The sequence below is a fragment of the Martes martes genome (genome assembly GCF_963455335.1).
Source record: "Martes martes genome assembly, chromosome: 10".
NCBI lineage: Eukaryota > Metazoa > Chordata > Mammalia > Carnivora > Mustelidae > Martes > Martes martes.
Window position 1 is genome coordinate 53,311,435 of NC_137898.1, and position 72,089 is coordinate 53,383,523.

Here is a 72,089-nt window from a genome sequence, read left to right on the forward strand (position 1 = left end):
GGACATCTCTGAGGAGGATTTCAAAAAGGGACAGTCTGGAAGATAGAAGGTCCAAGGAATGGCTGGGACTGCGAGAAGCTTCAGTGGTCTGTGAGCGACGCACACTGGAATAAACGAAGTCAAGGACGGTTCGAGTTTAAACTCTGAAGTACTGAGGACGCCCTTCAGGACGATGGTGGCAGTCCGAACGAAGAGCTGAGAGCGGCAGCCAGGACCGCGGGGAGGGCGGGCTCAGGCGCCCGTGACAGGAATCCGGAGCGTTAAGCACCCACGTGACACAGGTTCAAGCGCTTTAGAGCGCTGAGGAAACTGCACACGTGCCAACTGGGCGCCGGCAGTACCTGTGGGCAGAGGGTCGTTCACACCAAACCGCGGAGAGGCAGCTTGTGGTAAAAAGAGCCTGTCGAGATTGGCGCAGTTAAGGGGCGCAGAAAACAGTCTGCAAAGGAAGCGTCTGAAAGTAAGAAAGATGCCGCGAAGTTTTACTGTTTCGAGGACTGGTAGGGACGGTTAGGAAAGGCGGCAAGCTGGAAGGACGCCTTCTCCATTTTCTTTTCCAGCCGATCGATCCAGCCTTCTTATGTCCGAGACGGATCAATACCAGTTATTCCCTAACCCACTGACGAAGCCACTGGGCCCCGGTCGAGCGCCTGGAGGCTGAAGCCCCGTCACCGAATGGAAGAGGGGCCGGCTAAAGGCTGTCGACCGGCGCTCTCCCGCGCCCTGACTTCCCTCGGCAGCCCGCGCCCGCCCCGCTCCCGAGCCCCCCTCCAGGGGGCTCCGCAGAGACTGCGGAGCGCCGCGCCGGAAGCCGCCCAGCTGCGAGCGGGCCGACGCACCCCGGCGGGATTCCCCATCCCGCACACCCGCGTCCTCACCGCCCGCTGACCCGGTGATACCTGCGGGCACCGCTCCCAGCAGGGGCTCCGTTCAGTCACAGCCGGGCGCCCGTTCCGCCAGGACCCGCGGGGGCCGCGGGCGTCGCGGGCGGAGGAAGCCGGCGTGGGTAGTCGCGCCACAGCCAGAAAGCCGTGGCCACACGCGGCCCTTACACGCAGCGGGACGACCGGCGTCTCGGAAAAGCCAAGGCGCGGCCCCGACGCACGCACGCGCACCGGCCTTGGAAGGAGCCCCCAGCAGCCCCCGCGGCTCCAGTCTGCGGTCCTGGCTGGGGGCTTCTCCCAGGCCCGCCCCGTCCCCAGACCCCGCCCACCGAATGGGTGGATAGGGGCCTTGGTCGGGGTGGAGCTGAGGGTGAGGGGCAGGGAGAATGGCCTGTCAAACAGGCTTAGCTTCCCCCATCCCATCCGGGAGAACCGGCCAACATCTTCCCCACCTTCTAGGTGCCACCACCACCCCATTTGCGGGGAACCAAAAAGCATGGCAGAACTTCGAAAAGATACGGATTTGTAGAAAACATGGTTTTCACTGGTTGATGCGGTCATTCATTGCTTCTGTTTTGCCTCCAAGTAAAATGTCTCGCGGAAGGCCATGAGTTCAGTTTTGGCTTGTTGAGGATGAGATACTTTGTGCCGTCCAAGAAGCATAATCAAGTAGACATATATAGAGAGAGGTGTCTGGAGCCTCGAGGTGTCTCAGGCCAGCGGTGTAAAATTTGTGTTAATTCTGGGTAAGTGACAGTTGAGGTTATGGGTGAGGACGACCTGTCAGAAGGAAAGAGAAAAAGAAAATACTAAAAGGAGAGGGTCCAGGGTTGAGCCCCAGAGGAAGAACTCAATCTAGTAAATCAGGGAGAGCCTCCCTGGAACAGAGCTTTAAATCTACAGGACGAGTTAAACAAGCTAAAACAATAAGGGAAGTAGACATTTTTTGCTGACCTCCTCTTCTTATGCTTCAATATTCAAAGGGCCATTAGTAAGTTATTACAGAATTATGGATGATATTTTCCAAGACTGGGGATAGGGTGTGTGCTATGAATTGTTTGTGATGAGGCTGACCTTTATACAAGTCATACTAAAGTTGCCAGACAAAATCAAAATTTTAACTTGTAAGGTTGCCAGTAAATTAGTCTCAAACATGTTCTACAGCCAATTAAAGAGCAGAGAAATGGAAAAGGCACGAAGTAGGAAGGCGATTGAGCAGCCTTTCTCTCACACTTTATAGATTCAATGTTTCTGACCATGTGCCTTCACAGGTGCACTGAAGCACTGACTGCTGTGTAACCCAACAGGGTAATTTTCAAGTTGCAGTCACTTCACTAACGCTCCAGATTTTTTTTTTTTTTTTTTTTTTTTTTGCTCCAGATATTTTTTAACGGAACAACTTATAAGGTTTCTCTCAATGTATGACTTTCACTGAAAAGATAAAGGTCTCTGAAGCTTTCTGGGACTTGATCCTTGAGATGCATGAAATCCCGTTTGCTACAACTCCATTTCCATGTAGCATCATGACATCCAGATGTTCTGAATTAAAAACTATCTGCATTTATTTAAGAAAAAAATACAGAGAAAACTTACTTGAGCCAGTAGGTTTCCTAGACCACATATTATTTAGCAAATTTTTATTGATGATCCAATATGGGGCAGATACTGTACTAGCAGTAGGGAATACATTAGTAACACAATCAGATGAGAATATCCTAATGCCCAACTGAAGCATTCCCTGTGCAATGCTATTGTATCTCTTGACTCAACATTCTGTGTCCTACACATCCTCAGAATATTTTGTTATGTAGATTATGAGTTACACTGGTCAGTTTGAATCTGTAGGTAGTCAAGACATTAGTGGGGGTTGTTTGGTGTCATAGGCCATGTGTAGTGAACATTTGTCAATTTTTGGCTTCTGATCATTTGAGTACCCTTTCCATATATATAGTCATCTGGAAGTCTTGGACTAATTAAAGCCTGTATCCTCCAAACAAACTGAATCCATTTGAAATTGACTTTCTTTTTCTTCATTGCAGATAAAGTATAGCATATAACTTGGACTCAATCAATCAGATACTCTCAGTCTAGTGTTTGAATTAGGAACTAGTGAGATGAAAATGTAAGGACAGCAAACAATTTCTTTTCTTTTTTAAAAATAGACTTTATTTTGTAGAGTCATTTTAGACTTACTGAAAAACTGAGAAGTACCCTGAGTCCTCATATACCCACTTTCCCCTATTATTGACATCTTACATTATAATTATATTTGTTATAATTAGGAAAATCAACATTATTCCCCAATATTTTCTTTTTTAAGATTTTATTCATTTAATAATTATTTTAGAGACAGAGAGAATGGGGGGAGGGACAGTGGTGATGGGAGAGAGACATCCCAGGCAGACTCCACGCTGAGTGCAAAGCCTCGTGTGGGGCTCAATCCTATGACCATGAGACCCCAAAGCCATGACCTGAACTGAAATGAAGTGTTCGATTCCCATGCACATGACCACTCAGGTGCCTACTGACACATTATTAACTAAAATCATAATTTATTTGGACATCCTTGTGTTTTCTTTTCTTTTTTAAGACTTTATTTATTTTGGTGAGGGAGAGCAAGAGAGCAGGATCATGATGGAGGAGGGATGTTGAGGGAGCAGAGGGAGAAGCAGACTCCCTGCTGAGCTGGGTCCCTGATCCAAGATTTGATTGCAGGATCCAGAGATCATGACCCGAGTCTAAGGCAGATGCTTCATTGACTGAGCAACCCAGGCGCCCCTGTGGTTTTTTTTTTTTTCTTCCCCCTTTTCTTCTCTTTTCCGTTTTCTGATCCAGGATTCCCACCCAGGAAGCCACATTACATTTGGCTGTCATGCCTCCTTAGGCTCCTCCTTGCTCTGACAATTTCTCAGACTTGTTTTTGATGACAGTTGCAGTTTTAAGGAGTACTGGTCTTATATTTTATAGGAAGCCCACATATTAGAATTTGATGTTTTTCTCATATTAGACTGAGGCTTCTTGGGTAAGGAAGAAAGATCACAAAGATAAAGTGCTCTTTCCAACACATCGTCTCAAGGGAACATACATATTATCAATGTGACATCATTATTGCTATTAACCTTTTTTTTTTTTTTTTAAGATTTTGCTTATTTATTTGACAGAGAAGAGAGAAGAGAGAGCGCAAGCAAGGGGAGCTGCAGAGGGAGATGGAGAAGCAGGCTCCCCACTGAGCAGGGAGCCAGCATTGTGGGGCTCATTCCCAGGGCCCTGGTATCATAACCTGAACCAAAGGCAGGCACCTAACGGACTGAGACACACAAGCACCCCTACTGCTGTTAACCCTGATCACCTCACTGATGTAGTGTTTGTCAGCACACAATTTCCTTCTTTTTCTTTCAGCATCAGCAGAAGTACCAGATCCAAGTTTGCAGCCTCAGTGAATCAAGCTCTCGCAGCAGGGCCTGGGCTGATGGCATTGGCAGAGTAAGGTGCGCCATCTAGTGCTGAATGGCAGTGATGTTCTCATCACACCCAGTCTATAGGATTTTGGTCTGTGGTGCTGGCTGCAGGACAAGAGTGACCATTATTTCAGTATTTTTCCTTCAGTTTAACACACATAGTCGGTCTCTGTTACTTGCAACTAAAGACACTAATCTATACATTATTTTCATTATTATTTTGGGGTGTATGCTCAAAATTTTTTCTTTAGGCTGCTGCCACTGCAGCCACCATGTTCGGGTGTAGATTTTGGAATTCCTGAGTCGCCTTAACAAAGAAGCAGAGTTTGAACGTGTCGGCTTTCCTCAGCAAGCTGTGGACACTTGTGGAGGAAACCCACATCATCACCTGGAGCCAGAATCGCCAGAGTTTTCTGGTTTTGGAGGAACAAAGATTTGCAAAAGAAATTCTTCCCCAATATTTCAAGCACAACAATATGGCAAGCTTTGTGAGGCGATTGAATATGTATGGTTTCTGTAAAGTTGTGCATATTGACTCTGGAACTGTAAAGCAGGAATGAGGTGGTCCTGTTGAATTTCAGCATCCTTACTTCAAACAAGGTCAGGATGACTTGTTCGAGAACATTAAAAGGAAGATTTCTTCTTCAAAACTAGGGAGAAAATAAGATTCATCAGGAAGATTTAACAAAAATTATAAGCAGTGCTTAGAAGTTTCGAATAAAACAAGAAACTATTGAGTCCAGGCTTTCTGAATTAAAAACTGAGAATTAGTCCCTTTGGAAAGAGGTGTAAGAATTACGAGCAAAACAAGCACAACAGAAACAAGTTATTTGAAAGATTTTCCAGTTTATTGTTATGTTGGTTCAGAATAACCAACTTGTGAGTTTAAAACATAAAAGGCCACTACTTCTAAACACTAAGAGCCCCCCAAATGAATCTGTTTCAGCATATAGTCAAAGAACCAGCTGATAATCACCATTGTAAAGTTCCACACAGTAGGACTGAAGTTTAAAGGCAAGGGAGTGGGTTTCAGATGACATCATTATTTATGATGTAACTGATGATAATGCAGATGAAGAAAATATCCCAGTTATTCCAGAAACTAATGAGGATGTTATATCTGATCCCTCCAACTGTAGCCAATACCCTGATATTGTCATTGTTGAAGATGACAATGAAGATGAGTATGTACCTGTCATTCAGAGTCCAGCTAGAGAGTCCCTAAGTTCAGGCAGTGATGGTACTAGTGATGGTACCAGTCCTTTCATGTCTAGTGCTGTCCAGCTAAATGGCTCATCTAGTCTCACCACAGAAGATCCTGCGACCATAATGGACTCCATTTTAAATGATAACATTTAATCAAACAATTAATGATAACATCAATCTTCTGGGAAAGTTTGAGCTGTTGGATTACCTTGACAGTATTGATTGCAGCTTAGAGGACTTCCAAGCCATGTTGTCAGGAAGACAGTTTAGCATAGACCTAGATCTCCTGGTTGATTCTGAGAATAAAGGATTAGAAACTACCAAGAACAATGTAGTTCAGCCAGTTTCAGAAGAGGGAAGAAAATCTAAACCCAAAACAGATAAGCAGCTTATCCAGTACACAGCCTTTCCACTTCTTGCATTCCTCAGTGGGAACCCTACTTCTCCTGTTGACCAGAGGAATACAGCATCATCCAGAGTTATGTCCTCTGTAGATAAACCCATAGAAGTTGATGAGCTCCTGGATAGCAGCCTAAATCCAGAGCCAACCCCGAGTAAGCTTGTTTGCCTGGAGCCATTTACAGAAGCCAAAGCTAGTGAAGCCACACTGTTTTATTTATGTGAACGTGCTGCTGCACCTCTGGATAGTGGTAGGTCACTTTTGGATTGCTAAGTCCCCAGGAAGTGGACTCCTCATGTATATATTCATCAAAATGATGAGCTATTTATTTTAAAGTATCATTTGAAAACAGACACATAGACCAGTGGAACAGAGTAGAGAACCCAGATATGGACCCTCAGCTTTAAGGTCAAATAATCTTTGACAAAGCAGGAAAAAATATACAGTGGAAAAAAGACAGTCTCTTCAATAAATGGTGCTGGGAAAATTGGACAACTATGTGTAGAAGAATGAAACTCGACCATTCTCTCACACCATAAACAAAGATAAACTCAAAATGGATACAAGACCTCAATGTGAGGAAGGAATCCCTCAGAATCCTAGAGGAGAACATAGGCAGTAACCTCTTCAACATTGGCCACAGCAACTTCTTTCAAGGTATGTCTCCAAAGGCAAAGGAAACAAAAGCGAAAATGACCTTTTGGGACTTCATCAAGATCAAAAGCTTCTGCATAGCAAAGGAAACAGTTAACAAAACAAAGGGGCAACTCACGGAATGGGAGAAGATATTCACAAATGACAATACAGACAAAGGACTGATATCCAGGATCTATAAAGAATTCCTTAAACTCAACACACACAAAATAGATAATCATATCAAAAAAAGGGCAGAAGATATGAACAGACACTTCTCCAATGAAGACATACAAATGGATAACAGACACATGAAAAAATGTTCATCATCACTAGCCATCAGGGAGATTCAAATCAAAACCACATTGAGATATCACCTTACACCAGTTAGAATGACCAAAATTAATAAGACAGTAAACAACATGTGTTGGAGAGGATGTGGAGAAAGGGGAACCCTCTTACACTGTTGGTGGGAATGCAAACTGGTGCAGCCACTTTGGAGAACAGTGTGGAGATTCTTCAAGAAATTAAAAATAGAGCTTCCCTATGACCCTGAAATTGCACTACTGGATATTTACCCAAGGACACAGATGTAGTGAAAAGAAGGGCCATCTGTACCCCAATGTTCATAGCAGCAATGGCCATGGTCACCAAACCGTGGAAAGAACTAAAATGCCCTTCAATGGATGAATGGTTAAGGAAGATGTGGTCCATATACACTATGGAGTATTATGCCTCCATCAGAAAGGATGAATACTCAACTTTTGTAGCAACATGGATGGGACTGGAAGAGATTATGTTGAGTGAAAAAAGTCAAGCAGAGAGAGCCAATTATCATATGGTTTCACTTATTTGTGGAGCATAACAAATAACAAGGAGGACATGGGGAGATGGAGAAGAGAAGGGAGTTGAGGGAAATTGGAAGGGGAGGTGAACCATGAGAGACTGTGGACTCTGAAAAACAATCTGAGGGTTTTGAAGGGGCGGGGAGTAGGAGGTTGGGTGAGCCTGGTGGTAGGTATTATGGAGGGCACATATTGCATGGAGCACTGGGTGTGGTGCATAAACAATGAATTCTGGAACACTGAAAATAAATTAAAAAAATAAATAAAAATTGAAAAAAAGTATCATTTGGTACTTTTCTTTGTGAATCTCTTTGTTTTGTTTAATAAGATACTGAAGAGTCAGAAGCATCTTTTGCTTTTCTCACACACTTTTTTTTCTTTTTTATTTATTTTATTTATTTATTTTTTTATTTTAATAAACATATAATGTATTTTTATCCCCAGGGGTACAGGTCTGTGAATCGCCAGGTTTACACATTTCACAGCACTCATCATAGCACATACCCTCCCCAATGTCCATTTCCCCACCACCCTCTCCCGTCCCCCCTCCCCCCAGCAACCCTCAGTTTGTTTTTTGAGATTGAGTCTTTTATGGTTTGTCTCCCTCCCGATCCCATCTTTTCATTTTTTCTTTTCCTACCTCCCCCCAACCCCCCGCATTGCATCTCCACTTCCTCATATCAAAGAGATCATATGATAGTTATCTTTCTCCGATTGACTTATTTCGTTAAGCATGATACCCTCTAGTTCCATCCACGTCGTCGCAAATGGCAAGATTTCATGTCTTTTGATGGCTGCATAGTATTCCATTGTGTGTATATACCACCTCTTCTTTATCCATTCATCTGTTGATGGACAGCTAGGCTCTTTCCACAGTTTGGCTATTGTGGACATTGCTGCTATAAACATTCGGGTGCACGTGCCCCTTCGGAGCACCACGTTTGTATCTTTAGGATATATACCCAGTAGTGCAATCGCTGGGTCATAGGGTAGCTCTATTTTCAGTTTTTTGAGGAACCTCCACACTGTTTTCCAGAGTGGTTGCACCAGCTTGCATTCCCACCAGCAGTGTAGGAGGATTCCCCTCTCTCCACATCCTCGCCAGCATCTGTCATTTCTTGACTTGTTAATTTTAGCCATTCTGACTGGTGTGAGGTGGTATCTCATTGTGGTTTTGATTTGTATTTCCCTGATGCCGAGTGACGTGGAGCATTTTTTCATGTGTCTGTTGGCCATCTGGATGTCTTCTTTGCAGAAATGTCTGTTCATGTCCTCTGCCCATTTCTTGACTGGATTATTTGTTCTTTGGGTGTTGAGTTTGATAAGCTCTTTATAGATTTTGGATACTGGCCCTTTATCTGATATGTCGTTTGCAAATATCTTCTCCCATTCTGTCAGTTGTCTTTTGGTTTTGTTAACTGTTTCCTTTGCTGTGCAAAAGCTTTTGATATTGATGAAATCCCAATAGTTCATTTTTGCCCTTGCTTCTGTTGCCTTTGGCGATGTTCCTAGGAAGAAGTTGCTGCGGTTGAGTTCAAAGAGGTTGCTGCCTGCATTCTCCTCAAGGATTTTGATAGATTCCTTTCTCACATTGAGGTCCTTCATCCATTTTGAGTCTATTTTCATGTGTGGTGTAAGGAAATAGTCCAATTTCATTTTTCTGCATGTGGCTCTCCAATTTTCCCAGCACCATTTGTTGAAGAGGCTGTCTTTTTTCCATTGGATATTCTTTCCTGCTTTGTCAAAGATTAGTTGACCATAGAGTTGAGGGTCTATTTCTGGGCTCTCTATTCTGTTCCATTGATCTATATGTCTGTTTTTGTGCCAGTACCATACTGTCTTGATGATGACAGCTTTGTAATAGAGCTTGAAGTCTGGAATTGTGATGCCACCAACTTTGGCTTTCTTTTTCAACATTCCTCTGACTATTCAAGGTCTTTTCTTGTTCCATATAAATTTTAGGATTATTTGTTCTTTCGTTGAAAAAAATGGATGGGATTTTGATAGCGATTGCATTAAACATATAGATTGCTTTAGGTGGCATAGACATTTTCACAAATTTGTTCTTTCAACCCATGAGCATGGAATATTTTCCCATTTCTTTGTGTCTTCCTCAATTTCCTTCATGAGTACTTTGTAGTTTTCTGAGTACAGATTCTTTGCCTCTTTGGTTAGGTTTGTTCCTAGGTATCTTATGGTTTTGGGTGCAATTGTAAATGGGATGGACTCCTTAAATTCTCTTTCTTCTGTCTTGTTGGTGTACAGAAATGCAACTGACTTCTGTGCATTGACTTTATATCCTGACACTTTACTGAATTCCTGTACAAGTTCTAGCAGATTTGGAGTGGAGTCTTTTGGGTTTTCCACCTAAAGTATCATATCATTTGCAAAGAGTGAGAGTTTGACTTCTTCTTTGCCAATTTGGATGCCTTTTATTGCTTTTTGTTATCTGATTGCTGAGGCTAGGACTTCTAGTACTATGTTGAATAGCAGTGGTGATACTGGACATCCCTGCCTTGTTCCTGACCTTAGTGGAAAAGCTCTCAGGTTTTCTCCATTGAGAATGATATTCACTGTGGGTTTTTCATAGATGGCTTTGATGATATTGAGGTATGTACTCTCTATCCCTACACTTTGAAGAGTTTTGATCAAGAAAGGATTCTGTACTTTGTCAAATGCTTTTTCAGCATCTATTGAGAGTATCATATGGTTCTTGTTCTTTCTTTTATTAATGTATTGTATCACATTGATTGATTTGTGGATGTTGAACCAACCTTGCAGCCCAGGAATAAATCCCACTTGGTTGTGGTGAGTAATCCTCTTAATGTACTGTTGGATCCTATTGGCTAGTATTTTGGTGAGAATTTTTGCATCTGTGTTTATCAAGGATATTGGTCTGTAATTCTCTATTTTGATAGGGTCTTTGTCTGGTTTTGGGATCAAGGTAATGCTGGCCTCATAAAATGAGTTTGCAAGTTTTCCTTCCATTTCTATTTTTTTTAGAACAGTTTCAGGAGAATAGGAATTAATCCTTCTTTAAATGTTTGGTAGAATTCCCTTGAGAAGCCATCTGGCTCTTGGCTGTTGTTTGTTGGGAGATTCAATCTCCTTACTGGTTATGGGTCTGTTCAGGTTTTCTATTTCTATTTCTTCCTGGTTCAGTTGTGGTAGTTTATACCTTTCCAGGAATGCATCCATTTCTTCCAGATTGTCAAATTTGCTGGAGTATAGTTGCTCATAATATGTTCTTATAATTGTTTGTATTTCTTTGGTGTTAGTTGTGATCTCTCCTCTTTCATTCATGATTTTATTTATTTGGGTCCTTTCTCTTTTCTTTTTGATAAGTCTGGTCAGGGATTTATCAATCTTATTAATTCTTTCAAAGAACCAGCTTCTAGTTTTGTTGATTTGTTTTACTGTTTTTTTTTTTTTCGTTTTGTTTGTTTCTATTTCATTGATTTCTGCTCTGATCTTTATGATTTCTGTTATCCTGCTGGGTTTAGGCTTTCTTTGTTGTTCTTCCTCTAGCTCCTTTAGGTGTAGGGTTAGGTTGTGTATTTGAGACCTTTCTTGTTTCTTGAGAAAGGCTTGTACCGCTATATATTTTCCTCTCAGGACTGCCTTTGCTGTGTCCCACAGATTTTCAATAATTGTGTTTTCATTATCATTTGTTTCCATGAATTTTTTCAATTCTTCTTTAATTTCCTGGTTGACCCATTCATTCTTTAGAAGGATGCTGTTTAGTCTCCATGTACTTGGGTTCTTTCCAAATTTTCTCTTGTGATTGAGTTCTAGCTTCAGAGCATTGTGGTCTGAAAATATGCAGGGGATGATCCCAATCTTTTGATACTGGTTGAGACCTGATTTGTGACCCAGGATGTGATCTATTCTGGAGAATGTTCCATGTGCACTAGGGAAGAATGTATATTCTGTTGCTTTGGGATGGAATGTTCTGAATATATCTGTGATGTCCATCTGGTCCAGTGTGTCATTTACTTTTTTTTTTTTAAATTTTATTTATTTATTTGACAGACAGAGATCACAAGTAGGTAGAAAGGCAGGGAGAGAGAGAGAGAGAGAGAGAGAGAGGGAGAGAGAGAGGTGGGGAAGCAGGCTCCCTGCTGAGCAAAGAGCCCGAAATGGGGCTCAATCCCAGAACCCTGGGACCATGACCTGACCCGAAGACAGAGGTTTTAACCCGCTGAGCCACCCAGGCGCCCCCCAGTGTGTCACTTAAGGCCTTTATTTCCTTGTTGATCTTTCCCTTGGATGATCTGTCCACTTCAGCGAGGGGGGGGGGGTTAAAGTCCCCTATATTATTGTTGATGTGTTTCTTTGATTTTGTTATTAATTGGTTTATATAGTTGGCTGCTCCCATGTTAGGGGCATAGATATTTAAAATGTTAGATCTTCTTGTTGGACAGACCCTTTGAGTATGATATAGTGCCCTTCCTCATTTCTTATTATAGTCTTTGGCTTAAAATGTTATTGATCTGATATAAGGATTGCCACCCCAACTTTCTTTTGATGTCCATTAGCATGGTAAATTGTTTTCCACCCCCTCACTTTAAATCTGGAGGTGTCTTTCGGTCTAAAATGAGTTTCTTGTAGACAGCATATTGATGGATTTTGTTTTTTTATCCATTCTGATACCCTGTGTCTTTTGATTGGGGCATTTAGCCCACTTACATTCAGGGTAACTATTGAGAGATATGAATTTATTGCCATTATATTGCCTGTAAGGTGACTGTTACTGTATATTGTCTCTGTTTCTTTCTGGTCTACTACTTTTAGGGTCTCTCTTTGCTTAGAGGACCCCTTTCAATATTTCCTGTAGAGCTGGTTTGGTGTATACAAATTCTTTCAGTTTTTGTTTGTCCTGGAAGCTTTTTATCTCTCCTTCTATTTTAAATGATAGCCTAGTTGGATATAGTATTCTTGGCTGCATGTTTTTCTTATTTAGTGCTCTGAATATATCATGTCAGTCTTTTCTGATCTTCCAGGTCTCTGTGGATAGATCTTCTGCCAAGCTAATATTTCTACCATTGTATGTTACAGGCCTCTTGTCTCGAGCTGCTTTCAGGATTTTCTCTTCGTCACTAAGACTTCTAAGTTTTACTATTAGATGACAGGGTGGTACCTATTCTTATTGATTTTGAGGGGATTCTCTGCGCCTCCTGGATTTTGATGCTCTTCTCTTTGCCGTATTAGGGAAATTCTCTCTAATAATTCTCTCCAATATACCTTCTGCTCCCCTCTCTCTTTCTTCTTCTTCTGGAATCCCAATTATTCTAATGTTCTTTCATCTTATGGTATCACTTATCTCTCGATTTCTCCCCTCATGATCCAATAGCTGTTTGTCTCTCTTTTGCTCAGCTTCTTTATTCTCTGTCATTTGGTCTTCTAAATCACTAATTCTTTCTTCTGCCTTATTTATCCTAGCAGTGAGAGCTTCCATTTTTGATTGCACCTCATTAACAGCTTTTTAAATTTCAGCTTGGTTAGGTTTTAGTTCTTTTATTTCTCCAGAAAGGGCTTTTATTTCTCCAGACAGCGTTTCTCTAATATATTCCATGCTTTTTTTGAGACCAGCTAGCACCTTGAGAATTGTCATTCTGAACTCTAGATCTGACATATTACCAATGTCTGTATTGGTTAGGCCCCTAGCCTTTGGCACTGCCTCTTGTTCTTTTTTTTTTGTGGTGAGTTTTTCTGCCTTGTCATTTTATCCAGATAAGCATATATGAAGGAGAGAATAAAATACTGAAAGGGTGGCAAATACCCCAGAAAAATGTGAGTTGACCAAATCAGAAGAGACCCAAAATCATGGGGAGAAGAAAGGGGGTTAAAAAGTTCAAAAAATTTTTAAAAAATTATAGATATTAGACTGGTGAATAGAGTAGAGCCACTCACTTAATTTTGGGAGTACTTTGGTCTCTTAGAAGAAACTACCTCTCAAAATTTTAAAGAAAGAGAAACTATATATATATATATATATATATATACACAAAAATAAGGATAAACATGATGAAGGGATGGAATATGATTGTAAAGATGAAAATTTAAAAAAATTTCTAAAAGCTCAGGTCATGATCCCAGGGTCCTGGGATCGAGCCCCACATCGGGCTCTCTGCTCAGTGGGGAGCCTGCTTCCTCCTCTCTCTCTGTGCCTGCCTCTCTGCCTACTTGTGATCTCTCTGTAAAATAAATAAATAAAATCTTAAAAAAAAAAGAAAAAGAAAGTGGAGAGAATTTGCTCAGGCAGGAGACTAGAATAAAGCCCTGTGCTAGATTTAGGGTATATTTTGATCTATTAGAAGTTCTATCCCAAAATTTTTTAGAATGAAAAACCCTATGTGTATACAAAAAACAAAGTTAGATACAATGAAGGATAAAATATGACTATAATAATGAAGGTTCAAAAAAATTAAAGGTATTGTTAAGATAAACTAGCTAAAAAACGTTAAAAGAAGAAAGAGTAAAAGTTAAAAAATTAGAATAAGAAAAAAATAAAATTAAAAAAATTAATTAACTTTTCAAGACTAAACAGTCATGGGGAGAAAGCCATGAATGCCATGCTTTGCTTTCTCCTCCTCTGGAATTCCACTGTTCTCCTTGATAAGTGAGCTTGGTCTTGGCAGGATTTCTTGCTGATCTTCTGGGGGAGGGTCCTGTTGTAGTGATTCTCAAGTGTCTTTGCACGAGGTGGATTTGCACCGCCCTTGCCAGTGGCCAGGCTAAGTAATCTGCTCTGGTTCACCCTTCGGAGTTTTTGTTCCCTGAATGCTTCCCATAGAGTTCTGGAGGACAGGAATGAAAATGGCGGCCTCCCAATCTCCGGCCTGGAGGATCAGAGAGCTTGGGGCCCCATTCCTCAGTGTGCCCTCAGAGAAAAGCCCTCAATCACTCCTGTCTCCCTGGTCTCCAGCTGCGTGCCAAGCTCACCTGGCCTGTGACCAAGCGTCTCTGTCTCTGGCATCCAGCCCCGCCTAGAGTCTCCAAACTCAGCAGATCACTGCCTCTCTTCCAGGGAGGTCTCCCCGGATCTGCCACTTGTGGGGTCCCTGCTTAAAGAGGGGTGGTCTGACTGTGCCATGGATCATAGTTTAAGGTAATCCCAAGCTGAAAGCTCACTCCTCAGCTCTGTCTCTGTAGTCAGCGTCCCTGCTCTAATACCTGCGAGCTCTGTGATACTCAGACACCTCCGATCCTTGGCGACCCCTCGGGACCTGAGACCACACTGTCCCCATGAGGGCTCCAGCCCCATTTAGCCTCTGGAGTGATGTCCCCAGTGGAGCAGACTTTTAAAAGTTCAGATTTTGTGCTCTGTTGCTCCTCTGCTTGCTGGGAGCCGCCCCCCCACCCACTGCGGTCTATCTTCCCGTTGCTTTGGATTCACTTCACTGCATGTCCTACCTTTCAGAAAGTGGTCAATTTTCTGTTTCTAGAATTGCTGCTCTTCTTCTCTTTGATCTCCTATTGGATTTGTAGGTGTTCAGAATGGTTTGATAAACTATCTAGCTGATCTTCTGCTACCTGATGTCATCTCAGCCTGCTACTCCTCCGCCATCTTGACTCCTCCTTGTTCCAGTTACTTTTATTAAATATTTTTCATTTGGCTTATTTTTAAAACTGGGTACAGAAAGTGCCTGTATCTTGTAAAATTCATTTGTCTCTTTTGTTCAGAGAAGTTCATTCATGTTCAAAGGAAAGGCAACATAAACATGAGTGCTTGCTGTCAGATATGGCTCCAGCTCCATATATATACAAAGAAGGGGAATGAGATGGCATCAACCCCATCCATCTTGTTGGACTAGTTTTAAGTAAAAGTTTTCCAATTTGTTTGTGTTTTTTTTGAACCATACTATTTAGTAAAATAAATATAATGAACATTGAATAAAAAAAAAAAAAAAGACTTTTTTTTCTTCAGAAGCTTCCTGGCCATTTATTCCCTCTCCCTCCATAGCAGGAGAGGCAGCATGTTTGGGGTTTTGTTTGTTTTGAGAGAGAGATAGCAACTTTGGTAGTGGGACAAGTCCCATCAGCATCTATTTTGGTGGAATGAATAGGAATATAATTCTCTCAGCTTTTCAGTTATTTGTTCAGTGATTTATTCACTTAGTGACTTAAAACATTAATCACATTATTGTTCTGAGGATACTGTGGCTTCAGAAGTTGGAGTAGGAATGGCAACTACTGGTAATGGGAATAGTAAAGAAATGACCATGGTGCAGATGGCTGAGATCACTAGAGGAATGAAGATCAAGGAATTCTGAGAATGCAGAGTAGTTGAGTATTTCATTTTATGTGAAAATTAGAATACCCAAGATCTCTAACAGGAGTTGTGTGTTGGGAAAAGTGACAGTGATCAAGGGGTGAAAATCTTCAAGGAAAGGGGAGAAGTGACTTAGGAATCTTAAAAAAAAAAAAAAAAAAAGCTCACAACCACATTTTCTCAGCCATACCTTCTTTTGTCCTTCTTCCTCAGGCCAAGACTTCTCTAGTGTTCAAATTTTCTGTTTACATTTTCTTATTTTTCCTCCTATTACTGAAATAGATCTTACTGTTTGTTAGTTTACTTAAGATTTTATTCATTCATTTGTCAGAGAGAGAGATTGAGACTGAGCAATCAGGAAGAGCAGCAGGCAGAGGGAGAAGCAGGCTCCCAGCTGAGCAGGGAAGGTCAATGCACGACTTGATTCTGGACCCTGGGATCACGACCTGAGCCAAAGGCAGACGCTTAACTGACTGAGCTACCTAGGGATCCCAACATATCTCATTTAGATCATTATGGCAGCCGAGTCACCAATTCACTTATTAGTGTTTTGTCCTGGTCTGTATCACTTCAACCAGCAGGTGCTGTTTGTATGAGATTGTTCTCTGATCCTCACACTCCAGATTCGAATTTGTCTATTGTATTGCAGCACCAGCAATTTTATTTATTTATTTATTTATTTATTTACAAGATTTTATTTATTTATTTATTTATTTGACAGAGAGAAATCACAAGTAGGTGAAGAGGCAGGCAGAGAGAGAGAGAAGGAAGCAGGCTCCCTGCCAAGTAGAGGGTCCGATGCGGGACTCAATCCCAGGACCCTGAGATCATGACCTGAGTCGAAGGCAGAGGCTTGACCCACCAAGCCACCCAGTTGCCCTGCTCCAGTAATTTTAAAAGGATAGTAATGGGGGAAATTGAGTGGATCAGTTGGTTAAGTGTCTGCGTTCAGCTCATGTCATGGTCCCAGGCTCCAGATATCAATCCCTAGTCAGGCTCCCTGCTGAGTGGGGATTCTCTTTCTCCCTCTCCCTCTTACCCCTGCTCATTCTCTCTCTTTCACTTTTATTCATAAATAAATAAATACATACATACATGCAATCTTTTAAAAGAAAGGATCGCAACAAATGTAAAAATGTGGTTTTTTTAAAAAATTTTTTATTTCTTTTCAGCGTAACAGTATTCATTGTTTTTTCACCACACCCAGTGCTCCATGCAATCCGTGCCCTCCATAATACCCACCACCTGGTTCCCCCAACCTCCCACCCCCTGCCCCTTCAAAACCCTCAGTTTGTTTTTCAGAGTCCATAGTCTCTCATGGTTCACCTCCCCTTCCAATTTCCCTCAACTCCCTTCTCCTCTCCATCTCCCCTTGTCCTCCATGTTATTTGTTATGCTTCACAAATAAGTGAAACCATATGATAATTGACTCTCTCTGCTTGACTTATTTCACTCAACATAATCTCTTCCAATCACATCCATGTTGCGACAAAAGTTGGGTATTCGTCCTTTCTGATGGAGGCATAATACTCCATAGTGTATATGGACCACATCTTCCTTATCCATTCATCCGTTGAAGGGCATCTTGGTTCTTTCCACAGTTTGGCGACCATCGCCATTGCTGCTATAAACATTGGGGTACAGATGGCCCTTCTTTTCACTACATCTGTATCTTTGGGGTAAATACCCAGTAGTGCAATTGCAGGGTCATAGGGAAGCTCTATTTTTAATTTCTTGAGGAATCTCCACACTGTTCTCCAAAGTGGCTGCACCAACATGCATTCCCACCAACAGTGTAAGAGGGTTCCCCTTTCTCCACATCCTCTCCAACACACGTTGTTTCCTGTCTTGCTAATTTTGGCCATTCTAACTGGTGTAAGGTGATATCTCAATGTGGTTTTAATTTGAATCTCCCTGATGGCTAGTGATGAACATTTTTTCATGGGTCTATTATCCATTTGTATGTCTTCATTGGAGAAGTGTCTGTTCATATCTTCTGCCCATTTTTTGATGTGATTATCTGTTTTGTGTGTGTTGAGTTTGAGAAGTTCTTTATAGATCCTGGATATCAACCTTTTGTCTGTACTGTCATTTGCAAATATCTTCTCCCATTCTGTGGGTTTCCTCTTTGTTTTGTTGATTGTTTCCTTTGCTGTGCAGAAGCTTTTGATCTTGATGAAGTCCCAAAAGGTCATTTTCGCTTTTGTTTCCTTTTCCTTTGGAGACATATCTTGAAAGAAGTTGCTGTGGCTGATATCAAAGAGGTTACTGCCTAGGTTCTCCTCTAGGATTCTGATGGACTCCTGTCTCACGTTGAGGTCTTTTATCCATTTCGAGTTTATCTTTGTGTACGGTGTAAGAGAATGGTCGAGTTTCATTCTTTTACATATAGCTGTCCAGTTTTCCCAGCACCATTTACTGAAGAGACTGTCTTTTTTCCCCTGATCCCCAAACCAGGCAAAGATCACACCAAAAAGGAGAATTTCAGACCAATATCACTGATGAATATGTATGCTAAGATTCTCAACAAGATCCTAGCAAACAGGATCCAACAGCACATTAAAAAGATTATCCACCATGACCAGGTGGGATTCATCCCTGGGTTACAAGGATGGTTCAACATTCGCAAATCAATCAATGGATAGAACAAATCAATAAGAGAAGAGAGAAGAACCACATGGTCCTCTCAATTGACGCAGAAAAAGCATTTGGCAAAATCCAGCATCCATTCCTGATTAAAACGCTTCGAAGTATAGGGATAGAGGGAACATTCCTGAACTTCATCAAATCTATCTATGAAAGACCCATAACAAATATCATCCTCAATGGGAAAAAGCTTGCAGCCTTCCCGTTGAGATCAGGAACATGACAGGGATGCCCACTTTCACCACTCTTGTTCAACATAGTATTAGAAGTCCTAGCAACAGCAATCAGACAACAAAGAGAAATAAAAGGTATCCAAATTGGCAAGGAAGAAGTCAAACTCTCTCTCTTCGCAGATGACATGATTCTTTACATGGAAAACCCGAAAGGCTCCACCCCCAAACTTCTAGAACTCATACAGCAATTCAGCAACATGGCAGGATACAACGTCAATGTCCAGAAATCAGTGGCTTTCTTATACACTAACAATGAAAATACAGAAAGGCAAATTAGAGAATTGATTCCATTTACTATGGCACCAAGAACCATAAGATACCTGGGAAAAAACCTAACCAAAGAGGTTAAGGATCTGTACTTGAGGAACTACAGAACACTCATAAAAGAAATTGAAGAAGACACAAAAAGATGGAAGACCATTCCATGCTCTTGGATCGGAAGAATAAACATTGTTAAAATGTCTATACTGCCTAGGGCAATCTATACTTTCAATATCATTCCAATAAAAATTCCACCGGCATTTTTCAAAGAGCTGGAGCAAATAATCCTAAAATTTGTATGGAATCAGAAGAGACCCCGAATTGCTAAGGAAATGTTGAAAAATAAAAATAAAACTGGCAGCATCACATTACCTGATTTCAAGCTTTACTACAAAGCTGTGATCACCAAGACAGCATTGTACTGGCATAAAAACAGACATATAGACCAGTGGAACAGAGTAGACAGCCCAGATATAGACCCTCAACTCTATGGTCAAATAAAAATGTGTTTTTATTTGAAATGCATTATATGTCAGTCATTGTTCTGGGTATTTTGGATACACTAGAGTCAGTAAGATACAATGAAATAAGAGTCCAGAGAATTGGGATTAAAATGAATGCATGGATGCATGAATGAAAGAAATAAGAAATTTAGCTGCTCCATCTTACTACATTGGGGAGCTCTTCTATTGCAGAGTCAGTAGTTCCTGACTACTGAGGTCTGTTGTTCCTGGACTCATATCTATGGCAACTATAGGATGGTTATCAGGGAATCCCCTCTAAACATGTGACTGAGTAAAAGTTTGGGTAAAATAGGCAAGTGGCTGTCAGCCAGATTGTTTGGACTAAGGGTTTATGAAACCTGAAGTGGAGCCCAGAATCAACCATTCTAGAGACATTGAGTCACACTGAGATATGGTCACAGGCCTCTAAGCCTATGGAGCGGTAAGCCTCAGACTGGTGAACTCCAATTTTAAAATCCTAATTTCTCTTTTGGTTTTAGAAGAGATATTGATTGGGTGAAGTGGGCTCCTTCAAAGGAGGATGACCAGAATGAATACAGGGAGCCAAAGCATGTTAGATAAGGGAACTTTAAAGAAACAAGTGGCTGGTTGGCTGTGAGAACTGAATTTGGGCCAATACAGAAACTGACTTCAGTGAGTTGTGGTATAGGATACTGAAAATTGTCCTAGGACTAAAACTAGAGAAAGTGGGTTGAAGATACAGGAAAACTGATTTTGACTGATCATAAGGAAAATCTTTGTAATAGCAAAGACCTATCTATAGTTGACCCTTGAACAATGCAGGTGTGCACTGCATGGGTCGGCTTACATGTGGATTTTTTGGATACAGTACAGTACTTTGAATGCATTTTCTCTTACGATCTTAAGAACATTTCCTTTTCTCTAGCTTACTTTATTGTAAGAATACAGTATACAATACATATAACATACAAATTATGTGTTAATTGACTGTTTATGTTTTTGGGAAGGCTTCCAATCAACAGTAGGTTATTAGAAGTTAAGTTTTGGGGGAGTCAAAAGTTGTTTGAAGATTTTCCAATATGTGGGGGTTGGCACATGTTGCTCAAGGATCAACTGTATAAATGAAGGGGAATGATCTAAGAGAGTAGGGAGCTATATATTCTTGTTTAGGCCAATGCTGCATAATTACTCAATAGAAGTATTGTGGAGTGGCTTAAACTTCAGACCTATGTTTGTGTTAAATGACTGTAAATTTCCCTTTTTGTCCTGTTTATGTTTCTATGAAATTTGGGGTAAGATAAAAAACTCATTTTCTTTTTTTTTTGAAGCTTTCAGGAGAGAACACTATGAACTAGTAAGTATTTTGCTTTTGGTTCCATTTTATGAGTAGAAATGCTCTGAGCCATGAATGATCTCAGTATTAAAGACTCTTCCAGATTTATTGATTGTTTTTTAGTATATGTGCTGCCGAAGCGAGCACTATTGATTGTTTTTGTCAGAGTCTATTCCTAGGTTTGTATGACTGGGACATCTAAATCTGAAATGTCTTTGGTGTTAGAATCATGTGTGCAACTCAGATGTTATTTCAAAATAATCCAGTTTAGGGTGCCTGGGTGGCTCAGTGGGTTAAACCCTCTGCCTTAGGCTCAGGTCATGATCCTAGGGTCCTGGGATCGAGCCCCACGTCGGGCTCTCTGCTCTGTGGAGAGCCTGCTTTCTCCTCTCTCTCTCTTCCTGCCTCTCTGCCGTACTTGTGATTTCTGTCTGTCAAATAAATAAATAAAATCATATATATATATAATATATATATATATATAAAAAAGACAAAATAATCCAGTTTAAACCTCTTAGATTCAGTTGTGAACATGTTTAAAACATACCCATGTTAACTGAATTAACCACAAACTTCAAAATAGTATTTGATGCATTTCATAATCAAGAGAACCTAACTTTTTACCCTTTTATTTCTCCTCTATGTTCTAGCTTAGTGTGGAGTATTCATCATTTTTATTTTTTATTTTTTTAAAGATTTTATTTATTTATTTGACAGACAGAGATCACAAGTAGGCAGAGAGGCAGGCAGAGAGAGGGGGGGGGAGTAGGCTCCCCTTGAGTAGAGAGCCCGATGTGGGGCTCGATCCCAGGACCCTGAGATCATGACCTGAGCTGAAGGCAGAGGTTTAACCCACTGAGCCACCCAGGTGCCCAGTATTCATGGTTTTTAAAACATGTCCTTCATTTTATGTTTCCTGAACTAATTCATAACTGTCTATCAAAATAATGTACCTTTCTAAAGAATGTTACCATAGTTTTAAAAGTCAGACCCAAAGGTGTGCTTGGTAGGCTTCATCATTTGAGTGTCTGACAATTTCAGCTCAGGTATGATCTCAGTGTCATGAAACGGAGCCCTGAGTCAGCTCTGCACTGGCATGGAGCCTGCTTAAGATTCTCCCTCTCCCTCTGCCCACCTTCATAAGCACATGCTATCTCTCTACCTCTCTTCTCTCTCCAAAAATACTAAAACTAAACTAAACTAAAAGTCAGACCCAGAGATCACTGCCTCTGAGAAAAGAACTTTCTTTCAGCTAGTTTTCTGAGAGCCCTTTTGACATCCTTGTTTCTCAGGCTATAAATTATGGGGTTCAACATTGGAGTCACTGCTGTGTAGAACACAGATATCATCTTATCCTTCTCTTTTGTGGTCTTGGAGTTTGGCCGCATGTAGGCAAATATTCCCGAGCCATAGAAGAGGACAACAACAATGAGATGGGAACCACAGGTAGAGAAAGCCTTGAGCCTCCCCTCCCCGGACTGCATCTGGATCACAGTGGAGATAATATTCCAGTAGGACACAAGGATCAGGCAGACAGGAACTAAGAGCATGACCACACCCATGGCAAAGATGGCCATTTCTGTGCCATAAGTATCTGCTGAAGCCAGCTTCAGGAGGGCAGGAGGTTCACAAAAGTAGTGGTTAATAATGTTCTGTCCTTGATAGGGAAGTTGGAAAGTAACGGTGGTATCCATCAGAGACACTAGTGCCCCACTGGCCCAGGATCCTATGGTCAACTGGAGACACACCTTTTGGGTCATGATGGTGGAGTAGTGCAGGGGCTTGCAGACAGCCACATACCGGTCATAGGACATCACCACCAGCAGTGCACACTCTGTACACCCCACCAGAAGGAAGACAGCTATCTGTGTCACACACCCAAAAAAAGAAATAGTTTTCCTCTTCACAAGGAAGTGGACCAACACTTGAGGGACAATGCTAGTAGAGAAGCAGAGATCTGCAAAAGAGAGGTTTCTAAGAAAAAAGTACATGGGAGTGTGAAGTCGAGAATCCATAAAGATGAGAAAGATGATGAGCAGGTTTCCAAGCACAGTCAAAAGATAAATGACGAGAAAAAGAATAAATAGCAGGATCTGGGTCTGCAAGTCCTGGGAAAGGCCAAGGAAAATAAACTCAGTCACAAAGGTTTGGTTTTCCTCTCCCATTGAGATTAATGCCTCTTCACCTGTTTGCACAAATAAAAAGAACAAACTTTGGGATGGTGACATCATGTCCCATAGAAGAGTATCATTTAAATCCCAGTTTAAAACCAGATTGGGTATTTCTAGCTTGTTGCTATTCATATCATTCTAAGTAATATGAAATAGAATGTTTTAATTCTTATTAGTTGGTTGTAATGTAAGTTCATTTCATTGTTTCCCAAATCTTTTCTTCCCATTTCCACTTATTTATAGAGTATGACATTGTTAAAGCCTTCTTGGCTCGTTCTCAAATGAAAATATTGGACTTCATGTGGATTTTACTTAATGGCTATACCCATATTATTACAAAATGATGTGTATTGTTAGCACTGTTAGCATGTATAAAAGTGCACCATTAACTGTTCAAAATACTACATATTTAATTATAATATATGCTTGAAAAATGTGAAACAGCTTTCTGGTATCAAACTGAATTTGACAACCTAAAAATCAAGTTATTCTTGCCTTAAGAAAAAGCCTGGGGACCTGAGTGCCTTGGTCTGTCTCTAGCTCAGGTCATGATCCCATGGTCCTGGGATCACTCCCATACTGGGTTCCTTACTTGGCAGGGAGCCTGCTTTCCCCTCTGTCTGCCACTCCCCCTGCTTGTGCTCTCTCTCTCTTTGACAAATGAATAAATAAAACCTTTAAAAAAATAAAACATTATCATTAATACACTAAGTATTATTCTATTTGAATTAAAGAATAAAATACTGAAAATAAAACAATTAACAGGAAAAAAAAGCTAAAATTCTTGTGATATCTAGGTAGGATCAGACTGATACAAAATCTAAGAAACCATGAAAGAAAAAACAACATAAATTGAAAGACTTCTTGAAATAGTAATATCATGAGTGAAATTAAAAGATAAACTACAGGGGTGCTTGGGTGGCTCAGTGGGTTAAAGCCTCTGCCTTTGGCTCAGGTCATAATCTCAGGGTCCTGGGATGGAGACCTGCATCGGGCTCTCTGTTCAGTGGGGAAGCTGCTTGTCCCCCTCTCTTTCTCTGCCTGCCTCTCTGCCTACTTGTGATTTCTGTCTGTCAAATAAATAAATAAAAATCTTTAAAAAAATTAAAAAAATATATAAACTACAAACTGAGGAAAATATTTGAAGGAGATATCAGACAATAGTTAATATCTGTATTACATTAAGATTACATATAACACTATGAAAATGGCTGAAGCCAAGAAATAATGGGCCAAGGAATATTTACAAAGAAGAAGTGCAAATACTTATTAAGTATAAGAAAATTACTCAATATTATTATAACTATGTAAGTATAACACAACGAGAGATACATTTTCACCTGGGAAATTAGCTAATATTTCATCAAAACAAACATATCACAAAACTAGCATTTTTAAATGATTTTATTTATTTATTTGAGAGAGAGAGAGAGAGAGAGAGAGAGAGAGAGCAAAAGAGCACGAGCAGGGGAGAGGGTTAGAGGAAGAGTGAGAGCAGATTCCCTACTGAGCAGGAGGCCCAACATGGGACTCAATCCCAGGACCTTGGAATCATGACCTAAGTTGAAGGCAGACACTTTAACATTATATGGTAGACATTATTCATCTTACTTTGCAGATGAAAAAACTGAGGCACAGAAAGGTTCAGCTGCCTTCCTCAAATTACACAATTCAAAAATGGCAGAATTCTTAAACTGTAAAATGAGGGTGTAGGAAAAAAAAAGATATTTTTGTACAATGCAAGTAGATAGGAAAATTAGTCCAATCCTTCTGGAAAATAATTTTGTCAAATATATTTTAAAATTTAAATTTGACCCAGTTCTCAATAACATGGGGGGAAGGATAAATTCCCTTTTTACTACTCCTTTCTTCTCCATGAGGAAGAATCTGATTTGTGACATTCTGGGGTACTGCGTGGTCCATATTTACTATTGGCTGGGGTTATTGGTTTTAAAAGGTCATTTGTACTTTATTTCATCACTTCTTCATGGAACTGGACAGACAAATTTGGCAAAGTTCCACTTTAGCTGTAAGGGAGATTGAAGATTTTGAAAGACTTTAGACGAGACCAAGTACTGCAGCCCAGGCTTATCAGGGTTCTGAACTTGAGTGACATTAGGACCTAGTGCAATAAATAAAACACAATGTTTTACTTTTCATATTTCTTGCTTCTTTTATAGAACTTTAAGGGGAGGAATCTGCTAGGCCTAATATCATATAATACCTTCAAATAAGATCCCAATTTCTAAATCCTATTCTAGGAATCTATTCTAAATAAATACTTTAAATTGAAGAAAAATATTCACAAGAAAATTTGTATATTATGTTATGTTAATAATGTTAAAAACTGGCATAAAGAACCCAGAAATAAACCCACACATATACAGTCAAACTGATCTTTGACAAGGATGCCAAGAATACACAAGGAGGAAATGCCAGTGTCTCCAATAAATGGTGTTGGGAAAACTGGATATCCACATGCAAAAAAAAAAAAAAAGAAAAAAAAAGAAGGAAATTAGGCCCTTATCACATATCACATACAAAAATCAACCCAAAAAGGATTAACATGAGACCTGAAACTATGAAACTCAGTGAAGAAAACTTCGGGACATTAGACTTGGCAATGATTTTGGATTTGACACCAAAAGCACAAGCAATGAAAAGACAAGTGAGATAAAACAAACAAAAAACAAAAAACCTAACAAAAATCTCTGTACAGCAAAGGAAACAATCAACAAAATGAAAAGGTAACCTATGAAATTGGAGAAAATATTTGCAAATGATATATCTGATAAAGGGTTATTATCCAAACTATGTAAGGAACTCGAACAACTGAATGGCCAAAAAAATTAAATAAAGCAAATAATCTGATTTTTTAAATGGACAAGAAACCTGAGTAAACAAGTCTCCAGAGAAGATATGCAAATGGCCAAGAGGTACATGAAAAGTTGCACACCATCACTAATGATCATGGAAGTGTCAATCAAAATAATGAAATATTACATTACCCCTGTTAAGATGGTTATTATAAAAAAAGTTTAAAAATACAAAACTCAGAAGGTAACTAGTGTTGGCAAGGATGTGGAGAAAAGGAAAACCTTGTACATTGTTGGTAGGAATGTAATTGGTGCAGCGACTATGGAGAACAGTTCAGAGGTATCTCAAAAAATAAAGAATAGAATTATCATATGATCTATCTAAAAAAATTGAAATCAAGATCTTGAAGAAATATATGAAATCCCAGGTTCATTGCAGCATTATTCATAACAGTCAAGGCATAGAAGCAATTTAAATGTCCATTAACAAATAAATACATAGAGCAAATGTTGAATATACACACAATAGAATATTATTCACCCTGATATAAAAAGGAAATCCTGCCATTTGTGACGACATTGGAGGACATTATGCTAAGTAAAGTAAGCCAGATACAGAAGAACAAATACACACGCACACACACACACACACTCACTCACAAAAGGAGAAATACTACATGATACCACTTATGTAAAATAGTCAAACTCATAGAAGCAGAAAGTAGTATAGTCATTGTCAGGGGCTTGTGGAAGCAGGCAGTTATTAGTCAAATTAGATATTAGTCAAAGGTTACTAAGTTTCAGTTATGTAAAATGAGTAAGCCCTAGAGATGTACTGTACAGCATAGTGCTTATAGTTATTCAAAGAACCACTTCCTCTCCCAAAATTATTTCTGAAACACACGTAATAACTATTCTCAGCACAGTCAGTAATGCAATGTTTGTCACTTTCTTCATCCCTTATTTTATTGTCTAGCTGTTATCTGAGCATTTCTCTTTCCCCTATATCTGACAGATAATGATTATCCTTAATAATAATAATAATGACAATCATTTTCCACTGGTACTTACCAAAGGGGTTTTGCTAATGCCTTAGGGACCAATGTCAATACAGGTTTTCAAATGCACAGTAAGCACTGAAGAAAAGAATTTCCAAAATGTTGGGAGTGATTGATCTGGGTATTGGAATTATGGGTGGGTTTTTTTTTATTGCCAATATAGGAAAAAATATAAACATGGGAAAATCTAAACAACACTTAGTTAAGGATGCTCTAACTAAAGTCACGTTACTGCATCTGCTTTCAGTCTTAATAAAGTAACTGCTATAGGACCAGTCTTCTTGCTAGAAGCAAATATAAAATGAAATATTTAACAATTATATTCAGACCCTGGACAACAGCCAGCTCAGAAAGTAATCTTGTATAGCAAAGAAACAGGCAAAGTGAGTTCCATGGTCCCAATAACTTTATGCCAAGAGGCATTCTCAGAACCCTTGTCCATGGAGGTGGTTCCTAAGTAGAGTCTGATGGTCTCACTGAGGTGAGGTGATGCAGACCCATAACTGATAGTGCCAAAGCATCTGGAAATGTTGAAAAAGAGAATCAGAAAGGAAGTAGTTGGGTGCCTGTGTGGCTCAGTTGGTTAAGCAACTGCCTTTGGCTCGGGCTCCCAGCTCCACGGGGATTCTGCTTCTCCCTCTGAACTTCTCCTCTCTCATGCTCTCTTCCACTGTTTCTCTCTCAAATAAATAAATAAATAAAATCTTAAAAAAAAAAAAAAGGAAGGAAGTACTTGCACAGTAAAGGGGCTTTAGGAACCTGAACAAGGCTGAATAGTAAGCAAGGCAGACATGGGATAAGGCTGGGCAAGCTTCCCCAAAAGCAATTATTATGAAGCTCAGGAAAAGCAGCAAGATTTTGGAATTCCAGCCATCCAGAATTGAGGAGCTTCACTGAAAACTCCTGGCAATAAGTTGCTACTTCTCAGAGGACAGGTCTCAGGAATAAAACTGTGATGAATACTGTAAACCTCAATATATAAAACAATAGGTATAGCAATCAATCAAGTGGAATATATAAAATGGAGTGAGAAAAAAATACTCAATTAAACAGAAGGCAAAAAAGATGAAAAGAACAAGGAATACATGGGAAAAATAGAAAGCAAATAACAAGATGGTTGTATACAATACAATTGGCATACCCAATTGTATTCAGAATTCCATTAAGAGTAAATGTTCATCATCATTAGCCATCAGGGAGATTCAAATCAAGACCACATTGAGATACCACCTTATACCAGTTAGAATGGTCAAAATCAACAAGACAGTAAACAACAAGTGTTGGGGAGGATGTGGAGAAAGGGGAACCCTTTTACACTGTTGGTGGGAATGCAAGTTGGTGCAGCTACTTTGGAAAACAGTATGGAGACTCCTTAAGAAATTAAAAATAGAGCTACCCTATGACCCTGCAATTGCACAGTGGATATTTACTCCAAAGATACAGAGGTAGTGAAAAGAAGGGCCATCTGTACCCCAATATTCATAGCAGCAATGGCCATAATCTCCAATATGTGGAAAGAACCAAGATGCCCTTCAACAGATGAATGGATAAAGAAGATATGGCCCATACATACAATGGAATATTATACCTCCATCAGAAAAGATGAATACCCAACTTTTTTTTTTATCAACATGGACAGGACTGGATGAGATTATGTTGAGTGAAATAAGTCAGGCAGAGAGAGTCAATTATCATATGGTTTCACTTATTTGTAGAGCATAAGGAATAACACAGAGGACATTAGGAGAAGGAAAGGAAAAGTGAATTGGGGGAAATCGGAGGGGGAGATGAACCATGATAGACTGTGGACTCTGAGAAAAAAACAGGGTTTTGGAGTGGGGGGGGTGGGGAGTTAGGTGAGCCTGGTGGTGGGTACTAAGGAGGGCATGTATACATAGAACATTTGGTGTAGTGCATAAACAATGAATCTTGGAACACTGGATAAATAAAATAAAAATAAAAAAATAGTAAATAATAATTTAAAAAAGCCTGTACGTAGAGAAAAAAAAGAGTTAATGGATAAAACATTCTAATTAAAAGGAAGAGACTGAGAGCTTGGGATAATAGAGAAGTAGGAGGACCTGAAGCTGGCCTTGTCCCATGAATACAACTAGGAAACACTTATATCAGTAAATAACCCAGAAAATGACCTGAAGACCAGCAGAACAAACACCACAACTAAATGCAGACAAGCGCCCATGCGGAAAGAAGTAGGAAGGGTGAAGACAAACTTTGGAAAAGAAATAGACCATGGAAATCTGCAGTGGGGAGGTAGCCAGTGGTGCAAAGAAGGGCAAAAAACAGACTGGCACAGCAGGGAGCCTGTGCAGGGGAGACAAAACCCCATAATATTTGGCTTTGAAAGTGAGAGGGACCAAAACTTGTGAGTTCTCACAATGAGTTGGACTTAAGGCCTGGAATTAAAACAAAACAAAACAAAAAATCAGCAGACTAGGAGAGCCCAGAGGCTGTTAGGAAACAGAGTCTTAGCCCTTAAAGAAATAGCATGGCAAACAGCCAGGGGAGATAAAGCATGGATGCAATAGTTTGAAAAACACTGGGTGCAGACAAAAGGAAGAGTGATTTACTCATCTCAGAGCATGTCACAGACAGGCAAGGTTCACAGGGAGTCCCCTCTAGAAACAAAGAAGCTAGCAGGTACCATTTCTTTCTCTCACCCTGCAGCACAAACATGGGGCCACTTTCAGGAACCGGCACAATGCTGACACTTACTACCTAACTTTCTGACACCAAATTCTTGGTGTCAGACTTGGCAGTTCAATCCTTACAGGTCATGCTTGCCTCTGTCCTGGCTCCATAGGATCCCTCCCACAGAAGACCAGCACAGGGGTGCCTGGGTGGCTCAGTGGGTTAAAGCCTCTACCTTTGGCTCAGGTTATGATCTCAGGGTCCTGGGATCAAGCCCCGCATCAGGCTCTCAGGGAGCCTGCTTCCTCTCTCTCTCTGCCTGCCTCTCTGCCTAGTTGTGATTTCTCTCTTTCAAATAAATAAAATATTAAAAAAAAAAAAGAAGACCAGCACAAACCCCACTAACACCTCATCTCCCAACCCATGCATTTTGTAAGATCTCAGTCCTGGCAGTAGCAGGAGCAGGTCTCATTTCACAAGCAGACCAGTGCACACCTTATTAAAATGTGCCCCATTCATCTGGGGACCAAATGCTGCACACAACAGGTAAGGAGAGCTTCTGCAAACTACTGGGCTGAAGGAAAAAGTGGCCAGGACTCAACAGCAAGGCATGTGCAATAAACATAGAAGGCACTTCCTGAAGCACCAGGTCCTGAAGAATAGGAGACACTGTACTGCAGGACATACAGGACCTCTTTTTCATAAAACCATTACTTTTAAGAGCAGGAGATATAGCTGGCATTCCTAACACACAGACACAGACACAGAGAGTAAGACAAAATGAAGAGACAGAAGAATGTGTCCCAAATGAAAGAACAGGATGAACCACAGCAAGGGACCTAAACAAAACAGATATTAATTATCTGACAGAGATAGAGAATTTAAAGTAATGATTGTATAAATACTCACTGGACTTGAAAAAAGAGTGGAGGACATCAGTGAGACCCTTGAGAAAGAGATAGAAAAGAACCCATCAGAGACAAAGATCACAATAAATGATATAAAAAATACACTGATTGGAATAACAGCAAACTAGAGGAGGAGAGGAACGAATTAATGACCTATAAGACAGAGTAATGAAAAGTAATCAAGCCTAGCCAATGAGAGAAAAGAGAATTATGCAAAAAGAGAATAGACATGGGGAACTCAGTGACTCCACTGAGTCTAACAACATTTGCATTATGGGGATTCCAGCAGGAGAAAAGAGAGAAAAGGGGGCAGAGGAATTTTCGGAGAAATAATAACTTGAAATCCTCCCATATCAAGGGAAAGAAACAGAAATTCAGGTCCAGGAGGCACAGAGATCCCCCCATAAAATCCACTGAAGGAGGTCCACAACAAGACACATAGTAATTAATATGAGAAATGTAGTAGTAAAGAAAAAAATTTTAAGCAGTGAGAGAAAAGAAGATAGTTATATACAAGGGAAACCCCATTAAGGCTATTTATCAGCAGATCAACAGAAAATCTGCAGGCCAGAAGAGACTGGCTGATATATTCAAAGGGCTGAATGGGAAAAATTTGTAGCCAAGACCACTCTATCCAGCAATTTTATCATTCGGAATAGGAGGAGAGATAAAGAGTTTCTCAGACAAACAAAAACTCAATGAGTTCTTGACCACTGAACCACACTGCAAAAACATGAAAAGATACTCTTTGAGGGGAAAAGAAAGATTTTAAGTGAGACATAGTCTCACAAAATAAAAGGATGTAAGATACGACACTATATACCTAAAATATATGTGTGCATGGGGAGGGGGCAGATAGGAGTAAAGAATGGGTTCAAGCTTAAGCAACCATCAGTTTAATATAGACTGTTACATGCAGAAGATGTTAGATAAAATCTGAATAGTAACCACAAATCAAAAACTAGTAATAGATATGCAAAGAATAAAGAGAAAGGATTCTGAATTTATCACTAAAGAAAGCCAACACAACATGAGAGCAAGAGAAGAATCAGAGGAAAACTGCAAAAATAAACACAAACAAGTAACAAAATGGCAATAAATACATATCTATCAATATCTACTTTGAATGTAAATGGACCACATGCTCCAGTCAGAAGACACAAGGTGACAGAATGGATAAGAAAACAAAACCCATCTATATGCTGTCTCATTTCAGACTTAAAGTTGCTTGCAGATTGAAAATGAGTAGATATAAAAACATTTACCATGCACATGGAAGTTTAAAGAAAGCTGGGGCAGCAATATTTATAACAGAAAAAATAGATTTAAAAACAAAGACTCTAACAAGAGACCAAGAAGGATAGATCACTGGAGAGATCATCCAAACATAAAGTCAACAAGGAATCAGTAGCTTTGATTGACATGTTGGACCAGATGGATCTAACTGCTATAATCATCCTAAAACAGAAGAATACAGTCTTTTCAAGTGCACATGAAACATTCTCCAGAATAGATCACATATTGGGCCACAAAATAAGTCTTAACAAATTTAAGAACATTGACATCATACCAGGCATCTTTCCAACCACAATACTACAAAAACAGAAATCAAACAAAAGAAAATATCTGGAAAGAGCAAAAATCCATGGAGGCTAAGCAACATGTTACTAAAGAATGAATGGGTCAATCAAGATATTAAAGAGGCAACTGGAGTCCCTGGGTAGCTTAGTTGGTTGAGCATCTGACTCTTGATTTCAACATGGGTCATGAGCTCAGGGTGGTGAGATCGAGGCCCACATTTGTTCCACACTGAGCATGAAGCCTGCTTAAGTTTCTCTACCTCTCCCTCTGCCCATCTCCTCTAGATCATGTATGCCCATGCCCTCTCTCTCTAAAAAATGAAAGAAAGAAAGAAGTCAAAGAGAAAATAAAAAAAAATACATGGAGACATATGAAAATGAACACACAATGGTGAAAAATAGTTGAGATGCAGCAAAAGCTTTTCTAAGAGGGAAGTTTATAGCAATACAGGCCTACCTCAAGAAGCAAGAAAATATCAAATAAACAACCTACCATGACACCTAAAGAAGACACAAAAAGAACATCAAACAAAGCTTAAAGCAAGCTGAAAAGGGGAAATAATAAAGATTAGAGTGGAAATAAATGTTCTAGAAACTAAAACAAAACAAAAACAGATCAATGAAACCAGGAGCCGGTTCTTTGAAAAATTTAATAAACTTGATATACCCCTAGCCAGACTTATAAAAAGAAAAGAGAAAGGACCCAAATATATAAAACCACAAATGAGAGAGGAGCAATAACAAACAACATCACAGAAATAGAAACAATTATAAAAGAATATTATATGCCAATGAGTTAGAGAACCTAGAGAAATGGAAAAATTCCTAGAAACATATAAGCTCCCAAACCTGAATCAGGAACAAATAGAAAGTTTGAACAGACTGATTACCAGCAATGAAATTGAATCAGGAATGGATAAGGAAGATGTGGTCCATATACACTATGGAGTATTATGCCTCCATCAGAAAGGACGAATACCCAACTTTTGTAGCAACATGGACAGGACTGGAAGAGATTATGCTGAGTGAAATAAGTCAAACAGAGAAAGTCAAGTATCATATGGTTTCACTTATTGGTGGAGCATAACAAATAATATAGAGGACAAGGGTAGATGGAGAGGAGAAGGGAGTTGAGGGAAATTGGAAGGGGAGGTGAACCATGAGAGACTATGGACTCTGAAAAACAACCTGAGGGTATTGAAGGGGCGGGGTGGGAGGGTGGGGGAACCAGGTGGTGGGTATTAGGGAGGGCACAGATTGCATGGAGCACTGGGTGTGGTGAAAAAACAATGAATACTGTTACGCTGAAAATAAATAAAAAATTTAAAAAAAAAAAAAAAAACTCCTAGCAAACAAAAGTCCAGGACCTGAAGGATTCACAGGTGAATGCTACCAAACATTTAAAGGAGAGTTAATACCTATTCTTCTCAAACTGTTCCAAAAAACAGAAGAGGAAGGAAAGCTTTCAAATTCATTATATGAATCCAACATTACCATGATACCAAAATCAGATAAAGACACTACAAAAAGAGAGAGAACTATAGGCCAGTATCTCTGATGAACACAAATGCACAAATCCTCAATAAAATACTAGCAAACTGAAGCCAACAGTGCATTAAAAAAATCTTTCACTATGATCAATCTACATGATACAAGAAACATCACATCAACTAGAGAAGAATAAAAACCATTTGATTGTTTCAATAGATGCAGAAAAAGCATTTGAGAAAATACAACAACCGTTCATGATAAAAACTCTCCACAAAGTAGGTGCAGAGGGAATATACCTCAACATAATAAGGGCCCTCCATGAAAAACTCACAGCTAAAATCACACTCAATGATGAAAAACCAAAAGTTTTCCCCCTAAGATCAGGAGCAAGACAGGGATGGTCACTCTCACCACATTTATTCACCATAGGCCCAGCCCCAGCAATCAGATAAGAAAAAGAAATAAAGGCATCCGAATTAGCAACAAAGTAGTAAAACTTTGACTATCTGCAGATGACATGATACTATGTATAGAAAATCCTTAAGACTCCACCAAAAAAACTGCTAGAATCTGATGAGTGAATTCTGTAAGGTCCCAGGATACAAAATCAATATGGAGAAACCTGTTGCATATCTATATACTAACAACTGAAGCAGCAGAAAGGGAAATTAAGAAACAATCCCATTTACGACTGCACCAAAAAGAACAGGATAGCTAGGTGTTACCTTAACCAAGGAGGTGAGAGGCTTGTACTGTGAATACTGTAAAACACTGATGAAAAAAATCGAAGATGACACAAATGCTCATGGGTTGGAAGAACAAAATACTGTTAAAATATCCATAGTGCCCAAAGCCATCTACAGATTCAATGCGATCCTTATCAAAACACCAACATCATTTTTTCACAGGACCAATTCAAATAATCCTAAAATTTGTATGGAACCAACCACAAAAGAACCTGAAGCACCAAAGCAATCCTGAGAAAGAACAAAAACTGTAGGTACCACAGTCGCAGATTTCCAGATATACTGCAAAACTGTCGTAATCAAAGCAATATAGTACTGGCACAACAAAAGACGCACAGAGGTATAGATTAGAACAGAGAGCCCAGAAATAAACCCATCATTAATCCATCATTATATGGTGGATTAATCTTTAACAGAGGAGGCAAACATATGCAGTGGGAAACAGACAGGCTTTTCATAGACGGTGTTGGGAAAATTGGACAGCTGCATGCAGAAGAATGAAACCAGACCACTTTCTTACACCATATGCAAAAATAAACTCAAAATGGGTTAAGGGTCTCAATGTGAGATCTAAAACCATAAAAATACTAGAAGAGACACAGGCAGGAATGTCTCTGTTGTTGGCCATAGCAACATCTTTCTAGATATGTCTCCAGAAGCAAGGGAAACAGAAGCAAAAATAAACTATTGGGACTACTTCAAAATAAAAGCCTTCTGCACAGCAAAGGAAACAACAACACTAAAGACAACCTACTGAATGGGAGAAGATATTTGCAAATGACATAGCCAATAAAAGGTAAGTATCTAAATATACGACAAATGTATACAACTCAACACTGCAAACCCAAATTATCCAATAATAAAAAAAAAAGGGTGGAAAACCTGAACAGACAGTTCTCCAAAGAAGACAAACAGATGGCCAACAGACACATAAAAAGATGCTCATATCACTGATCATCAGGAATTTACAAATCAAACCACAAGAACAGATACATTTAAATATATAAACAACAAATAGAAAACTAGGACATCAAAGAGCATTTAAAAAGAGTAAAAGAATACCAGTGAAAATGATGCAAAGAGGACATTATACAGGCAATTCAGAGAAGAAATGCAAATGCCCAAAAACTGTGTCAAGAATATTCATACTCACTTTGAGAAACAGAAAATAAAATAGCAGGTAATGTTTCTCTCCCATTAGATTAGCAAAGTTGAAATAGATTGAAATCTCCAACTGTATTTTTGAGAATGGGGCAAACAGATATGAAAAATGTAGGCATGTAACATTTATAAAATCTCCTTGGAACGTGATCAAAAATATAAAGTTACAAAACAGATTTGCTTTTTTTTCCTGAATAAAGCTATTTTTAGAACTTTACTTTTGGAAATAATTACGGGTAGACATAAAACTTTGTTTCAAAAGATATCTACATATATGATTGTTTCCAAAATAAAACAGCTTACAGCCCAACAATAGGTGATGTGCTAAACAAATTATTGTTTTCCATGTAATATAATCTATACCATATAGGGAAAAGGGTAAGTGTAGAGATGTGTGAATCATACAGCATAGATCGAATCCTTTCCTCTTATTTCTTAGCTCTGTGGCCTTTGCCTATGATTCAGTTCCTTTATGCCTCAGTCTCCTTGTGTGAAATGGATATAAACCACAAATTCATAGTATGGATGTAAAGATTAAATTAAGAATTTAATGGAAAGTAGTTTGCACAATGTTGACAGCTCCATTTCAAGAAATGGCTGCTGTGATCATGATGCACTAACCTTAAGCCATTAAATGGAAGTAGATCCATATTTCCTGTAGAAAGATGTTGCTCACACTGTTGAGTTTCAAAACAGGGTTGGGAAATAACATGAATGGGTATGATTCATACAGATTGTGTGTGTGTGTGTGTGTGTGTGTGTGTGTGTGTGTGTGCGCATTATTGTGTATCTTTCTCTCTAGAGATGAGTCCATTAAATAATACCCTTATCTCATTGATAAAGTCTTCTTTTCAAATTATTTTATTTTTTCAATATTCCAAGATTCACTGCTTATGCACCACACCCAGTGCTCCATGCAATACGTGCCCTCCTTAATATCCACCACCAGGCTCACCTAACCCCCCACCCCCACCCCTCCAAAACCTTCAGTTTGTTTCTCAGAGTCCACAGTCATTGATAAACTCTTTTTTAAAAAATATTTTACTTATTTATTTTACAGAGAGAGAGAGTGAAAGATCATATAGGCAGAGAGGCAGGCAGAGAGGGGGAAGCAGGCTCCCTGATGAGCAGAGAGCCCAATACCGATGCTGGGCTTGATCCCAGGACCTGGAGATCATGACCTGAGCCAAAGGCAGAGGCTTAACCCACTGAGTAACCCAGGCGCCCTCACTGATAAACTCTTAACCCACAACAAAATCTTAACATCCAGGGAGAGACTGCACATCATATTTAAAAAATGACTATCTCTCTATTCCTTAAATGTAGGATTTTCACATGTACATATGTATGTGTATGTTGACTGGGAAGACTGCCAAACAGGAGAATAATAAAAATCTGTGAAAAAGGAGGTAAATAAAATGAAATGTAGTATCGGGATGCCTGGGTGGCTCAGTTGGTTAAGTCACTTCCTTCGGCTCAGGTCATGATCCCAGGGTCCTGGGATCGAGTCCCACATTAGACTCCTTGCTCAGCGGGGAGCCTGCTTCTCTCTCTGCCTCTGCCTGCTTGTTTTCTCTCTCTCTCTTTCTCTCTCTTTCTGACAAATAAATAAATGAATAAAATATTTTTAAAAAAGATGAAATGTAGTATCATTTATATTCTAAAGAAGGTCAGGGATAAAGGTTCTTTCGTGTTCTAAAGATTTCATATGACTCTGTCAAATTTACTAATTAATCAAGCAATGACATATCTTTATCTAATTCAGAAAAAACGAGGAAGAAAAATCAGAGTGGGAAAATACAATAAAGAGAGTAGAAATTAGAAGAAATCAGAGAATGGAAACTGAACTTGGAGGGAATCTAGGGATGTGGAGAAAAAGTAGAAGAAGGAAGAAAGACATGAAGAGATCTCTAAGTCTGGCTGTCCCCAAAGCAAAGGGACAGGCAATGTCTTTTATTCTCGGAGGCCCTAATAACTTTGTAACTACTATAGCCTTTCCTTGCGACCGACCGTGTCTCACACACACACACAATTGCATGCATGGCGTTATTCTTTGTTAAATACACATGCCACATGCTTCATATAGCTACTCGCTCTCAGCTTCATAGTATCTTATATAAACACACAGAAATCCACACACCACAGATATACTCACTGGAGTATTTCATATTCTCATACATGTACCCTCACGCCCAACAAATCTTTCACAATAACAAAAGATGTCATAGAGTAGGTACTGAGCCAACTGGTTACTGACCAAGGCTGGGTGTTTTGGGAACCCACTATGCCTGACTTGTGTGTGAAGGATACCAACGTATGGAGTGTGTGTGTGGGCACCAGAAGTGGGGGCTAGTATCTTCTTTGGGACTAGAAGGCCAACATTGATTGTAATGGGACCCACGCTCTGCTGTCTGTCATAACTCACCAGGGGGTTGGCTAGCAGAGCCGGGCTTTCTAGAACAGTGTACCATGCAGTCCTGATTCCTTCACATCTCCTAGAACCAGAGAACACTCAAAAGCAAGGAGTTCTTCATGGGGTTCCACAAAGCAAGAGTCCTGTTTTCCCTCCAGCCCCTGTCTGTTCAATGGGTCATGGTAGAACACATGCAAGCAGAGAGAAACAATGAAGACTGAAGGGCTAAAACAGGAAGGGAAGGGAAAATCAGGCAGTTGCTTTTCAATAGCAAGAGGCACAGCCTCTGTGATCTTTCTGGAAGGAGCCCCACCCCTGATGAAAGCATTTTGGGGCTGGGATTCTGGAGAAGAGTGGGAATACAATTGTTGTCCCTGGGAGTTTAGCAAGGAACAACATTGATGTGCAAGAAAGTAAATGACCAAATTTACCTTTCCCAATGCCATGACCACCTCCCACCCCCCAAATGGCACTGAAGATTCCAGACTGAGACCCATCAACAGCTTGTCCACTCTCACCTGAGGACAGAGAGGAGGCAGAGAGTGAGCACCAGGTCACTGGTGAAGGAATGGAGGATCAAGTGGGGGAGGCAATGATTTCTGCAGCCTGCAGAGCCAGTCTCTAAGGACAGCACCCGTTGTGGGTTGGCTCCCAAGTAATGCCTCCCAGGGCCTGGGCAACAGTCATCCCTAGGAATCTGACTCCACCTCCAGCCTTTCTGCCTTTCTTCATTCAAGGTACAAATGTCAATTCTCCTAGGTCCCAGTTCTGAACAGAGCATTTTTCCTTCAAGGATATATTTAGAGGTGAGGTCCTGAGAGTATGTAAACAGGGCATTCCCTGGAGCTTGCAAAGCCCTCAGCTTTATTACCTTTCCATCCTCTGAGACATCCTAGGGCACATGTACATGAGGTCACAGACTAAAGTCTCCAACCCACACTAACATCCCTGTTCCAAACCTTATGCCCAGGTCATTCCAAACAGCCCAGCAGATATCATCTCAGGGGTTTACTAGTTATCAAACGCGTGTTTTCATTTATATAGTAATGAAATAGAGGTGAAAATAAGCAGATATTGGATTATCTGGGTGCCAACTTTCTAACTGAGTACTACAGCTGCATTCCAGGCCTTGTACCTTCATTTTGGTTTGTGGTTGTTTTGTTGCCATATGATCACCTTAAGTAGTGGAGTTGAATTTAGTTAGCATGGTCTTCATATCAGCATGATAGCAGGTGTTCTGGGTGGGCTCTTATATTAAAGTTGTTAATTTACTGGACATAAAGTCCAAGCTTTTCTTTTGTGGGAATAATTCACCAAGGACAGTCTTATAGAAGGAGACTTTTAACCTATTAATTTTTAAACTATTAAGACTTTGGTTCGGCCACATGAAAATGGAACTTCTCCCACAGCTCTCTCAAGCTAGTGAAAACATGTTTTCAAAGATAAATTTTAGATCCAAATGATGCATTCATATGAGCTAAAGTTCAAAGAATGTAAGAGAAAGCAGGTGGAAGAACAGGCTGTCATATGATAGTGTAGCCATGTGGGATTCAAGAAAATGCCCTGAAGTTGTTAATTCCCCAATCATATTTCAGGTGGTAATTTAGTTTCTGCAAAATGTCATTTATCACCTTAAGGATATGCTAGTAGTTTGAATTTTATTGTTTTACTTTTTTTTGTGGTTCAACCTGCACATTATTTATAGTTTAGTTTTGATTTCATAGCACCTATAAATCTAACTCATTAAAAATAAATGATTATGTTCCATGGTATAAATATGCTGTAATTTACTTAACCATATCCATATTAATGGACATAAGGATTTTTTCTACTTTTTAGACATTAAAACAGTGCCACAGTGAACTTCTTGGAACATATATCTTTGAGTCCTTGTCAAATATATTTGGAAGATAACTTTCTGAGGTTTAACTGCAGGATCTAAAAGTACATTCCTTTAGATAAACGTCAATAGATATTGCCAACTGTCTTTTTAAAAAATTTTTTATTTATTTTCAGCGTAACAGTATTCATTGTTTTTTCACCACACCCAGTGCTCCATGCAATCCATGCCCTCCCTAATACCCACCACCTGGTTCCCCCAACCTCCCACCCCCTGCCCCTTCAAAACCCTCAGGTTGTTTTTCAGAGTCCATAGTCTCTCATGGTTCATTTCCCCTTCCAATTTCCCTCAACTCCCTTCTCCTCTCCATCTACTCTTGTCCTCCATGTTATTTGTTATGCTCCACAAATAAGTGAAACCATATGATACTTGACTCTCTCTGCTTGACTTATTTCACTCAGCATAATCTCTTCCAGTCCCATCCATGTTGATACAAAAGTTGGGTATTCGTCCTTTCTGATGGAGGCATAATGCTCCATAGTGTATATGGACCTCATCTTCCTTATCCATTCATCTGTTGAAGGGCATCTTGGTTCTTTCCACAGTTTGGCGACCGTGGCCATTGCTGCTATAAACATTGGGGTAGACATGACCCTTCTTTTCACTACATCTGTATCTTTGGGGTAAATACCCAGTAGTGCAATTGCAGGGTCATAGGGAAGCTCTATTTTTAATTTCCTGAGGAATCTCCACACTGTTTTCCAAAGTGGCTGCACCAACTTGCATTCCCACCAACAGTGTAAGAGGGTTCCCCTTTCTCCACATCCTCTCCAACACACGTTGTTTCCTGTCTTGCTAATTTTGGCCATTCTAACTGGTATAAGGTGGTATCTCAACGTGGTTTTAATTTGAATCTCCCTGATGGCTAGTGATGATGCCAACTGTCTTATTGAAAAGTTCATTTAATTAACAAAAAAGGCATCAAAATTGCATAAAAGTTCCTATTTAGTTACATGATTACTAACATTTGGTATTATGAAACTCTTCAATTTTGTTAATGCATTAGGTTAAAAAATGGTATCTCTGTTAATTTATTATAGGATACTTTAATTATGCTTGAGGATGAGCATAATTTTATATGTTTATTGATCATTTTCATTTCCTTTTTCTGTGACATGACTATATCCTTTGCATAGGCATAAGGTGACCCAATAATACCAGGTTCCTTCCCAGAATGGCTGTATCTCTCTACATTTTCCCAAATGTGAGTATTCCTCTTTTCTACATTTGCCAATGCTTTACAATATCCAACTTTCTAATTTCTGCATGCCTAATAGGGGTAAATAGATATCTCTTTGTTGTTTTAGTTTGTATACCTTTCAGTACTAATGAATTTGAGTATTGTTTTCTGTTTTTGCAACCCTTAGAAGTTAATTTCTGTGAATTCCCTCGTATATCCTCTTTTTGTTTGTTTTGTTTTGTTTTTCTTATTGGGGGTTTCTTCCTTTTCTTCTTGATCTTTAGAATTTATTATAAATTCCTGATATTAAGTTCTTATTCTTATTTATTTTACATAGCACAAATATCTCATCCATTTTCTCATCATTTAAAAAAATTTTAAACATTTTAACAAGACAAGGAACAACATTTTAAAACATTTTAAAAAAATTTTAAATTTTTTATAAACATATAATGTATTTTTAGCCCCAGGGGTACAGGTCTATGATCTCATCAACATTTTAACTTTACTCATCATCTTCTTCATTGAAGACAAATTCCAGATTTTGAGGAAATCAAATTCATTAAGTTTTTCATTATGGTCTGTGCTTTGAAGGGTCCTTACTGTAGGTCAAAAGATGTTCTGTTATGTTTTTTCCTATAACATCATTGTTCTATTTGAACTCTTAGTTATTTAGCCCATTTAGAGTCTACCTTCTTGTGTCATGTTATGGTGAAATCCTGTTTTATTTTTTTCTCGGTAGCAAACTAGTATTTATCAATACTTTTTACTGCACTATTTGTCATCTTCCAAATGATTTTTGGAATAACCCTGTTGTACATTAAATTTCACATATGTCTATCTAGGAGCTCTCAATTCTTTTTTTAATATAAATTCAATTTAATATCAATTCAATTAGCCAGCACTTCACTAGTTTCTGATGCAAGGTTCAATAATTCATCAGCTGCCTGTAACACCCAGTGTATGAGCTCTCAATTCTGTTCCACTTTGTAGTCCTCCCCCCACTGCCCCCCCAACAATGTAATCTGGCTTTTATTTTTGTGGCTTGACAATAATGCCAGTGGAAAAGGAAAATGTTCTATTTCCTTTTCTTTTCTTTTTTTTTGTAAAAAGTTTTTTATTTTAAAATTAAGTTTTATTACTTAACATTGCTTCAGTGTTATAATTATTGTGCATAAGGCTATTACTAAAGCTCACTTCACAGAGTGATTGCAAAATGGCCTGAAATTTTAGCAGCAACCATTTTATTTTATTTTATTTTTTTAATGAATTTTTAAAATTTCTTTTAGCATAACAGAATTCATTGTTTTTGCACCACACCCAGTGCTCTATGCAATACATGCCCTCCATAATACCCACCACCAGGCTCCCCCAACCTCCCACCCCCTGCCCCTTCAAAACCCTCAGGTTGTTTTTCAGAGTCCATAGTCTCTCATGGTTCATTTCCCCTTCCAATTTCCCTCAACTCCCTTCTCCTCTCCATCTACTCTTGTCCTCCATGTTATTTGTTATGCTCCACAAATAAGTGAAACCATATGATACTTGACTCTCTCTGCTTGACTTATTTCACTCAGCATAATCTCTTCCAGTCCCATCCATGTTGATACAAAAGTTGGGTATTCATCCTTTCTGATGGAGGCATAATACTCCATAGTGTATATGGACCTCATCTTCCTTATCCATTCATCTGTTGAAGGGCATCTTGGTTCTTTCCACAGTTTGGCAACCATGGCAATTGCTGCTATAAACATTGGGGTACAGATAGCCCTTCTTTTCACTACATCTGTATCTTTGGGGTAAATACCCAGTAGTGCAATTGCAGGGTCCTAGGGAAGCTCTATTTTTAATTTCTTGAAGAATCTCCACACTGTTCTCCAAAGTGGCTGCACTAACATGCATTCCCACCAACAGTGTAAGAGGGTTCCCCTTTCTCCACATCCTCTCCAACACACGTTGTTTCCTGTCTTGCTAATTTTGGCCATTCTAACTGGTGTAAGGTGATATCTCAATGTGGTTTAATTTGAATCTCCCTGATGGCTAATGATGATGAACATTTTTTCATGTGTCTGGTAGCCATTTGTATGTCTTCATTGGAGAAGTGTCTGTTCATATCTTCTGCCCATTTTTTGATGTGATTATCTGTTTTGTGTGTGTTGAGTTTGAGAAGTTCTTTATAGATCCTGGATATCAACCTTTTGTCTGTACTGTCATTTGCAAATATCTTCTCCCATTCTGTGGGTTTCCTCTTTGTTTTGTTGATTGTTTCCTTTGCTGTGCAGAAGCTTTTGATCTTGATGAAGTCCCAAAAGGTCATTTTCGCTTTTGTTTCCTTTTCCTTTGGAGACATATCTTGAAAGAAGTTGCTGTGGCTGATATCAAAGAGGTTACTGCCTAGGTTCTCCTCTAGGATTCTGATGGATTCCTGTCTCATGTTGAGGTCTTTTATCCATTTCGAGTTCATCTTTGTGTATGGTGTAAGAGAATGGTCGAGTTTCATTCTTTTACATATAGCTGTCCAGTTTTCCCAGCACCATTTATTGAAGAGACTGTCTTTTTTCTACTGTATATTTTTTCCTGCTTTGTCAAAGATTATTTGACCTTAAAGCTGAGGGTCCATATCTGGGCTCTCTACTCTGTTCCACTGGTCTATGTGTCTGTTTTTATGCCAGTACCATGCTGTCTTGGTGATCACAGCTTTGTAGTAAAGCTTGAAATCAGGTAACGTGATGCCGCCAGTTTTATTTTTGTTTTTCAATATTTCCTTAGCGATTCGGGGTCTCCTGATTCCATACAAATTTTAAGATTATTTGCTCCAGCTCTTTGAAAAATACTGGTGGAATTTTGATCGGAATGGCATTAAAAGTATAGATTGCTCTAGGCAGTATAGACATTTTAACAATGTTTATTCTTCCGATCCAAGAGCATGGAATGGTCTTCCATCTTTTTGTGTCTTCTTCAGTTTCTTTCTTGAGTGTTCTAGCAGCAACCATTTTATACAAAATTTCTTTTCCCACAGAATTAGACACATTGGAAAAATCATTTCAACTAAAAATTTTTGTGAGGTGTTAGAAATATCCTTTTAGAAAATGCTATATTAGAATAGTACTTGAGAAAGCAAGATTCCTTAAGTCCCAGAATTTAACAAACTTAATGACTAGTTCTGTAGCATAAGGGGAAAAATAGGGATTCTCACGTTTTTAAGCTTTTAAATATGGTCCTATGGATGAACTCAGCAATATGCAGCTCTGCAGAGAATTAAGGATGAACTGGGATAGTGTGACTGGTGGGAAGGTGAAGGGAGGCCACCTCTAACAGTCCTCAAATTTCTCCAGCTGTTCTTGTTCCATACCATCTGCCAAGCTGGCCCAGTCCCCTTCACTCAGTGTGTCACCAAAGGCAGTTTCAAGGCTCCATGGCAAAAGATCACCTACAACCTCTTAACCTTCTACTACCTCTTTCTGCTACCACTGACTGCCACGACTATCTGCTATAGCCACATTGTCCTCAGTTTGTCTAGTCCCCAGGCAAGGAAGAGGAACCATGGTGAGACTCCAATCCCTGGACCCTACTAATCCATACCTTAAGGCTATTGCCTCTAGCCTCATTTATGAATCTGAGAGCTTTCTATCAAACCAAAAGTGACATCATATCCATCCCTCTAGCCCCTGATGCTGCAAGTATTTTCTAAATGCCTTCACTTCTTTTTTTTTTTTTTTATACTTCGGAAATATTTATTTTTGACAGTATTTTTGATAATATAAACTATTTTATCTTTAATAATAGTAGCAAATAGAGTGTTTAGCTTTTTTTATTTACTTTAATTTTCAGTGAAAGAATTAGACCTTGAATGCTTCAAGAACCCACTATGGTCAGGCACTCTGCTATAATATACCTTCTACTTCTCTGGTACAGTATGGCCATACCTGGATTTGATCAGTAACATCTTTTTTTTAATTAAAATTTTTATTTATTTTCAGCGTAACAGTATTCATTGTTTTTTCACCACACCCAGTGCTCCATGCAATCCGTGCCCTCCCCAATACCCACCACCTGGTTCCCCCACCCTCCCACCCCCGCCCCTTCAAAACCCTCAGGTTGTTTTTCACAGTCCATAGTCTCTCATGGTTCACCTCCCCTTCCAATTTCCCTCAACTCCCTTCTCCTCTCCATCTACCCTTGTCCTCTACATTATTTGTTATGCTCCACCAATAAGTGAAACCATATGATACTTGACTTTCTCTGTTTGACTTATTTCACTCAGCATAATCTCTTCCAGTCCTGTCCATGTTGCTACAAAAGTTGGGTATTCATCCTTTCTGATGGAGGCATAATACTCCATAGTGTATATGGACCACATCTTCCTTATCCATTCATCCGTTGAAGGGCATCTTGGTTCTTTCCACAGTTTGGCGACTGTGGCCATTGCTGCTATAAACATTGGGGTACAGATGGCCCTTCTTTTCACTACATCTGTATCTTTGGGGTAAATACCCAGCAGTGCAATTGCAGGGTCATAGGGAAGATCTATTTTTAATTTCCTGAGGAATCTCCACACTGTTCTCCAAAGTGGCTGCACCAGTTTGCATTCCCACCAACAGTGTAAGAGGGTTCCCCTTTCTCCACATCCTCTCCAACACACGTTGTTTCCTGTCTTGCTAATTTTGGCCATTCTAACTGGTGTAAGGTGGTATCTCAATGTGGTTTTGATTTGAATCTCCCTGATGGCTAGTGATGATGAACATTTTTTCATGTGTCTGGTAGCCATTTGTATGTCTTCATTGGAGAAGTGTCTGAAGGACACTACATCATTCTTAAAGGGACTATCCACCAAGATGATCTAACAATTGTAAATATCTATGCCCCCAATATGGGAGCAGCCAATTACATAAGAAAACTATTAATCAAGATAAAGAGTCATATTGATATGAATACATTAATAGTAGGAGATCTTAACACACCTCTCTCAGAAATAGACAGATCATCGAAGCAGAAAATCAATAAAGAAATAAGAGCATTGAATGACACATTGGACCAGATGGACCTCATAGATATATACAGAACATTCCACCCTAAAACAACAGAATACTCATTCTTCTCAAGTGCACATGGAACCTTCTCCAGAATAGACCACATACTGGGTCACAAATCAGGGCTCAACCGATACCAAAAGACTGAGATTATTCCCTGCATATTCTCAGATCACAATGTTTTGAAACTGGAGCTCAATCACAAGGAAAAGTTCAGAAGGAACTCAAATACCTGGAAGCTAAAGACCACCTTGCTTAAGAATGCTTGGATCAACCAGGAGATCAAAGAAGAACTTAAACAATTTATGGAAACCAATGAGAATGAAGACACTTCCGTCCAAAACCTATGGGATACAGCAAAGGCGGTCCTAAGGGGGAAATTCATAGCCATCCAAGCCTCCCTCAAAAAAATTGAAAAATCCAGAATACACCAGCTGTCTCTACACCTTAAAGAACTAGAGAATCAACAACAAATCAAACCAACTCCACACGTAAGAAGGGAAATAATCAAGATTAGAGCAGAGATCAATGAGGTAGAAACCAGAGATACAGTAGAACGTATCAACGAAACTAGAAGCTGGTTTTTTGAAAGAATCAATAAGATCGATAAACCATTGGCCACACTAATCCAAAAGAAAAGGGAGAAAGCCCAAATTAATAAAATTATGAATGAAAAGGGAGAGATCACAACTAACACCAAGGAAGTAGAAACAATCATCAGAAGCTATTATCAACAGTTATATGCCAATAAGCTAAGCAACCTAGATGAAATGGATGCATTCCTGGAAAACTATAAACTCCCAAAATTGAACCAGGAAGAAATTGACAACCTGAATAGACCGATATCTAGTAACGAGATTGAAGCAGTGATCAAAAACCTCCCAAAAAACAAGAGCCCAGGACCTGACGGATTCCCTGGGGAATTCTATCAAACTTTCAAAGAAGAAATAAATGCCTTCACTTCTAACCAGCCTCTAGCCACCCTCCATTGTTGAGTTAGGTGGGCAAGGATTAAGGAGAAAGGTGATCAGTGTTCTCCTTTAGTCTTGGACACCATCAAGTCTCCAGGTAGTCTTAGTAGCTTCATAACACCACACTTCAATCAAAAGCTTTCCTCCAGCATGCGGAGGACAAACTCACTGTTGGGGGCTGGGAATTTAGAAAACATACTCAAATTCAGAAGCACTCAGCTTCTGAACTGAATGTAGGATGAATGGGCAGAGATGGTGAGCTAGAGTTCTGATACAAGGAAGAGAATGTGGCAAATAGGAGGTAATGCTGCAAATCCTCTTCCCTTCCCAAACTGGGACTATATGCTTGTCCCTCTCCCTCAGGGATCATGACAGACATCCTAGAGAGGTTCCATTTCTAACTGTGGTTTTAATTTATGATTCCCAAATTCCTGCCTAGGGATGTGCAGCATCCTTTCATGTTCTTGTCAGTGATATCTATATCTTCTTTGGAGATATACCTTTTCAAGTCCTTTATCCATTTTTAAATTATGTTGTTCATCTGTTTTGATTTTGAGTTGCATGAGTTCCTTAAATATTCTGGATACTAGACCCTCCTCAGATACTTGATTTGCAGTTATTTTCTCCCATTCTGTGAGATGTCATTTCACTTTCATGGTTGGACTAAGTTAAACAACACAAACATGGTTTTAGTTGTCTTCTTCCTGATTAAACATTCAATTGGGTGCTGTAAACTTCTATTTTCCAGAAGCTGATAAAGTGTGTTCTGACAGCATTTGTGATGTTTTTTGTATTTCTTTGGAGGGAGGGCCACTCGAGTTCCCTACTTTACTATTTTTGCTCTAACAAATAATTTTTGACTTTAGGCTATCTTAGTAATCAGTGTAAAGGAAAATTTGGGATTTTGTTAGTCTTATATTTATATTTTGTTTTCTATTTCACTGATTTCTTCTTTTCTATTATTTACTTGTTTGTGCCTTTGGATTTGCTTCACTATTTCACACTCCTGTGAAAGACCCAGCAGTTTGAATTAAATGCTTAACTTCATTATTTCCCCTCTTTTCTCTCTCCCTTTTTTTAAAAAGATTTTATTTATTTATTTGTCAGAGAGAGAGAGAGAGAGAGAGAGAGAGAAAGAGAGAGAAAACACAAGAGAGGAGCTGCAGGCAGAAGCACTCTCCCCTCTGAGGAAGGAGCTGGATGTGGGACTCGATCCCAGGTCCCTGGGATCATGACCAGAGCTGAAGGCAGACACTTAACCAGCTGAGCTACCCAGGCATCCCTCTCCTTCTCTTTAATTTTATTTTTTAAGATTTTATTTATTTATTTGATAGAGAAAGAGATCACAAAGAGACAGGCAGAGAGAGGGGGGGGAAGCAGGCTCCCTGCTGAGCAGAGAGCCTGATGTGGGGTTTGATCCCAGGACCCTGAGATCATGACCTGAGCCAAAGGCAGAGGCTTAACCCACTGAGCCACCCAGGCACGCTGCCCTCTCCTTCTCTTTAAATGAGGTATTACTTACATACAGAATTGCACCAATCTTCAGTACAGCTCAACAAGTCTTAAGTATGTATATGTCTGTGTAACTATTATATAGATCAGAAAGCAGAACCCTCACAACCATCAAAATGCTCCCAGTCAACTCCAAATCAACAGTCTCTCAAAGGTAACCATTATTTGGAATTTTAAAAAATATTTTGTTTTTAAAATAATTTGTTTTGAGCTTCAAAGAAATGGAATCCTATAAAATATACTTCTTATATGTCTAGCTTCTTTTACTAGACATCTTTTTGTCTCTGTAGTTGCACATAGCAGTAGTTCATTCTTTTAAAAATAAACCTTAGTATTGCACTTCATTCAATTTATCTTTTATCTTGTCTATCCAAATTTATATTGTTGCCATTTCTGGTTATTTTGAGTATGGCTGTTTAACAAAAATACTTGTATATACTTGAGGTGGAGGTAAACACTCATTTCCATAAGGTGTGTATATCACACAGAAGTGAAACAAATGGACTGTAGGAGAGAAGGCATATATTTAAGGTCAGTTTTCAAAGTTGCTTCCAAATGGACTTTTTATATTGATTGTACCAAACTACGCTCCAGTAAGCAGTAAAAATTGCTCCACATCTTCAGTTGTTTTAATCCATTTTTACAAAGCTTAGTAGTATTTCATTGTGGTTTAATTTTTTTAAGATTTTATTTATTTAAGAAAGAGAGAGAGAAAACAAGCACAGGGAGGAGGAGAAGGAAAGGGACAAGCAGACTCCACCCTGAACATGAAGCCCCACATGGGGCTTGATCCCACAAACCTGAGATGATGACCTGAGCCAAAATCAAGTCAGATACCTACCCAGCTGAGCCACCAAGGCGCCCCTCACTGTGGTTTTAATTTATGTATTCTGATGGCTAATTATGTTATATACTTTTTATATGCTTATTAGCTATTGGTATTTCCTATACTGCAAGTACATGTTCTAGTCTTTGCCCATTTAAAAAAATTGGACATTTCTGACTTTTCTTATTTGTAGGAGCCCCTTATATGTTCTGGGAATTCAGGCTACAACTTAGCATCAAGTTATTAAAATAACTATGTGTGTAAGTAAAGACATTAAAATATTGTTAAAATGTTAATAACTGAAGTATATCATCATCCGGGACACATCATATTCATCTTCTACAAATGATGAAATTCTTGAAAATCATACATAGAGTATGTAATGTAATTGGGATTCAACTAGAGTCTAGAAACCAAATACTTAATTGCAACAATACCTCACTTCCCAAGAAAGAAGACAGGTGAGAAGAACTGGTCATGGGACCCATAAGTGGAGATGTGAGTGCTAACTGCATGTTATTTTCTGTTCTCCTTATAACCATTGGGGAACCTCTGAGAGAAAACACAGCTCAAGATCCACCCTAATGATTCAGAATTCTCCTGAGCACTTCAGCCACTCCAGAGACTGCTCCTAGGATCCTTCTGGTGTCCTCATTTAAATGGAACTACTGTGGCTTAGTATGTCCTGATGTCAATAAGACCTTTGGATGGAACAGGAGGACAAGGCAGTGTTGGGGATTCCCTTCCCTGTCTTGTCCTTGACATTGGCCTCAGAGATTTTACTGAGCTCTTGGACTCAGATGACTTATGACAAGAGTACCTCAGTCTTGCAGTCTCCACTCTACCCACTCCTGCAGCCAATACACCTGTAGCAGATTCCCCCTCAACACTGAGATGTTTTTACTGGCTTGATATGCTAATTTGATCTGTTTTCCTTCACCAGATGAGAAAATCTTGGTAAGACTATTAAAGGGGTGGAAAGAGAAGGCACAGGGTAGACAAAGGTAATAACTGAGTGTATATTGGCAGTGAATTGGTTTCTATCTCTTCATAAATTTTGCTTTTAAAATTCAACTGATTTTGTCCAAACAGTCGGATTCTTAGAGCTAAATCTTCTTTAATAGATCTAGTCAAAGTTTTTTTCCACAGTGGATCTACCTTATCAAACCACAACTACAATGTCGAATTCCCTGTGAAGGAGACCATGGTCCTCACCTAGAGGAGACATAAGCAGAACTTCCATGGAGTCAGTACTGATCGTTTGAGAGTGGATTTTTATGCCTCTATTGATCTGGGCTTAGAAGACAGTAAGTGGGCATAGAGGGTAGGGAATGGGTGATTTTGAGCACCAAAGATCTTGGAATCAGAACTGAAATTCAGTATTTTTTCTTGGTCCCTATGGATTCCCTCAAAATCTTCTTCCTACAAGAAATGTCATATTAGAAGATACATGGCTCCCTGCTCCTATCCTCTTGCTTGAATCATAATATATGCCATTTTTAGAGAAATGAACTGAAAGCTGATGTTAAATCTAGAGAGAAGGCAGAATAATAGGAGAGAAAGGTTGACAGTACACATGCTTTCCTTTCAGAAGATTTCTGACCCTGGGGGCAGATTCACAGTCACCTGGGGGAACATTTTCTCTTCCACATTTGCATTAGAGAATAATATGCTTTTAAAAACAAATCAGGAAAGGTCAGGGGTGTAACCTTCTACTGTTGTGCCAGGGTCAGTGAGAGCTCCTATCTTCTGACAGATCACAAGTTACACTATGACTCACATTGACTGTCTCCCAGTGTTTTGGCTCAAGTCCAATCAGCTCGGAAACCATGTGTTGTACACTTAGTCTGTACCAGTTTATTCTATTTGCTGTGAATGAAGAGCAGTCAGATGAGGTCCCTGCCCCTGAACATCTCAGTGGAGCAGAGAAAGAAACTAATTTCAGTGTAATGTTTTTAGCCTTGATGGATGTAAGTACATGATACTGAAGGTACACTAGTGCATCTAGTTTCTAGATGTTTGTGAATGTGTTTATTTCCTAATGTGTGTATGTGTTGGGAGTGAAATGGGATTGGGGAATGGGAAACGTGTGTGGACCAGAAAGGAAGGTGTTCCTGGATAATACTTTTCCTAAATGTAGTCTTTAAAACCCTGTAGTTATTAGCCAGAGGAAGGTACAGAATCAGCAATATCTTGTAGCCACCCTTCCATTAAGTTAACTACTGATATAGACATCACTTAAAACTCTGTGAGAAGTGTTCAGTTGTATGCCCTCACTCTCTCTCTCTTCATCAAAACTGAGCATGATTGCTTACCATCTAGTTTTCCCTGAGATTAGAGACATGCATTAATTCCTACTCTGGGAAGGGTGTGAACTGTGAAGTGAGAGAAACAATGTCTAAAGGACCTGGGGAGACTCCAAGAACTAGCCAGGTAATACCTTCCACTAGATGGATGGAAATTCTGAAGGTACACAACAAAATAGCGTGTCTTCTCAAAAAAATTTTTTATGTCCGCTATTTCAGTGATAGACTACATTTTTCTTTAGAAGCAATTTTTTATTAGTTAGATTTAAGTAACTGTTAGGTCATAAAGACTCTATTGGTCCAGTACATTCATTCATTAAACTATTATTTGCTGTGAATCTAGGATGTTCCCAGGACTACACTGACATTGAGGATAAAACATGACCATTGTTAGGTTCCTCCTGAGATTCTTTGGCCTCAGGAGCTGGGTCTTTTTTCTGTATCCCTAGTGTCAAGCATGTGCTTGGACATTTGATCTACAAATAAGGTGACTGAGTATTCATAGTGTGATGAATGTTCGAGGAAAGTGATGCTAACTCTAGTAGTGGGCGTGTATCTGAATAAAGGGATTGTGCCCAGGAAAAATCAGTGGGGTTTTAAAGAAACAGTGTATCCTAGCTATGTGGCAGGGAAAATGGCTGGAAAGGTGGCCTGTGGTCTGATAAGGGAACCATAAGGGATCATCAAGCAGAGATGTGATTGTTCATAGTAATTTGTTATATTCATGTATTCTTTCAGTGATGAATTGGAGCCTTTCATCACTTTGATGTGCAGATCTATCCAGACGCCCAGAAGTCCATTGTCAGATTACATAGAATTTGATTGCTTCTTTTTGAGAAAACTAGGCGTTCTTTCAGTCTAGGGGTCTTCACTTGAACTTCCGAGTTCTTCAATTAAGGTGTGAATGCTACTTCTTTACTTCTACTTTACTCTAACTGAATGCAAAATCTCTGTCTTGTTTTAATGTTGGTAACTAAGTCAAAGTATCATTAATAGTTATATGTGACTTTATCACCAACAGAAATCACAGGTATTTTTATATCGCATTGCAGTTGTTGAAGATACCTCAAAATCTCCTTTCAGCTCATTATTTTGAATTTAAGGTGGTTATCAGCCACCTTTTGAAATTTAATGTGTTACTAGAGAAGCACATGTATTATTATGTCACATATTTTCTTTCTAAAACTATTTTGGAAAATTGTACTTTGATATGGTTGATTTCCTTAGCAACACTACACATTCTAAGGGATACTTTTAAAACATTATTTTGAGGCACTTACCCAAAGAGATAAAGGGTTGAAAGCCTAAACTCTGCATAGAGACTCAAACTTTAGACTTCAAATTTCTCTCCCTTCTTTTTGAAGAGTTCAATGAAATTTTATTATTGCTCCCAACCTCTTGAAAATCTCTCTGGGAATAATCAGCCCTCTCCCCAAACCCCCCCAGTTTTACTGAGAAATAATTGACATTCATCACTGTTTAAGTTTAAGGAATATAGCATGATGACCTGACTTGCATATATTGTGAATTGATAACCACAGTAGTTTCAGGGAACATCAATCTTTTCCTATAGAGAAAATTAAAAAAGAAAAAAAATGGAAAAAATTCTCCTTGTGATAGGAATTCTTAGAAAGTACTCACTGTTTCAAATATACTATAAAGCAGTGTTAGCTATAGTCATCATGTTGTTTATTCTATGCCTCAGATTTACCTTGGTACCAGATGTTTGTACCTTATGGTCACCTCCTTCCAAATCGTCCACCTCTCATCCTCCACCTCTGATAACAAGTCTGATCTCTTTCTATTATTTGTTTTTTTTTTTTCATTTGTATAGTTTAGATTCCTCCTAAAAATGAGATAATACAGTATTGGTCATTGTCTGACTAAATGTCACTTAGCATAATTCCTTTGAGGTCCTTCCATGGTATCGCAAATGGTATGATTCCCTAGTTTCTCATATGGAATAACATTGTTTTTCATATAGAATAATTCCCTAGTTTTTCATATGGAATAACATTCCATTCTATATATACCACTATTTCGTTACTCATTTATCCATCGATGGACACTTAACCTATTTCCAATTCGTTGCTATTGTGAATAATGCTATGAACACGGGGATGTAGTTACCCTTGCAAGTCACGGTTTTCATTTCCTTTGGATATGTTCCCAGAGGGGAACTGCTGGATAATGTAGTAGTCCTATTTTATTTTTCTGAGGCTCCTTCATACTCTTTTTCATAGTGGCTGTACCAACTTACAATCCCACCAACAGTGCATAAGGACTCTCTTTTCTCCCTGTCCATGCCAGCATTTGTTCTCTTGCTTTTTTATGATGGTCATTCTAACAGGCATGTGGTGATACACGTCCCTGTGGTTTCCCTATGACTAATGAGTTGTGTAAGTTCTTCATATGTTCTGTATACAAACCCCTTGCTGGATAATATGCTTTTGCAAATATTTGTTCCCATTCTATAAGTTGGTTTTCGCTTTCTGGTGGTTTCTTTTGTTGTGCAGAAGATTTTTAGTTTGATGTATTCTCACAGAAGCTTTTTAGTTTGTTATAGTCTCACTTATTCTTTATTTTACTGCTTATGTTTTAGAAGTCCTATCCAAAAATTCATTACCAACACCCAGGTCAAGAAGCCTATGTTTTCTACTAGGGGTTTCCTTGTTTCAGGACTTACATTCAAGTCTAATTCATTTTTTTTTAAATTTTTTTTAATTTATTTATTTGTTAGAGAGAGAGTGAGCGAGCACAGGCAGACAGAGTGGTAGGCAGAGGGAGAAGCAGGCTCCCCGCCGAGCAAGGAGCCCAATGTGGGACTCGATCCCAGGACGCTGGGATCATGACCTGAGCTGAAGGCAGCCACTTAACCAACTGAGCCACCCAGGCGTCCCCAAGTCTAATTCATTTGAAGTTAATTTTTGTGAGTCTAGTTTCATTCTATCACATGTGCATATCCAATTAGCCCAATACCATTGATTGAAGATACTGTCTTTCCTTCCTTTAGCAATTTTTGTTCCCTTGTTCAATATTAGCTGTCCATGTGTTTGGGTTTATTACTGGGTCCTCATTTCTGTTTCACTGGTTGATTTGTCTGTATTTATGCCATTACCATACTGTTTTGATGACTATAGCTTTATCATATAGCTTGAAATCAGGAAGTGTGATGCCTCTTGCTTTGTTCTTCTTCCTCAAGATTTCTTTTGCAATTTGGCATCTTTTGTGCTTCCATATGAATGTTAGCAGTATTTTATCTACTTCTGCAAAAATGCCATTGCACTCTTGATAAGGATTGCATTGAATTTATACATAGCTTTTGGTAGTATCGACATTTTATAGTATTAAATCATCCAAGCATCAACATGGGACAGCTTTCCATTCATATGTGTCTCTGATTTCTTCCATCAATGTCTTACAGTTTTCTTAGTAGAGAACTTTCACCTCCTCAAATTTATTCCTAAGTATTTTGTTTTTGATGCTACTGTAAATGGGAGTGATTTTTCAGAAATTTATTGATAGTGTATAGAAATGCTAGTGATTTTGTATATTACTTTTGTATCCTGCAACTTCATGGAATTCACTGATTAGATAACACAGATTTTTTTTTTTTTTGAGTTTTGGAATTTTCTATATACAAAATATTACCGGCAAATACAAACATTTCTGCTTCTTCTTTTCCAATTGTGATAACTGTTATTCATTTTTGTTGCCTGATTACCCTAACTAGGACTTCTAGTACTATGTTGAATAGAATTGGTGACAGTGGATACTACTGTCTTGCTCCTGATCATAGAGGAAAAGCTTTCAACTCTTCACCATTCAGTATGAATGTTAACTCTGGGCTTGTGACACATGGCCTGTATTACACTGAGATATGTTCCTTCTTTATGTAATATGTTAAGAGTTTTTATCACAAATGAATGTTGAATTTTGTCAAATGCTTCTGTGTCTATTGAGATGATCATATGATTCTTTTCTTTCATTCTGTTGACATGATGAAGGTGTGCTACTTGCTGAGTATAGACTGGTAGGAGTGCTGTCTTAGTTCCCTACCTAAGCGGGGCTGTAGGAAGTGTTCTGTGGTTGTCTGGATTCTCTGATCAGGCTTACCAGATGATCAGGACTGCAACGGAGCCACTGGCTTTGCTCTGGAACCTCTCACTCCTGTGCACCACCTCTTTGCACAATGTCCCTGGGCTGCAGTGCTTCTAGGAGTTTTCACCAGTCCTTCCAGGCAGGTGGGGTCAGAAGACACTGTTGACAATGGGTGGAAGGAAGCTACTAGCTTCCTTACCTGAGTGGAAGGGGGTGGGCCACTCCAGGCTACTCTCACTTCTCAGGAAGCCTCCAGTTGGAAGGGGCTGGAATTTACCCTCAGTCTAGGCTATGCATTAACTCCCTTGCCAGCGTGTAGCACAGGAATATTCCACTGATACTGGCTTTGCAATCAACTCCCCCCACACATCTCTCAGCTTGAGTGCTGCTGGGTTATACTGCTTCCAGGATTTGCCATAAGCCCTTCTGGTCAGAAGGGGTAAGAAAACACTCTTCACTTCAGGTAGGGTTGTGATTTAGCTCCCTTGCTGGGCATGGGCAAACCAGGCTCTAAGGTCAGCAAAACTCCTTTATGGATCGGAATCAAGCAGATCTGTACCTCACCCTATTATCTGATCAGAGTGCCCCCATGACTTGGTCCTGCAGGTGAGTAAAACTGCTGGTTAGGATTAGTCCTTGGGCACTGCAGGTATAAATTTGGTCTGCCAAAATCAGTGTGCTGATTGTTGCAAGCCCCTCCTCACTTCTCTATCATAATCAGATACCTGGTGGTTGAGCCCCATTGATTCCCCTGCAGTGTCTGTGGTGTGAGATCAGAGCACGTGCTCCCGCAAAGCAACTGAGAATGTTAGGATGCTGCAGATTGTCTCCCCTGGGCTTTCTTTTCCTACTAGAGTGAGAGGAGGCTCAGAAGAGACTTCCCTACATGGTCCTGCACAGACGTGGGGGAAGGACAATGCAGTCACTGTGTAGCTGCATCTCTTACCTTTCTATTTATATTATGTTCAGTTAGCCAACATATAGTATGTCATTTGTTTGTGATATAGTGTTCAATGATTCAGTAGTGGCAATATAACACCTAGTGCTCATCACAACACGTGTCCTCCTTAATATTCTCTTACCTTTCTAATGCCATCTGTCTTAGTCTCTGTGGTGCAGTGCTTTCTTCAGCCCTGGAGAACCCAGAAGCCCCATGATCTAGGCTTCTCTCAGTGGTGTCTTATTCTTCAATATTGTTGGTTGTTCTTCCTGTGTGGGGGAACAAAGTCAGCAAGAACCTATGTTGACTTCTTAGTGAGATCAGAATGTGGTAGGCTTTTTAAAGAACTCTACTAAATCATATGATCAAATTATTTTCATTTTCTTTAATTAATGATATTCAATCATATAAGCCCCTATGCCATATCTTTAAAAAAAGGCACAAAAACGAAGAAGATATAGGGGCGCCTGCGTGGTTCAGTAGGTTAAGTGTCTGCCTTTGGCTCAGGTCATGATCTTGGGGTCCTGGGATTGAGCCCTGCATCAGACTCCCTATTCAGTGGGGAACCTGGTCTTCCCTCTTCCTCTGGTGCTCCCCCTACTTGTGCTCTCACTCACTCTTTATCAAATAAATAAAATCTTTAAATAAAATGAAAAATATACAGTTTTCAAGGAAGTTTTTAAACTCTGGGATGAATAGACTGATAATGCAAGGCAGTGCGCGATAATAAGCTAGAGGTGGTTGTTTAGTGCTGTTTAGTCTGAACGCAGAAAACTAGTCAAATTGGTGGCTTCAAATGGAAAAGTTGTGATTGTATGTCTATTATTTTGGAAATTAAGTGATGGTTAAGATTTCCAGCCTAAACTGCGGATGGGATTATCAGAGATTATGGCATACTATCCAGTTATTCCTGAGTGTCTGAGCTTTTTCAAAACAGGTTTTTTTCTCCAAAAAATGTCAGTTTTGCAAAACACTCTGGCTCTTTTTTATTTCTTATTCCTTAGTGACATCTTTTCAGGGAAGAAACAACAGTTGTATGCCCAAGGCATCAAAATAAAACAAACACCATCTTAAAACAGGGGACATGTGGCAATAGCAGCATAAGATTCAAGGGTTTTAGCTGATAATAAAGTGAAATTAAGTGCCATGCTTTATAGATTAATTCAACCTTTTTTATTATTAGAATTTTCATACTCAGAATAAAGAAGACAATTCTTTTGATCTACTCTACATTTGCAGATAACACTAAAAATAAATGCACCTTCCTAAGGGTATTAAGTTTTACAACACCGAAAATTCCAACTAAAGCAACCTGATCCTCTTCTATATAAAGGGGATTCTTGGAATGGCTGGTAATGACTGAGAGCAATCCCAAAGTCTTCCAAATCTGATTGACATATTTTATAGGTTATATGGACCTATGTTTGGCAGTATGTGACTTTTTACTGAAAAAATAATACAAACTATGAGACAATCAAATCAGACACAGGTGACCGAATTCCTCCTTCTGGGACTCTCTGATGACCCCCACACGCAGAAGCTGCTATTCATTGTATTCCTGGGTGTCTACCTGGTCACCGTCCTTGCAAATCTGCTTCTCATGTGCCTTGTGCAGGCTGACTCCCGGCTTCACACACCCATGTATTTTTTCCTCTGCAACTTATCTCTGGCTGACCTCTGTTTTTCTACCAACATCATTCCTCAGGCCCTAGTCCACCTGCTATCCAGGAAGAAGGTCATTTCATTCACACGTTGTGCAGCTCAGCTTATACTCTTCCTCATTTTTGGATGCACACAGTGTGCCTTTCTGGCAGTGATGTCCTATGATCGGTATGTGGCCATCTGCAACCCTCTGCATTACCCTAGCGTCATGACGTGGAGGGTGTGTGTCCAGCTGGCTGCAGGATCATGGACCAGCGGCATTCTGGTGTCTGTGGTGGATACCACTTTTGTACTAAGGCTACCCTACCGAGGCAGCAATAGTATTGCTCATTTCTTCTGTGAGGCCCCTGCACTGTTGATCCTGGCATCCACAGACACCCGCACTTCAGAGATGGCCATTTTTCTCATGGGTGTCGTGATTCTCCTCCTACCTGTTTCCCTAATTCTGGTGTCCTATAGTCACATCATAGTGACTGTGGTGAGGATGAAGTCAGCTGTGAGGAGGCTCAAGGCATTCTCTACCTGTGGCTCCCACCTCCTAGTGGTCATCCTTTTTTATGGGTCAGGAATTGTGACCTACATGACACCAAAGTCTTCCAAAGAACAGAAAAAACTGGTGTCTGTGTTCTATGCAATGGTGACACCCATGCTTAATCCCCTCATCTATAGCCTGAGGAATAATGATGTGAAGGGAGCTCTGAAGAAAGTAGCAACAAGGAATTTCCCATGCAGGCTTGATGTCTGTCACTGACTGTGAGAACCTCTTAGCTCCCTACTTGTAAGATTTGTTGAGTAGTTCCTCAGAAAGTTTGAAATATGTTAAGATACTCATCCTTGGACCTTGTTGTGGACCTACGCTCCACCTTACATTAATTCATGGACTAATAGAACTAGGGTCTCCTTCCTTCTTGTCGGTTTTAGCACATAAGAGTTAGGAAATCCTGGGATGCCTGGGTGGCTCAGTTGGTTAAGCAACTGCCTTCAGCTCAGGTCATGATCCCAGAATTCTGGGACTGAGTCCCACATTGGGCTCCCAGCTCCATGGGGAGTCTGCTTCTCCCTCTGACCTTGTCCCCTCTCCTGCTCTCTCTCAAATAAATAAATAAATAAATAAATAAATAAAACCTTTAAAAAAATAAGAGTTAGGAAATCCTGCAAGAAACATTCACATTTTATAAACCCTAGAACCTATAAAGTCCATCTTTTTTTTTTTTTTAAATCATGTTATATATTACTATCAATCTATCCCAGATGCTACTCCAACTCTTTACCTTTTGGTACTTCTGAATCTCTTTGCATCATCACACAATCAATATATTAACAAACATTACTTAACCACTTACTATGAGCTGGGTGCTAGATATATGTTGGCCGGCACATGCGTCTGTATGTGTGTTTGAAGTGGGTAGTGAAGAGCATGGGTACAATGAAGAGAATATATGACTTCTGCTGTCCTTCTCACATTCTTATTAGGGACAAGGGTATTTTACCTATCAGATGAACATAAAGACAGGATTTTGAAACCAAGAAGAAATAGTGATATCCCAGGGCTAGCAAGAGTGGTAAAGAAGCTTATACTAACCCTGGGCCTGAAGGACAACTGAGGACTTGGAGAGGGTAGCTCTGTAGAGAAAGCCTTGAGACAGGAGTTGTGGACATAGGTGTATGGAGGTGGGAAAGCCACAGGAATAAATATTTCAAGCTCATTCTCTACTTACCTTCTGATTTCCTGTTACTGTATTCCAAATAAAATCAAGGATAACGTCCCCATCTGAAGATACTTATATTAATTCTGTCTACAAAATCCTTTTCTTCTCTGTAAGGTAACATATTTATAGATCTTGGGGATTAGGACATGGACATCTTTGGGGGACCATTATTCTGCCTACCATACAACGACAAGTAAAATACATATGAAGGAGAGATGAAAGTTTGGCTAAAATTGGATATTATAAATGTATAATGGTGCCAATCTGCTTAGTTGTGTGATTGCTATTATCCAAACAGAACCCCAGGGTCTACCTTTTCATTTACAAATTTTTAGAGTGAAAATTCAGAATGTGCTGCCTTTCTAGTGCCCTTGCTACATGAGAAGGGAAGGGTACCCTCTGTGGGAGATTGAACTGGTCCTGGTACTTCCATGTCACACAGAGTTAGAGTTATTTATAGAGTTTGTGGAGAGGACATGCCTAGGCAGTAAATGCTATTTTATTCTGTTAAGTATCAATAAATTATTTTTTTAAAAAAGATTTTATTTATTTATTTGACCGATATAGATCACAAGTAGACAGAGAGGCAGGCAGAGAGAGAGAGGAGGAAGCAGGCTCCTGCTGAGCAGAGAGCCCGATGCAGGGCTCGATCCCAGGACCCTGGGATCATGACCTGAGCTTTAAAGCAGAGGCTTTAATCCACTGAGCCACCCAGGTGCCCCAAGTATCAATAAATTCTTAGGAATAATTCACACATATCTATGATGTCCATGCCCTAAGTCTGCTATTTTTCTCAAGAATCTGGAGTTGGCCCATGTTCACTGGACAAAATCAGAAAAGGGGGCTGCTACATTGGTTGAGTGATAGGCAAGTTTAAGAAGGACAGTTGCTTTCATCTAATCCCAATATGATTACATAAATATCTAGTAAACAAAGAATCTCTGGGTTATTCACAGCAGTTTCCCAGAATGTTGTCCACTTAGCTTGGTATTCCTCACACCCTTTCTGTCAAAATATTCTCATATCCAAGGTGAATAATTTGAGATTGAGCCAGAGTCTGTGTGGAGTAGTCTTTCTCCAGATGAGGCACAGACTAATCATGGTAGCAGAGAAAGAAGTCCTCATTTGCTAGCCTAGTAGTACATGGGTACTTTATAAGCCAGGGGAAGTTTTTTTTTTTTTTTAATTAACATATAATGTATTGTTAACCCCAGGGATAGAGGTCTGTGAATCGCGCCAGGTTTACACACTCCACAGCACTTACCATAACACATACCTTCCCCAATGTCCATAGCTCAACCTCCCTCTCTCTACCCACCTCCCCCTGGCAACCCTCAGTTTGCTTTGTAAGATTAAGAGTCTCTTATGGTTTGTCTCCCTCCCGATCCCATCTTGTTTAATTTATTTCCTTCCTACCCCCCAAACACCCCATGTTGCCTCTCAACTTCCTCATATCAGGGAGATCATATGATAATTGTCTTTCTCTGATTGACTTATTTCGCTATGCATAATACCCTCTAGTTCCATCCATGTTGTTGCAAATGGCAAGATTTCATTTCTTTTGATGGCTGCATAGTATTCCATTGTATACATTGCCACATCTTCTTTATCCATTCGTCTGTTGATGGACATCTAGGTTCTTTCCATAGTTTGCCTATTGTGGACTTTGCTGCTATAAACATTCAGGTGCACGTGCCCCTTCGGATCACTACATTTGTATCTTTAGGGTAAATACCTAGTATTTAAATACTAGGTATTTACCACTAATACTGGGTCATAGAGTAGCTCTATTTTCAACTTTTTGAGGAACCCCCATGCTTTTTTCCAGAGTGGTTGCACCAGCTTGCATTCCCACCAACAGTGTAGGAGGGTTCCCCTTTCTTAAGCCAGGGGAAGTTTTTGAGTATCACTTTATTATTTTCTTTCTCACTAGACTATAAATTCCCCAAGGTAAGAAATTTGTCTATTTTCTTCAGCACTGTGTCTTCAGGGCCTAAACAGGGTCTGATACATGCTGATTGTTGAATAAAAATGTACTGAAATTGTGAGTTAAAAAAAATGAGTCAGAGAATGAAATAAAACTCTACTACTTATTATTACCGTTGTTATAAGTTTACCTTGTAAGCAGAAATATCCTTAAAAGTTTCAGGTAGAGTTTGAAAAAATAGATAATGTAAAGCAGGAAGTTATAAAAAAACATGCTTAAGGGAGTTCAAGAAAAGTTAAAACAAGTACAGAATGGAAAATTGTAGTGTTGTCACTACAACTGTCAACCTTCAGATCAGCTCCTGATCTGTGTCAACTAGCAGTATCCTCAGATATGTTGGTCCCCCAGTCCTATGGACCCAGGCCTATAGAAGTTCTCCTTCATCATTCATGTTCTTTCATTCAGAAACAGATCCTAGTAAAGTCCAAAATTTTAGTGGATATATCATGGCTTTTAGAATGAGCAGTCACCAAAACCCATTGAGGAATTCTTTTTTCTTTCCTTTCTCCTTGCATTCCACTCCTTTGGTCAGTCATAGTTTCTGAGGGCCCAAGATCCTGTGGATGACTTGTTTCAGTGCAATCTTCACTTCACTATTCCTTAAGCTATAGATGGGGTTCAACATGGGAGTCACCATTGTGTAGGCAAGTGATAGCGGTTCCTTGCTTTCAGGAGAGGTGCTGGATTGGGTTGGAAGTACGTGAGAATGGCAGTGCTATAGAAGAGGGAGACAACCAGAAGGTTGAGCAGGTGGAGAAGGCCTTGTGTTTCCCCTCAGCTGAGGACATCCTGAAGACAGGGGAGAGGATTTGGACAGAGGACTCCAGGATCAACAAGAAAGGGGAGAGAATAAATAAGACAGTGGCTGTCAGAGCCTCCAGTTTAAACAGAAAGGAATCAGCACACACCAGTGCAATGATGGGGGGGCTGTCACAGAAAAAGTGTTTCACTCTGTTAGGGCCACAAAAGAGGAAGCTGAAAATCCACATGGTGGAGCCACCCAGGTGCCCCATGTCCCCATTACTGTCTTAAGCAAATTATAAATATCTTCTCACTCATCCCCACAAAATACTGTAAGATAGAGATTATCATCCCCCAATTTTTGGAAATGAAAATCTGACAAAGCTGAGCCCCAAGTTCAGATGACTTCTTACTTGTACCACTGCTGTTCACTCAATGCTTCAATATTCAGAGGGCCATTAGTAAGTTATTGCAGAATTATGGATGATATTTTCCAAGATTGGGGATAGGGTGTGTGCTATGAATTGTTTGTGATGAGGCTGACCTTTATACAAGTCATACTAAAGTTGCTAGGTGAAATCAAAATTTTGACTTGTAAGTATTGCCAGTAAATTTGTCTCAAATTAGTCTCTGTTCTACAGCCAATTAAACAGCAGAGAAATGGAAAAGGCACAAAGTAGGAAGGAGAATGACCAGCCTTGCTCTCACACCTTATTGATTTGATGTTTCTGACCATTTGCCTTCAGAGATCCACTGAAGCACTGACTCTGCTATGTAACTGAACAGGGTAATTTTCAGGTTGCAGTCACTTTACTAAAGGTCCAGATATTTTTTGAGGAACAACCTTGTAGGGTTTCTCTCAATATGTGACTTTCACTAAAAAGGTAAAAGACTCTGAAGCTTTCTGGGACTTGATCCTTGAGATGCATGCAATTGTTTGCTACAAATCCATTTCCATGTAGCATCATGACATCCAGATGTTCTGAATTAAAAACTATCTGTATTTCTTTAAGAAAAAATACAGAGAAAACTTACTTGAGCCAATATGTTTCCTAGACCACATATTACTCAGCAAATTTTTATTGATGATCTAATATGTGGCAGATACTGTACTAGCAGTAGGGAATACATTAGTAACACAATCAGATGAGGATATCCTAATGCCCAACGGAAACATTCCCTGTGCGATGCTACTGTATCTCTTCACTCAACATTCTGTGTCCTACACACCCTCAGAATATTGTGTTACATTGATCATGAGTTACACTGGTCAGTCTGAATCTGTACATAGTCAAGACATTAGTGGAGGTGATTTGGTGTCATAGGCCATTTGTCAATTTTTGGTTTCTGATCATTTGAGTACCCTTTCCATATGTATAGTCATCTGGGAGTCTTGGGCTAGTTAGAGCCTGTATCCTCCATAGACACCAAATCCACTTCAGATTCATTGTCTTTGTCTTCACTGCAGCTAGCATGTAAATTGGACTCAATCAATCAGATACTCCCAGTCTAGACTCTGTATTAGGAGCTAGTGACATGAAAAAGCAAGGACAGCAAGCTGTTTCTATTTTCAAAATAGACTTTATTTTGTAGATCGGTTTTAGACATATAGAAAAACTGAGAAGTACCCTGAGTTCTTATATACCCACTTTACCCTATTATTGACATCTTACATTATAATATGGTATTTGTTATCACAAAAAGAAAATCAATGTTGATACACTATTACTTTTTTAAAGATTTTATTCATTTATTTGAGAGCATGCATGTGCAAGAGAGAGAGAGAGAGAGAGTACAGGGGGAGGAGCAGATGGGGAGGGAGAGAGAATCCCAAGCCAACACCATGCTGCGTGTGGATATTCACATGGGGCTGGATCTCACGACCCTGAGAACATGACCTGAGCTGAAGCCAAGAGTCAGATGTCCAACCAACTGAGCCACCCAGGCACCCCACTGATCCTTTATTATTAACCTAAGTTCATACTTTATTTGAATTTACTTTTTTTTTTTTCTTCTCTTATATTCCTTATATCCCTTCTCTGATCCAGGATTCCACTCAGGATGCCACATTGTATTTATTTGTCATGTCTCCTTAGGCTCCTCTTGGCTGTGACAGTTTCTCAGACCTATTTTTGATGACAGTTGCAGTTGAGGAGTACTGGTCATATATTTTATAGGAAGCCCACATATTAGAACTTGTCTGATGTTTTTCCTCATGATTAGCCTGAGGTTATGGGTGTGTGTGTGCGGGGGAGGATCACAAAGATAAAGTGCTATTTCCATCACGTCCTCTCAAGGGTACATACTATCATTATGACATCACTATTGCTGTTAACCCTGATCGCCTGACTGATGTAGTGTTTTTCAGCACACAATTCCTTTCTTTGTTTTTCTTTCAGTGGCAGCAGAGGCACCGAACCCCAATTTCCAGCCTCAGCGAATCAAGCTCCAGCAGCAGGGCCTGGGCTGATGGCGTTGGCAGAGTAAGGTACGCCATCTAGTGCTGAGTGGAGGTGATGTTCTCATCACACCCAGTCCATAGGATTTTGGCCTGTGGTGCTGGCTGCAGGACCAGAATGACCATTATTTCAATATTTTTCCTTCTAGCTTAAATCACACATAGTCAGCCTCTGTTACTTGCAACGAAGAACCATAATCCATACATTATATTCATTATTATTTTTGGGTGTATGCTTGAAATTTTTTCTTTAGATGCTTTCTGGCTGTTCATTCCCTTTCTCCCTCCATAGCATGAGAGAGCATGTCTGGGGTTTTTGCTTTGTTTTCTTTTCTTTTCTTTTGTTTTGAAAGAGAAATCAGCTTTTATTAGTAGTGTGAAAAAAATCCACAGGCATCTATTTTGATGGAAGGAATGGGAGAATAATTCTCTTAACATTTCAGTTATCCATTGCTATATAACGAACCATCTCAAAACTCAGTGCCTTAAAACAGTAAACACTTTATATTTCTGAGGATTCAGTGGTTTCAGAATTTGGAGTGGGGGTGGCAATTATTGGTAATGGGAATATTAAAGAAATGACCATGGTGCAGATGGCTGAAATCATTGGAACAATGAAGATCAAGGAATTCTGAGAACGCAGAGTAGTTGAATATTTCATTTTATGTGAAAATTAGAATACTTAAGATCTCTAACAAGAGTAGTGTGTTGGGGAAAGTTTCGCTGATCTAGGGATTACAGTCTTCAAGGAAATGGGAGAAGTGACCGAGGAATCTATTTAAAAAAAAAAAAAAGCTTACAACCCCATTTTCTCATCCCTATCTCTTTCTTCTTTTCCCTCGTGGTGAAACTTCTCTAAATTAGTGTCCAAATTTTCTGTTTACATTTCCTTACTTTTCCTCCTGTTACTGAACTAGATAGATCTCATTTAGATCACCATGGCAGTCAAGTCACCAACTTCACCTGCTAGTATTTTGTCCTGGTCTGTATCACTTCAACTAACACATGCTGTTTGTATGAGATTGTTCTCTGATCCTCACACCCCAGATTCGAATTGTCTATGGTAGTGCAGCTCCAGTAATTTTAAAAGGGTAGTAACAGGGGCACCTGGGTGGATCAGTTGGTTAAGTGTCTGCGTTCAGCTCATGTCATGGTCCCAGAGTCCTGAGATCAATCCCTAGTCAGGCTCCCTGCTGAATGGGGATTCTGCTTCTCCCTCTCCCTCTTACCCCTGCTCATTCTCTCTCTCTCACTTTCATTCATAAATAAATAAATAAATATATACATACATGCAATCTTTTAAGAGAAAGGATCACAACAAATGTAAAAATCTGTTTTGAAACGCATTATATGTCAGTCATTGTTCTGGGTATTTTGGATACACTAGAGTCAGTAAGACACAATGAAATAAGAGCCCAGAGAAATGGGCTTAAAATGAATGCATGGATGCATGAAAGAAAGAAATAAGAAGTTTAGCTGCTCCATCTTACTACATTGGGGAGCTCTTCTACTGCAGAGTCAGTAGTTCCTGACTACTGAGGTCTGTTGTTCCTGGACTCATATCTATGGCAACTATAGGATGGTTATCAGGGAATCCCCTCTAAACATGTGACTGAGTAAAAGTTTGGGTAAAATAGGCAAGTGGCTGTCAGCCAGATTGTTTGGACTAAGGGTTTATGAAACCTGAAGTGGAGCCCAGAATCAACCATTCTAGAGACATTGAGTCACACTGAGATATGGTCACAGGCCCCTAAGCTATGGAGCGGTCAGCCTCAGACTGGTGAACTCCAATTTTAAAATCCTAATTTCTCTTTTGGTTTTAGAAGAGGTATTGATTGGGTGAAGTGGGCTCCTTCAAAGGAGGATGACCAGAATGAATACAGGGAGCCAAAGCATGTTAGATAAGGGAACTTTAAAGAAACAAGTGGCTGGTTGGCTGTGAGAACTGAATTTGGGCCAATACAGAAACTGACTTCAGTGAGTTGTGGTATAGGATACTGAAAATTGTCCTAGGACTAAAACTAGAGAAAGTGGGTTGAAGATACAGGAAAACTGATTTTGACTGATCATAAGGAAGATCTTTGTAATAGCAAAGACCTATCTATAGTTGACCTTTGAACAATGCAGGTGTGCACTGCATGGGTCCACTTATATGTGGATTTTTTTGGATACAGTACAGTACTGTGAATGCATTTTCTCTTACGATCTTCTTAAGAATATTTCCTTTTCTCTAGCTTACTTTATTGTAAGAAAACAGTATACAATACATATAACATACAAATTGTGCATTAATCGACTGTTTATGTTATTGGAAAGACTTCCAGTCAACAACAGGCTACTAGAAGTTAAGTTTTGGGAAGTCAAAAGTTGTTTGAGGATTTTCCAATATGTGGGGGTTGGCACATGTTGTTCAAGGATCAACTTATAAGTGAAAGGGAATGATCTAAGAGAGTAGGGAGCTATCTATTCTTGGTTAGGCCAATGCTGGATAATTACTCAATAGAAGTATTGTGGAGTGGTTTAAATGTTTGGACCTATGTTTGAATTAAATGACAGTTAAATTCCCTTTTAACCCTGAGAGTCTATGTTTCTATGAAATGTGGGATAAGATAAAATAATCATTTTTTGAAGCTTTCAGGAGAGAACATTATGAACTAGAAAGTATTTTGCTTTTGTACCATTTTACAAGCTGAAATGCTCTGAGCCATGTATTATCCCAGTTTTAAAGACTCTTAGATTTATTGATTGTTTCTGTCAGAGCCAAGTCATAGGACATCGATGTATGACTGGGACAGCTAAACCTGAAATGTCTTTGATGTTAGAATCATGTATGCAACTCATATTAGATGTTATTTCAAAATAATCCAGTTTAAATCTCTTAGATTCAGTTATGATCATGTTTAAAACATATCCATGTTAGCTGACATAAATACAAACTCCAGTATAACACTTTATGTGTTTTATAATCAGGAAAACCTGGGGTACCTGGTGGCTCAGTCGGTTAAGCAACTGCCTTTAGTTCAGTTCATGATCCCAGGATTCTGGGATCGAGCACTGCATTAGGCTCCTTGCTCATTGGGGGTTCTGCTTCTCCCTCTCTCTCTGCCTCCTGTTCTCCCTGCTTGTGCTCTCTGCAATCCTCTCTCTGTCAAATAAATAAATAAATAAAATCCTTAAAAACAAAAAGAAAACCTAACTTTTTATCCTATTATTTCTCCTCTGTGGTCTAGCTTAGTATGAAGTATTCATGGTTCTTAGAACATGTCCTTCACTTTTATGCTTCCTAAACTAATTCATAATTGTCTACCAAAATTGTGTAGCTCTTTTAAGCGTGATACCATATTTCTAAAAGTCAGACTCAGAGGGTTTCCTGGGTGGTTCATTTGGTTGAGTGTCTGTCTCTTGATTTTGGCTCAGGTCATGATCTCAGAATCCTGAGCTTGAGCCTTAATCAGCTATGGGTTGAGCATGGAGCCAGCTTAAGATTCTCTCTTTCTCTCCCTCTACCCCTCACACCACCTACTCACAAGAGCAGGTGTGTATTCTGACTCTAAAAGTAAGTAAGTAAGTAAATAAATAAATAAAAAATAAATGGGCTCCTGGGAGGCTCAGTCGTTTAAGTCTCTGACTTCAGATCAGGTCATGATCTCAGGGTCCTGGGAATGAACCCCGCCTTGGGCTAACCACTCAATGGGAGTCGGCTTGTCCCTTTTCCCCTCCCACACTCTTCCCCTGGCTAGTGCTCTCTCTCTCAAATAAACAAATAAAATCTTTAAAAATAAATAAAATCAAAGTCAGATCTGGATATCACTGCCTCTGAGAAAAGAACTTTCTTTCAGCTAGTTTTCTGAAAGCCTCTTTGACATCCTTGTTTCTCAGGCTATAAATTATGGGGTTCAACATTGGAGTTACAACTGTATAGAACACAGATATCATCTTATCCTTCTCTTTTGTGGTCTTGGAGTTTGGCCGCATATAGGCAAATATTGCTGAGCCATAGAAGAGGACAACAACAATGAGATGGGAACCACAGGTAGAGAAAGCCTTGAGCCTCCCCTCCCCGGACTGCATCTGGATCACAGTGGAGATAATATTCCAGTAGGACACAAGGATCAGGCAGACAGGAGCTAAGAGGATGACCACACCCATAGCAAAGATGGCCATTTCTGTGCCATAAGTATCTGCTGAAGCCAGCTTCAGGAGGGCAGGAGGTTCACAAAAGTAGTGGTTAATAATGTTCTGTCCTTGATAGGGTAGTTGGAAAGTAACGGTGGTATCCACCAGAGACACTAGTGCCCCACTGGCCCAGGATCCTATGGTCAACTGGAGACACACCTTTTGGGTCATGATGGTGGAGTAGTGCAGGGGCTTGCAGACAGCCACATACCGGTCATAGGACATCACCACCAGCAGTGCACACTCTGTACACCCAGTCAGAAGGAAGACAATTATCTGTGTCACACACCCAAAAAAAGAAATAGTTTTCCTCTTCACAAGGAAGTGGACCAACACTTGAGGGACAATGCTAGTAGAGAAGCAGAGATCTGCGAAAGAGAGGTTTCTAAGAAAAAAGTACATGGGAGTGTGAAGTCGAGAATCCATGAAGATGAGAAAGATGATGAGCAGGTTTCCAAGCACAGTCAAAAGATAAATGACGAGAAAAAGAATAAATAGCAGGATCTGGGTCTGCAAGTCCTGGGAAAGACCAAGGAAAACAAACTCAGTCACAAAGGTTTGGTTTTCCTCTCCCATTGAGATTTATGCCTCTTCACCTGTTTGTACAAATAAAAAGAACAAACTTTGGGATGGTGACATCAAGTCCCATAGAAGAGTATCATTTAAAACCCAGTTGAAAACCAAATTGGATTTTCTAGCTTGTTGCTATTCATGTTATTCTAATTAATACTAAATAGAATATTTTAATTTTATTTAGTTGTTTGTAATGTAAATCCACTTCATTGTTTCCCAAATCTCCTCTTCCCAGAGGAAGGACTTCTTTATAGAGTATGACATTATTAAAGCCTTCTTGGCTAATTCTGACATGAGGATATTAGACTTTATGTGGATTTTACTTAATGGCTATACACATATTGTTACAAAATGATGTGTATGTTATTAGCACTGTTACCATGTATAAAACTGCACCACTAACTGTTCAAAATACTACATACGTAATTATAACATATGCTTGAAAAATGTGAAACAGCTTTCAGGAATCAAACTTAATTTGACCTCCTAAAGAACAGTACATTCTTTTTGCTTTATAAATAAAGACTTAGAATTTAGTTCACTAAGTATTATTCTATTTGGATTAAAGAGTAAAATACTGAAAGTAAAACAATAAAAAACAGCAAAAATAAGTTAAAATTCCTGTGATTCCAGGATAAGATCAAATGATACAAAATCTAAGAAACCATGAAAGAAAACATATAGAACTTAGGACATAAATTGAAAGGACTCTGTGAGATAATAATATTATGAATTAAATTAAAGGATAAACTACAAACAGGAAAATATTTGAAAGAGATATTGGATAAGAGTTGATGTCTTTATTCAGATTACATATAAAACACTATGAAAATTGTTGAGGCTCAGAAATAATTTGCCAAGGATTATTTAGAAAGAAAAAATGAAAATAGCTCTTAAATATAGGAAAAATACCCAGTATTATAACTAAATAAGTATAACACAACAACGAGAGATACATTTTTCACCTGGGAAACTATTTAAGATTTTTACAAAACAACCACATCACAAAATAGTAACTAGTATTTTATTGAAAATTTAACTCATGACAGGCATGAAGGGTTCTATATAATTATACTGTCCCAGTAACATTATAAGGTAGATATTATTAATCTTACTTTGCAGATAAGAAACTGAGGCACAGAAAAGTTCAGCTACCTTCCTGAAATCACACAATTAATAAGTGGCAGAACTCATTAAAATGTAATGAATGTAAAATGTAAAATGAGGGTGTGGAAAAAAGACATTTTTGTACAATGCAAGTGGGTAGAAAATTAGTCCAATCTTCCTGGAAAATAATTTTGTCAAATATATTTAAAAATTTAAAGCAGAAGATCAACAAAGAAACAGGAGCTTTGAAAGACACATTGGACCAGATGGACTTCATAGATATATAGAGCACTCCACCCCAAAACAACAGAAGACTCATTCTTCTTGAAGGCACATAGAACTTTCTCCAGAACAGACCACATACTGGGTCACAAATCAAATCTTAGTTTATACCAAAAGTTTGAGATTATTCCCTGCATATTTTCAGACCACAATGCTTTGAAACTGGAACTCAATCACAACAAAAAATTTGGAAGGAATTCAAACACTTGGAAGCTAAAGACCATCCTGCTAGGGACACCTGGGTGGCTCAGTGGGTTAAGCCTCTGCCTTTGTCTCAGGTCATGATCCCAAGGTCCTGGGATCGAGCCCCACATTGGGCTCTCTGCTCAGCAGAGAGCCTGCATCACCCCCCCCACCCCCCACTGCCTGCCTCTCTGCCTACTTGTGATCTCTGTCTGTCAAATAAATAAATAAATAAATAAAATCTTAAAAAAAAAGAAATTATTATCAGCAACTATATGCCAATAAATTAAGTAACCTGGACGAAATGGATGACTTCCTGGAAACCTATAACCTTCCAAAACTGAAATAGGAAGAAACTGACAATCTGAATAGACCAATAACCAGTAATGAAATTGAAGCAGTGATCAAAACCTCCCAAAAATTAAGACTCCAGGGCCTGATGGATTCCCAGGGGAATTCTACCAAATATTTAAAGAAGAAATAATACCTATTCTCCTGAAGCTGTTTCAAAAAATAGAAATGGAAGGAAAACTTCCAGACTCATTCTATGAGGCCAGCATTACCTAGATCCCAAAACCAGGCAAAGACCCCATCAAAAAGTTGAATTACAGATCAATATCCCTGATGAATATGGGTGGCAAAATTCTCAACACTATCCTTGCCAATAGGATCCAACAGTACATTAAAAGGATTATCCATCACAATCAGGTGGGATTTATTCCTGGGATGCAAGGATGGTTCAGCATTTGCAAATCTGTCAGTGTGATAGAACACATTAATAAAAGAAGAGACAAGA

At 39.4% G+C, this 72,089-nt stretch overlaps 3 protein-coding genes and 1 pseudogene across 4 annotated transcripts; 2 read left to right on the forward strand and 2 right to left on the reverse strand.

Moving 5' to 3' along the window:
* The first annotated feature begins 1,649 nt into the window (after positions 1–1,649).
* Positions 1,650–6,221, forward strand: LOC308350823 (heat shock factor protein 2-like; annotated as a pseudogene). The gene is made up of 2 exons: positions 1,650–1,653; positions 4,646–6,221. The product of its transcript is annotated as a heat shock factor protein 2-like (transcript).
* Positions 6,222–21,879: 15,658 nt separating this feature from the next.
* LOC308351335 (olfactory receptor 2D3) lies at positions 21,880–22,862 on the reverse strand (the record flags this gene model as incomplete). The annotated part of the gene is made up of 1 exon (XM_080816892.1): positions 21,880–22,862. The coding sequence occupies exon 1, from the start codon at positions 22,822–22,824 to the stop codon at positions 21,880–21,882; it is 945 nt and encodes a 314-aa protein (XP_080673018.1). The 5' UTR covers positions 22,825–22,862.
* A 35,018-nt stretch (positions 22,863–57,880) lies between these two features.
* Positions 57,881–58,828, forward strand: LOC308351468 (olfactory receptor 2D2; the record flags this gene model as incomplete). Its single annotated transcript, XM_080817122.1, has 1 exon — positions 57,881–58,828. The coding sequence occupies one exon, from the start codon at positions 57,881–57,883 to the stop codon at positions 58,826–58,828; it is 948 nt and encodes a 315-aa protein (XP_080673248.1).
* A 9,951-nt stretch (positions 58,829–68,779) lies between these two features.
* LOC308349999 (olfactory receptor 2D3-like) lies at positions 68,780–69,762 on the reverse strand (the record flags this gene model as incomplete). The annotated part of the gene is made up of 1 exon (XM_080815000.1): positions 68,780–69,762. Exon 1 carries the CDS (start codon positions 69,722–69,724, stop codon positions 68,780–68,782), a length of 945 nt encoding a protein of 314 aa, XP_080671126.1. The 5' UTR covers positions 69,725–69,762.
* Positions 69,763–72,089: the final 2,327 nt, after the last annotated feature.